The following is a 72,089-nucleotide window of genomic DNA, read 5'->3' as shown; positions in this document are numbered from 1 at the left end:
ATATTTTCTTTATGATGGCATGGCATATCCCTCATTTCTTAAATTGCAACAGGACTTAACTAGAAATTCCATAAAACTTACCAAAGAAAAAGTTAGAAAATAAAACAGATTGTTATTAAGAGGGTGTAGATTAGGATCATCACCATCATTATGATGGCGGTTTTGTGATGTAGGGTCGATGAATATTACTCTTAATGTTTAAGGGGATGGAGCGTGTAATGTTAAAGACCTAAAGGAATTTTTTTCGAATAAACTAAATTTTCTACACGTGTAATAAAAATGGATATTTTATAATGAGTTTTTTTTTATATGATAATTTAGATAACTAGTTTATGTCTTCATTTTCATTTTCTTGGTCATATTTAGATGAAAATGTCTTCTTAATTGTTGATCCTATGACCTTTTATAGCAAAATAAACATGTAAGGAAAATCTAAAGTCGGGCGGGGCCGACTATATTATATCCTGCACCACTTTGTAGATCCACATTTTCGACGCCATATCAAATCCGTCCAATGTGTTGAGTGCTAGGTTAGGTTAGGTTAGGTGGCAGCCCGATGTATCAGGCTCACTTAGACTATTCAGTCCATTGTGATACCACATTGGTGAACTTCTCTCTTATCACTGAGTGCTGCCCGATTCATCTGGATCTCGACAGAGTTCTACAATATTTATAGACTTTAAATTTAAGCCGGCTAATGCATTGTGGAACACAATGTTAGTAAAAAATAGAGGAAACATTTAAATATGAACCAATTTTGAGGCAACTTTGCAAAATTTATGATTTGTCGGTCGATAGATATCCAGCAAAACAATTTGGAATTTATTCCAAAAGCACAACTTTAAAATCACTTCCAGAAGATGTACTCCCAATGATGTTCTTTATTTTAACTACACAGGTCTTTTCATTCATTTTTTTATAACATGTTTTTTATACCCACCACCATAGAATGGTGATAGGGGTATAATAAATTTGTCATTCCGTGTGTAACGCATCGAAATATCGATTTCCGACTATATAAAGGGAGAAATTCTAAGACGATATAGGGCAGAAATTCTAAGACGACATAAGCATGTACATCTGTCTGTTGTAATCACGCTACAGCCTTCAATAATAGCGCGCTCCTGATAGCGCCGTCCTGAAATTTGGCACAGATTCGTTTTTTGAATGCAGGCAGGTCAAGTACGAAGATGGGCTATATCGATCCAAGTTTTGATATAGTCACCATATAAACCGATTTCCCGATTTGGGGTCTTGTGCCTATAAAAGCCGTAGTTTTTATCCAATTTGCCTGAAATTGAAAATCTAGAGGTACTTGAGGACCATAAAAAGGTGTGCCGAAAATGGTGCCCATCGGTATATGTTTTGATGTAGCCCCCATATAGACCGATGTCCCGCTTTTGCTTCTTGGGCGTCTATAAACTGCATTTTCTATCCGATTTGCCTGAAATTGAAAATCTAGAGGTATTTTATGACCATAAAGAGGTGTGTCGAAAATGGTCCGTATCGGTCCATGTTTTGGTATAGCCCCCATATAGACCGATCTCCCGATTTTGCTTCTTGGGATTCTAGAAACTGTATTTACTATCCGATTTGCCTGAAATTGAAAGTCTAGAGGTATTTTAGGACCATAAAGAGGTGTGTCGAAAATGGTCCGTATCGGTCCATGGTTTGGTATAGCCCCCATATAGACGGATCTCCCGATTTTGCTTCTTGGGCTTCTAAAAACTGTATTTAGTATCCGATTTGCCTGAAATTGGAAATCTAGAGGTAGTTTGCAACCATAAAGAGGTGTGTCAAAAATGGTCCGTATCGGTCCATGTTTTGGTATAGCCCCCATATAGACCGATCTCCCGATTTTGCTTCTTGGGCTTCTAAAAACTGTATTTAGTATCCGATTTGCCTGAAATTGGAAATCTAGAGGTAGTTTGTGACCATAAAGATGTGTGTCAAAAATGGTCCGTAGCGGTCAATGGTTTGGTATAGCCCCCATATAGACCGATCTCCCGATTTTGCTTCTAAACTGTATTTTCTATCCGATTTGCCTGAAATAGAAAATCTAGAGTTATTTTAGGACCATAAAGAGGTGTGTCGAAAATGGACCATATCGGTCCATGTTTTGCTATAATCGCCATATAAACCGATCTCCCGATTTTGATACCCTCACCACAGGATGGGGGTATATTAACTTTGTTATTCCGTTTGTAAGACATCGAAATATATATATATATATATATATATATATATATATATATATATATATATATATATATATATATATATATATATATATATATATATATATATATATATATATATATATATATATATATATATATATATATATATATATATATATATATATATATATATATATATATATATATATATATATATATATATATATATATATATATATATATATATATATATATATATATATATATATATATATATATATATATATATATATTGGACATTAAACCAACCACACGAATGCGTACAGTGCGTACAGAAGAGAATATTGCGTCTGTTTCTGAGAGTGTTGCTGAAGACCGTGAAATGTCGATTCGTCGCCGTTCGCAGCAATTGGGTTTGTGTTATTCGACCACATGGAAGATTTTACGCAAAGATCTTGGTGTAAAACCGTATAAAATACAGCTCGTGCAAGAACTGAAGCCGAACGATCTGCCACAACGTCGAATTTTCAGTGAATGGGCCCTAGAAAAGTTGGCAGAAAATCCGCTTTTTTATCGACAAATTTTGTTCAGCGATGAGGCTCATTTCTGGTTGAATGGCTACGTAAATAAGCAAAATTGCCGCATTTGGAGTGAAGAGCAACCAGAAGCCGTTCAAGAACTGCCCATGCATCCCGAAAAATGCACTGTTTGGTGTGGTTTGTACGCTGGTGGAATCATTGGACCGTATTTTTTCAAAGATGCTGTTGGACGCAACGTTACGGTGAATGGCGATCGCTATCGTTCGATGCTAACAAACTTTTTGTTGTGCCAAAAATGGAAGAACTGAACTTGGTTGACATGTGGTTTCAACAAGATGGCGCTACATGCCACACAGCTCGCGATTCTATGGCCATTTTGAGGGAAAACTTCGGAGAACAATTCATCTCAAGAAATGGACCGGTAAGTTGGCCACCAAGATCATGCGATTTGACGCCTTTAGACTATTTTTTGTGGGGCTACGTCAAGTCTAAAGTCTACAGAAATAAGCCAGCAACTATTCCAGCTTTGGAAGACAACATTTCCGAAGAAATTCGGGCTATTCCGGCCGAAATGCTCGAAAAAGTTGCCCAAAATTGGACTTTCCGAATGGACCACCTAAGACGCAGCCGCGGTCAACATTTAAATGAAATTATCTTCAAAAAGTAAATGTCATGGACCAATCTAACGTTTCAAATAAAGAACCGATGAGATTTTGCAAATTTTATGCGTTTTTTTTAAAAAAAAGTTATCAAGCTCTTAACAAATCACCCTTTATTTTGGAATCCCAAATATGTGTGCCGAAATTGAGGTGTATCGGTCCATTTTTTTGGTATAATCCCTATATAGACCGATCTCTCGATTTTACTTCTTGGGCGTCTAGAGACTATATTTTATGAACGATTTGCTTAAAATTGAAAATCTAGAGGTATTTTAAGATCACAAATAGGTATGTCGCAAATGGTGCCTATTGGTCCATATTTTTGTGTAGACCCCATATAGACCTATCTCCTGACTTTATTTCTTGGGCTTCTAGAATCCGTAGTTTTTATCTAATTTGCCGGCAATTAGAAATATAGACGTATCTTAGGACCATAAAGAAGTGTGTCGAAAATTGTCCGTATCGGTCCATGTTTTGGTATAGCCCCTATATAGACTGATCTCCCGATTTTACTTCTTAGGCTTCTAGAATTCGTAGTTTTCACCCAATTCGTTTGAAAGTGGGGTTCTAGAGGTATTTGAGGAATATTAAGAGGTGGTGAGTATTGGTCCATGTTTTGGTATAGCCCCCATATAGACCTAACTACTTCTTCTAGGACTTCTGGAATCCGGCTGACCACAAATAGGTCATCCGAATATGGTGTATGTCGACCCATGTTTTAGTATAGCCTGCACATAGACCGATCTCCAGATTTAACTCCTTGGGCTCCTAGAAACCGCAGTTTTTATTCGATTTGCACAAAATATACTGGAATATACTGGAATTTTAGGCCCTCAAAATTATGTATCGCATTTATTTTTACCGGTCCATTTGGCAAGGCATCGATAAAGACCGATTTAACTTCCTGAGTGTACACCCAAAGAAAAAATATTTTCCTTCGGAATGAAATTTTAGACAAACGAAATTCCCCTTCCGTATAAAGTATTTTCGTTTAGAGCAAACTAATCCGAATTTTTGATAAGCGACTACACGATTGTTTCTATAATTTGTGTCAAAAGAAAACTTTGATTGACTTTGATCACAAAAATGTGTTCACAGAGAGACGGACGTGGCTAGATCGACTCAGAGACCCACCCAGAGCATTATTGCCACAGACACCATGTGTCTATCTCGTCTTCTTCTGGTGTTGCAAAAATATGCACTAACTTATAATACCCTGCTTCACAGTGTGGCGCAGGGTATAAAAATATGAAATTTCCGTGTTTAGTTGATTGTAGTACATAACAGCCACCCAGTATATACCAGACTCGACTCAGGTTTCCATAACTCTCATATCTTTTCGAAAATCTTTGTTGCTCAATTTAATTCAATAACCTATTTCTCCAACTGTATTCTACCTCAAAAGACCCCAGAGTATAGGACATGACCAAATGCTTAACCATCTTAAAATGTTACTTAAATGCTTCCTAGAACATTTAATATCTATTCCATTTGAAATGGTCTTCACACAAAATAAATGAACCAATAAATCTACCCTCATGTAATGAGAAGGTTCCTCGTAATGGACTATAATCTCTTTTTCAGACGAAAATTGTGTTTTTAATGAAATTAGTTCATTTTGAGCAAACTTCTTATTTGGAAAATTATTAATATTTAATTTTATTAAATGAATAAAATGTGAAATTAACTCAATCATCTAGTTGGAATTTATGTGAGAGTCATAAAATTTATGAATTTTACCAAAGAAAAAAAAAATCCATAAATGAGCTGAAATTTTCATTCTTGTGATTTTCTATTAGACATTGACAAGACTACTGAGTCTTTATTTAACTAAGAGAAATATTATGGCGTTGCAAATGAATTCACTTAAAAACATATAAAAATTTTTGTAAAAATTATTTTTGAAGCAATCAAAAAAGAGATGAATTAAACAAAGCCCTAGAGAAATTCCTCATATAAATTAAAGAGAAATTGATGGAGGTAAAGCTAATGTTTATGATTGTAGGAGCAATTAAATGTAACTATAGAGTTGACCTCCCACATTATTGGATGCTATATCAAATTAAAAAAAAAATATTGTTGGGCATCATAGGAATTATAGATTAAGTGCTACTGCTACTGCAACATTCAGACCCACTTTGAATATAACACGATGATTGTAAGAAACATTCACCCAACGAAAAAACAAACCCTGCGGGATAAAATTTAACACTAAACAAGTATATACGCCGTAAATTCGGCCAGGCCGAATCTCATGTACCCTCCACCATGGATTGCATAGAAACTTGTACTAAAGACTGTCATCCACAATCGAATTACTTGGGTTGCGGTAACACTTGCCGATGGTAAGGTATCTTAAAACTTCTTAACACCGTGTTCTCAATTGTAAGGTAGTCCGTCCATACGGGGTAATTAAACAAAAAAAGGCCAATTAAATACGTAAATAATTCAGTCTGAAAAAATTTTCGATAGAAATAAAATCTTGACAAAATTTTGTATAGTAATAAAATTTTGACCAAATTTTTTATAGAAATAAAATGTTGACAAAAAAATCTATAATAATAAAATTTTGACAAAATTTTCTATAGTAATAAAATTTTGACAAAATTTTCGATAGTAATAAAATTTTGATAGATTACTTTTGGAGATCGGCTATATATAACTATAGACCGATATGGGCCAATTTTGGCATGGTTGTTAGCGATGGCAAAAATTCATGAATTGGGCTTCGAATTGCTTTCCCACCCACCGTATTCTCCACATCTTTTTCTTGTTCTCAGACCTCAAAAGGATGCTCGAAGAAGAAAAATTTGACTGCAATGAAGAGGTGATCGCAAAAACTGAAGCCTATTTTGAGGCAAAACCGAAGGAGTACTACAAAAATGGTATCAAACAAATAAAGAAAGTCTAAAGTCGGGCGTGGCCGACTATATTATACCCTACACTACTATGTATATCAATAACATCTTAGCACCTTCAAATTTGTTAGGAACTACATAAAGGTTTATATTCCCATATACAAATATTTCAATATGAACCGATTTTGACAAAATTTTTTAAACTTTAACAAAATGTCTGGAATTAAAATTTAAATTGGTTGATGACCGGGACGGACCACAATGTTAGTAAAAAATATCGGAAATATTTAAATTGCATAAAATTTAGCAAATCTGCATTTATGATTTATAGGTCGATATATACTAATTAACAGTCACGATTTTACAAGGAACATGTGGGTATTTTGGCCATATTTGCTAAAATCGGAAGAACATATATATGGGGGCTTTGTCTAATTCTGAGCCGACTTTGATAAAATTTGGCACACATTGCTAAAATTTTAATTGAACGCTCAATACAAAACTTCAAAATTTTCGAAATGAAACTATGGCCTCCGTGGTCATATGAACCTAAATCGGGCGAAAGATATATATGGGAATTATATCTAAATCTGAACCGATTTCAAACAAATTTGGCATGTGTTGCAAAAATGTTAGTCCTACTCTCTGTACAAAACTTCAAGTAAATCGGCGTGAAATTTTGACCTCTGGAGCCATATAAGTTCGTATCGGACGAACTATATCAAAATCTGAACCAATTTCAACTATATTTGGTATGCATAGTAAAAATGTTATTTCCATTTCCTGTGTACAATTTTAAGTAAATCGGAGGAAAATTTTGATCTACGGTGGTCATATGTGTAAATCGGACGACAGATATATATGGGAGCTATATCTAAATCCGAACCAATTTTAACTAAATTCGGTACGCATATTTATAATGCTAATTCTACTCCCTGTGCAAAATTTCACGTAATTCGGTCCTATGGCCTCTGGCGTCATAGGAGTGTAAATCGGGCGAAAGCTATATCTGAATCTGAACCGATGTGAATGATATTTTGCATTTACGAGACTCACAAAATACTCGATTATACGAAATTGGAAGAAGATCGGTTGATACATACGTCATTTCTGACCAGATCGGTTACAAATATATATGACAGCTATATCTAAATCTGAGCCGATATATATGGGAGCTATATCTAAATCTGAACCGATTTCAACTAAATTTGGCACACATACCGATACTATTAAACGTACTCCATGTGCAAAATTTGAAGCAAGTCAGGGCAAAACTTTGGCTTTTGAGATCATATAAGTCCAAATCGGACGAAAGATATATATGGGAGATTTATTTAAATCTGAACCGATTTTTTCCAAAATCAATAGCGATCATCTTTGTTCCCCAAAACGACCCTGTGCCAAATTTAAGGACGATCGGACTTAAACTGCGACCGGTACTTTGCGCACAAAAATACATGAACAGACAGACAGACAGACAGACGGACGGACAGACAGACAGACTTTTCCTTCTTGACGTTACATACAAATGCACAAACTTATTATACCCTGTACCACAGTAGTGGTGAAGGGTATAAAAATTGGAAGGTCATTATAATCGTTGTATCGCTCTTGAAGGGAACTATGTTGAATAATAAAAACGAATTTTGACAAAAAAAAAGTGTTTTTCTTTGTTAGACCGGGGACTTATCAGCCAACCTGTTATATAAAGCCGATCCCCAAAAATAATCTACCAAAATTTTATTTTTATAGAAAATTTTGTCAAAATTTTATTACTATTAACAATTTTGTCAAAATTCTAGTGCTATACAAAATTTTGTCAAAATTTTATTTCTATAGAAAATGTTGTCAAAATTTTATTGCTATAGAAAATTTTGTCAAAATTTTATTGTTATAGAAAATTTTGTCAAAAATTTATTTCTATAGAAAATTTTATCAATTTTTTTTATATATATAAAACTTTGTCAAACTGAATTATATACGTATTTAATCGGACTTTTTATACCCTCCACCATAGGATGGGGGTATATTAACGTTGTCATTCCGTTTGTAACACATCGAAATATTGCTCTAAGACCCCATAAAGTATATATATTCTGGGTCGTGGTGAAATTCTGAGTCGATCTGAGCATGTCCGTCCGTCTGTCCGTCTGTTGAAATCACGCTAACTTTCGAACGAAACAAGCTATCGACTTGAAACTTGGCACAAGTAGTTGTTATTGATGTAGGTCGGATGGTATTGCACATGGGCCATATCGGTCCACTTTTACGTATAGCCCCCATATAAATGGACCCCCAAATTTGGCTTGTGGAGCCTCTAAGAGAAGAAAATTTCATCCTATCCGGCTGAAATTTGATACATGGTGTTAGTATATGGTCTCTAACAACTATGCAAAAATTGGTCGAAATCGGTCCAGATTTGACCTCCGAAGCCCCTTGGAAGAGCAAAATTCATCCGATTCGGTTGAAATTTGGTACGTGATGTTAGTATATGGTATCCAACAACCATGCAGGAATTGGTTCATATCAGTCCATAATTATATATAGCCCCCATATAAACCGATCCCCAGATTTGACCTCCGGTGCCTTTTGGAGAAGCAAAATTCATCCGATCTGGTTGAAATTTGGTACGTGGTAGTATATGATATTTAAAAACCATGCCAAAAGTGGTCCATATCAGTCCATAATCATATATAGCCCCCATATAAACCAATCCCGAGATTTGGTTTTGGTGCCTCTTGGAGGAGCAAATTTCATCCAAGTCAAATTTGGTACATTGTGCTAGTAAATGGCCGTTAACAACCATGCCTAATTAGGTCCATATCGGTCTATAGTTATATATAGCCCACATATAAATCGATCCCCAATCACACAAAAATTGGTCCATATCAAGTTCATAATTGTATATAGCCCCCATATAAGCGACCCTCATATTTCAATTCTGGCTCCCTACGTACCGTGCAAAAGTCCACATCGATTCGTAATTATTTGTAGATTTACCTAACACATACCTTTTTCGTCTAATATATACCAGGTATGGACTAACTCACAATTTAGAGAACGTTTTTAGATACCACAACCCAAGTAATTCGATTGTGGATGACAGTCTTTCGTAGAAGTTTCTACGCAATCCATGGTGGAGGGTACATAATATTCGGCCTGGCCGAACTTACGGCCATATATATTTGTTACACACTCTATTTTGGTTCAATTTCAACAACCAGTAATCATTCCAAATTTACGTCGTGCCCATCAAATGTACCAACGCAGACATCATGTAACTGCAAATAAAAAATATATTATACCATATATCAATATGCAGAACAAAAACCAGGTACATTTTTTTCAATTACATTTTCCTTTTTTTGCGTTCATATAAAATCATGTGCCACTTCTTAATAAATTAACAAAAAACACAGTAAATCCGTATTCTCCGTCCATTTCAAGAAACAATCTACATACGCGAGACGCGCAAAATGTTTTATAAAATTATTTTCGCTGCAAAAGAAGTAAAAAATTAAATGGTCACGAAAACATTGTACATGGTCTTTATGGCCATGTAATGGTTCTAGACATGGCCATGTAATGGTTCTAACCTATCAAAATACTTTTTTCTCTGCAAAAAAGTAAAAAACCCAGCAAAAAATTGGAAGTTCTTCCAAAGGCACAACTTTAATAGCACTTCCAGAAGATATACTCCCAACGATGTTCTTTATTTTAACTGCACAAGAAGTTCTTTTCATTAAATTTTTTACAACATGCTTTTTTCATATTTTTAATGGGTAATTTTAACTTTTTTGTTTCAAATTGGTTAAAAACAGTTTAAGAATTCATAAATTGGTACAAATTATTTAAATTTTGTCGAAAAAATGCTAAATCCAATCTGAAAAAATTTAGAATTTTTGAAAATATTTGAGGTCAAACGTTTCAAACAAACGTTAGAATCCATTAAAAATTATAAAAAATTTTAAAAATAATTTATTTGACAAAATATTACAGAATTTTTTAATTTACAACCAAAACATTGAAAGAAGTGATGCAAATTAAGTGCACTGGCTTTTGAAATGGTGGACTTCCGTCCTATGACAAGCCCATGCTAAATTCATCGCTTCTGCATCAATTTTGCACCACTTCCGATCCAAAAAGAACATTTTCATTACTTTTGTGGCGACGCTTTTTTTGCTGGGAAATTGAATGGTCAGGTACATGATTTTTCCGACCATGTAATGGTCTCAAATTCTATCATTTAAATAATAGAACATGCTTGCTGCATTTGAGAATCATTTAATATTATTTTTCTTAAGATGAAATACTTTTTTCCTTTCTTAAAGCTCACAAATATTGGTAACAATTTAAAATTTTTATTACATCCTCCATTCGCCATAAAATATGAATGACCTTTTTTGATGTTAGTACATTTCAAAATCGTTCACTTATTGACATAATCATTCAACATGATTGCAGGGGATGGATGATTATGCGATCCCCTCTTCAAGTAATGGTGAAGTGAAGTGAATTGGAATGAAATTGTAATCATAATGCGTCGTAATTCATAACGAAACAACCAAGCGTCAAAAGGAGAATAAAAACAAGCATTAGTTTTTATGCGGGATCAACCAACCAAGCGATGACATCCATTATCACCAGCAGCAGCAACATCACCACCACCGCCACCGCCACCACCATCATCATCGTCATCTCTTTGCCATCATAGCAAATGGAGATGATGGCAAAAAGCATATCATCTATCGAATTCGGTCAAATGCAACGACCCATAGACCACATGCACTGCTGAAGCAGCAGATGCTACCAAGAGGGATTTTCTTTTTTCCTCTTAGATCCCCATATCCAGCTGAATATTATCCTTGCAACACAAAACAAAATAAAAAAATCCCTCTGGAACTGACCAAAAATGTTTATTCCTCCAATGGCTATTGGTTCGGGTTGACAACGATGGTCATGATTAGTCATCATGGCATGGTTGATGGTTGTTATGACTCTGTTGATGTCCTTGCTTAAAGTAGTTCTCATCCTCCCTCCTTCCCTCTGCCCTCTTATACTAATCGCTGTTATTGTTTTGTCATAGCATTGTCCTTTTTTGAGCACATCCTCAGTGGAACGTTGGTGAAAATGTTTATTAATGACTTTCCCAACAAAGTGTGTTTGTATATCACATTTACACATTTTTTGTTTTGCTAATGCTGCTCTTGCTAAAGTTGAAAGGGGATTATTAAAGTGTTATCCTATTTCCCTAACAAAAATTCCCAAATAAACAAATGTAATTTTTTTCTCGGTTACTACTGGTTGCGGATGGGATAAGGAAAATTTGCCATTTGGTGGTAATGTTTGTTGTTAGTCAATTTGTTTTTTGCCACAGATGTTACTTTGCCAATATATTGAATGTAATCACATATTTAATATCCTTTAATATTCTCTTTAAAGGATCTTTAGTTAAGTGGGTGTTGTCCGCAATGTAGACTCTGGGTTATATCTTTTTTGTTAGGGGGTATTAATACACACCATATCTTTAAAGGGGAATTTTTGGATGAACCAAAAAACTATCTCGGTATGTGATATAAAACAACCAATATAAACGCTCCATAAAATGGTGAAATGACTTTATAGAAAATGTATTCAGCATTTTATAAAAAAAAATGTAAAAATTTCATTTCTACAGGAAATATTACCAAAATGTTGGCTAAATTTTATTCCTAGAAGAAATATTGATAAAATTTTATTTCTATAAAAAATTGTCAACACTTTATTTCTATGGAATATTTTGTCAAAATTTTATTTCTGTAGAAAATTTTGTCAAAATTTTATTTCTGTAGAGAATTTTGTCAAAATTTTATTTCTATAGAAAATTTTGTCAAAACTTTATTTCTATAGAAAATTTTGTCAAAATTTTACTTCTATAGAACATTTCGTCAAAATTTTATTTCTATAGAATATATATATATATAGAAAATTTTGTCAAAACTTTATTTCAAAGCTTTATTTCGATAGAAAATTTTGTCAAAATTTTATTTCTATAGAAAATTTCGTCAACATTTTATTTCTATAGAATATTTTATGAAAATTTTAATTCTATAGAAAATGTTGTCAAAATTTTATTTCCATAGAAAATTGTTTCAAAATTTTATTTCTTAGAAAATTGTGTCAAAATTTTATTTCCATAGAAAATTGTTTCTAAATTTTATTTCTTAGAAAATTTTGTAAAGATTTTATTTCTATAGAAAATTGTGCCAAAATTTAATTTCTATAGAAAATTTTGTCAAAATTTTATTTCTTTAGAAAATTTTGTCAAAATCTTATTTCTATAGAGAATTTTGGGCAAAATTTTATTTCTATAGAAAATTTTGTCAAAATTTATTGCTATAGAAAATTTTGTCAAAACTTTATTTCTATAGAAAATTTTGTCAACATTTTATTTCTATAGAAAATTTCGTCTAAATTTTATTTCTATGGAAAATTTTGTCAAAATTTTATTTCCGTAGAAAATTTTGTTGAAATTTTATTACTATAGGAAATGTTGTCAAAATTTTATTTGTATAGAAAATTATGTCAAAATTTTATTTCTATAGAAAATTTTGTCAAAATTTTATTTCTATAGAAAATTTTGTCAAAATTGTATTGCTATAGAAAATTTTGTCAAAATTGTATTTCTATAGAAAATTTTGTCAAAATTTCATTTCTATAGAAAATTTCGTCAAAATTTTATTTCTATAGAATATTCTATGAAAATTTTAATTCTATAGAAAATTTTGTCACCGTTTTATTTCTATAGAATATGTTGTCAAAATTTTATTTCAATAGAAAATTTTGTCAAAATTTTATTTCTATAGAAAATTTTGTCAAAATTTTATTACTATAGGAAATGTTGTCAAAATTTTATTTCTATAGAAAATTTTGTCAAAATTTTATTTCTATAGAAAATTTTTTCAAACTCTTATTACTATAGAAAATTTTGTTTAAATGTTATTTCTATAGAAATTTTTGTAAAAATTTTATTTCTGTAGAAAATTTTCTCCAAATTTTATTTCTATAGAATACTTTATCAAAATTTTATTCCTATAGAAAATTTTTGTCAAAATTTTATTTCTATAGAAAATTTTGTCAAAATTTTATTTCTATCGAAAATGTTGTCAAAATTGTATTGCTATAGAAAATTTTGTCAAAATTGTATTTCTATAGAAAATTTTGTCAAAATTTCATTTCTATAGAAAATTTCGTCAACATTTTATTTCTATAGAATATTTTATGAAAATTTTAATTCTATAGAAAAGTTTGTCACACTTTTATTTCTATAGAATATGTTGTCAAAATTTTATTTCTATAGAAAATTTTGTCAAAATTTTCTATAGAAATAAAATTTTGACAAAACTTGAAATGTTGTCAAAATTGTATTGCTATAGAAAATTTTGTCAAAATTGTATTTCTATAGAAAATTTTGTCAAAATTTCATTTCTATAGAAAATTTCGTCAACATTTTATTTCTATAGAATATTTTATGAAAATTTTAATTCTATAGAAAATTTTGTCACACTTTTATTTCTATAGAATATGTTGTCAAAATTTTATTTCTATAGAAAATTTTGTCAAAATTTTATTTCTATAGAAAATTTTGTCAAAATTTTATTACTATAGGAAATGTTGTCAAAATTTTATTTCTATAGAAAATTTTGTCAAAATTTTATTTCTATCGAAAATTTTGTCAAACTCTTATTACTATAGAAAATTTTGTTTAAATGTTATTTCTATAGAAAATTTTGTACAAATTTTATTGCTACAGAAAATTTTGTAAAAATTTTATTTCTGTAGAAAAATTTCTCCAAATTTTATTTCTATAGAAAACTTTATCAAAATTGTATTCCTATAGAAAATTTTTGTCAAAATTTTATTCCTTTAGAAAATTTTTGTCAAAATTTTATTTGTATAGAAAATTTTTTCAAAATTGTATTTCAATCGAAAATTTTGTCAAAATTGTATTGCTATAGAAAATTTGTCAAAATTGTATTTCTATAGAAAATTTTGTCAAAATTTCATTTCTATAGAAAATTTCGTCAACATTTTATTTCTATAGAATATTTTATGAAAATTTTAATTCTATAGAAAATTTTGTCACAGTTTTATTTCTATAGAATATGTTGTCAAAATTTTATTTCTATAGAAAATTTTGTCAAAATTTTATTTCTATAGAAAATGTTGTCAAAATTTTATTACTATAGGAAATGTTGTCAAAATTTTATTTCTATAGAAAATTTTGTCAAAATTTTATTTCTAAATGTTGTCAAAATTTCTATAGAAAATTTTGTCAAAATGTTATTTCTATAGAAAATTGTGTCTAAATTTTATTTCTTAGATAATTTTGTAAGAATGTTATTTCTATAGAAATTGTGCCAAAATTTAATTTCTATAGAAAATTTTGTCAAAATTTTATTTCTTTAGAAAATTTTGTCAAAATCTTATTTCTATAGAGAATTTTGGGCAAAATTTTATTTCTATAGAAAATTTTGTCAAAATTTAGTGCTATAGAAAATTTTGTCAAAACTTTATTTCTATAGAAAATTTTGTCAACATTTTAGTTCTATAGAAAATTTCGTCTAAATTTTATTTCTATGGAAAATTTTGTCAAAATTTTATTTCCGTAGAAAATTTTGTTGAAATTTTATTACTATAGGAAATGTTGTCAAAATTTTATTTGTATAGAAAATTATGTCAAAATTTTATTTCTATAGAAAATTTTGTCAAAATTTTATTTCTATAGAAAATTTTGTCAAAATTGTATTGCTATAGAAAATTTTGTCAAAATTGTATTTCTATAGAAAATTTTGTCAAAATTTCATTTCTGTTGTTTTTTTATTTCAGCTTAAAACCATACATTGACTAAACTACAAGAGTAGCTTAACCAACAGAGGAAAAGAATGTTTGTCAAATTTATTTGGGCAAAGCCCTATAGACTGCAAGATGGTTGGATGGACGCACGTTTCGGAATTACCACATTCCTCATCAGCATCCTCTACTTGCAGCAAAACTATCAACCAATTATCAGAATAAATTCAGGCAGTTTATTAAACCCAACAAAAACCACACTTGAACCCTCCGAAAAAAGGTTTTACATTGATAGCCGGCTTATGCCGAAATAAACTCGAAACAAACATATCTCTTTTCCTATGCCACTGTCAAATCATCGATTTGAATTCACATGGCTGGGTTTATTTTGAGCGTGCCTCCTCTTCTTTTTCCATTTGTTTTGTTTTGTTATTGTTGGTTTTGTTCTTTTCCTCTGTTGGTTAAGCTACTCTTGTAGTTTAGTCAATGTATGGTTTTAAGCTGAAATAAAAAAACAACAACAATGCTTAAAGAACAAAACCAACAATAACAAAACAAAACAAATGAAAATTTCATTTCTATAGAAAATTTCGTCAAAATTTTATTTCTATAGAATATTTTATGAAAATTTGAATTCTATAGAAAATTTTGTCACAGTTTTATTTCTATAGAATATGTTGTCAAAATTTTATTTCTTTATTTTGTTTAAATGTTATTTCTATAGAAAATTTTGTAAAAATTTTATTTCTGTAGAAAATTTTCTCCAAATTTTATTTCTATAGAATACTTTATCAAAATTTTATTCCTATAGAAAATTTTTGTCAAAATTTTATTTCTATAGAAAATTTTGTCAAAATTTTATTTCTATCGAAAATGTTGTCAAAATTGTATTGGTATAGAAAATTTTGTCAAAATTGTATTTCTATAGAAAATTTTGTCAAAATTTCATTTCTATAGAAAATTTCGTCAACATTTTATTTCTATAGAATATTTTATGAAAATTTTAATTCTATAGAAAATTTTGTCACAGTTTTATTTCTATAGAATATGTTGTCAAAATTTTATTTCTATAGAAAATTTTGTCAAAATTTTATTTCTATAGAAAATTTTGTCAAAATTGTATTACTATAGGAAATGTTGTCAAAATTTTATTTCTATAGAAAATTTTGTCAAAATTTTATTTCTATAGAAAATTTTGTCAAACTCTTATTACTATAGAAAATTTTGTTTAAATGTTATTTCTATAGAAAATTTTGTACAAATTTTATTGCTACAGAAAATTTTGTAAAAATTTTATTTCTGTAGAAAAATTTCTCCAAATTTTATTTCTATAGAAAACTTTATCAAAATTTTATTCCTATAGAAAATTTTTGTCAAAATTTTATTCCTATAGAAAATTTTTGTCAAAATTTTATTTGTATAGAAAATTTTTTCAAAATTTTATTTCAATCGAAAATTTTGTCAAAATTGTATTGCTATAGAAAATTTTGTCAAAATTGTATTTCTATAGAAAATTTTGTCAAAATTCCATTTCTATAGAAAATTTCGTCAACATTTTATTTCTATAGAATATTTTATGAAAATTTTAATTCTATAGAAAATTTTGTCACAGTTTTATTTCTATAGAATATGTTGTCAAAATTTTATTACTATAGGAAATGTTGTCAAAATTTTATTTCTATAGAAAATTTTGTCAAAATTTTATTTCTATAGAAAATTTTGTCAAAATTGTATGTTGTCAAATTTTTATTTCTAAATGTTGTCAAAATTTCTATAGAAAATTTTGTCAAAATTTTATTTCTATAGAAAATTGTGTCTAAATTTTATTTCTTAGAAAATTTTGTAAAAATGGTATTTCTATAGAAAATTTTGCCAAAATTGTATTTCTATAGAAAAATTTGTCAAAATTGTATTTCTATAGAAAATTTTGTCACAATTTTTATTGCTATAGAAAATGTTGCTCAAAATAAACCCAGACAACTGAATTCAAATCGATGATTTGACAGTGGCATAGGAAAAGAGATATATTCGTTTTGAATTTATTTCGACATAAGCCGGCCATCATACAAAACCTTTTTTCGGGAGGTTGAAGTGTGGTTCATTGTTGGGTTTAATGAACTGCCTGAATTTATTCTGATAATTGGTTGATAGTTTTGCTGCAAGTAGAGGATGCTGATGAGGAATGTGGTAATTCCGAAAAGTGCACCCATCCAACCATCTTGCAATCTATAGGGCTTTGCCCAAATAAATTTGACAAACATTCGTTTCCTCTGTTGGTTAAGCTACACTTGTAGTTTAGGCAATGTATGGTTTTAAGCTGCAATAAAAACAACAACAAAATTTTATTTCTATAGAAAATTTTGTCCAAATTTTATTTCTATAGAAAATTTTGTCAAAATTTTATTTTTATAGAAAATTTTGTCCAAATTTTATTTCTATAGAAAATTTTGTCCAAATTTTATTTCTATAGAAAATTTTGTCAAAATTTTATTTCTATAGAAAATTTTATCAAAATTTTATTTCTATAGAAAATTTTGTCAAAATTTTATTTCTATAGAAAATTTTGTCAAACTCTTATTACTATAGAAAATTTTGTTGAAATTTTATATCTATAGAAAATTTTGTCAAAATTTTATTTCTATAGAAAATTTTGTCTAAATGTTATTTCTAGAGGAAATTTTATTTCTGTAGAAAATTTTGTCAAAATTTTAGTTCTATAAAAAATGTTGTAAACATTTTATTTCAATAGAAAATTTTGTCAAAATTTTATTCTATAGAAAATTTAGTAAAAATTGTATTTCTATAGAAATAAAACACTTGCCTTACGTGTTACATATAGATAATATAATACATTTTACCTTCCAACTACATCATGGTTTTATATTACAAATCCATTTAGCTTACTTTATCGTTATAGTAATTTCCCAATCTTTAAATGATATTAAACAAGAACTCTTTACCTTAAACGTAAAAAAAAAACATTGGATTTTCTTATCGTGCGTAAACGGCTCATTGATCATAAAATATTGATATTAATTTTTAATATCTCAAATGAATGAAACTTACAATAAAAAAACCAAAGAGTTTTCTAATCAATGAATTATCGTGGTACTATCTAAAATTTAGTAATCATATGTGAGCCTACAATCTAAAAAAAATTTTCATGTGTGTTTCTGGTCGAAACAGGGAATGAACCCATGACCCTTTGTATGCAAGGAGCATATCCTCACTATTGCACCACAGTGACTTTCCAAAATGCCGTAGGCGCAAAAGTCCAATGGATAGAAATTTGGAGATTTTGGTGGCAAGTGCGCGGTGGAAGTGAAGCCAGGAATCTTCCTTTTTAAGCCATTCTTGGTTGGAAATAAATTCATCCAATTAATTTTTTAATTCACATGTCTTCAATCATTAAAATGATGGTTTCAGTTTTAATTGGGCATAAAAAAATATTTGATTAAAAAATTAATTGATTTCAATTATCCATTTTAATTGATTCAATTAACAATTTAATTGATTTTGATTACAACAATCAATTTACTTTTTCATTGATTCAATTAATTATTTTGTTAAACGTCAATCCAATTAAATCATTAAATTAAACAATTAATTAAGATTACACACAAAATAAAATAAAAAAAATTATGGGAAAAATGAACTACCTCGTGCGAAAATTGTATTGCAAATTTTGAGATTTATTATATAAACGAAAATTTTCCGTCATTTTTGGATTTTTAACCACCATTTACGAAATGCATCTTTCTCGAAAAGCAAAAAAAGAACTAAAAATAAAGAAAAAATCTTTGGCGCCAAATCATTCCCATTTTAACCACGCTGTAGTTCATTCTTACTATTTTTGAGAAGTGAACGAAAAACTTCTTTTGTTTTAGTTAGAATTGAACTAATTTGCATGTCTTTGAAATTTTATTGCCATTTAGTTCATAAAATTTTTGAGACATTCTTGGACTAAAGAAAAATTTCTTACAAAATTTTAAAAATAAACTAAAACAAAATAAAATTTTTACAATAAATATTAGTTCATTTTAGCATCCGTTTTACGTCAGACTTTTTTTCTGTGTAGCTATCGATATCGATTAAATTGCTTAATTAAATTATTTATTGGAACAATTTATTGTTTAATAAAAACCATTATCACGCATTTTCTTAATTAGGATAGGTTAGGTTAGGTTAGGTGACAGCCCGATGTATCAGGCTCTCTTAGACTATTCAGTCCATTGTGATACCACATTGGTGAACTTCTCTCTTATCACTGAATGCTGCCCGATTTCATGTTAAGCTCAATGACAAGGGACCTCCTTTTTATAGCCGAGTCCGAACGGCGTTCCACATTGCAGTGAAACCACTTAGAGAGCTTTGAAACCCTCAGAAATGTCACCAGCATTACTGAGGTGGGATAATCCACCGCTGAAAAACTTTTTGGTGTTCGGTCGAAGCAGGAATCGAATCCACGACCTTGTGTATAAAAGGCGGGCATGCTAACCATTGCACTACGGTGCAATGGTGATATTTTTTCTGTGTTCAAACAAAATATTGCTTGTAAGGATGGCTGATAAGTCCCCGGTCTGACACATAGATGGCGTCGCTAGTATTAAATGCATATTATTTTTATATAGTACCAACCTTCAAATGATTTGTGTCAAAATTTGACGCCTGTAAGTCAATTAGTTTGTAAGATAGAGCGTCTTTTGTGAAGCAACTTTTGTTATTGTGAAAAAAATGGAAAAAAAGGAATTTCGTGTTTTGATAAAATACTGTTTTCTGAAGGGAAAAAATACGGTGGAGACAAACACTTGGCCTGATAATGAGTTTCCGGACTCTGCCCCAGGGAAATCTACAATAATTGATTGGTATGCAAAATTCAAGCGTGGTGAAATGAGCACGGAGGACGGTGAACGCAGTGGACGCCCGAAAGAGGTGGTTACCGACGAAAACATAAAAAAAATCCACAAAATGATTTTGAATGACCGTAAAATGAAGTTGATCGAGATAGCAGAGGCCTTAAAGATATCAAAGGAACGTGTTGGTCATATCATTCATCAATATTTTGATATGCGGAAGCTCTGTGCAAAATGGGTGCCGCGCGAGCTCTCATTTGACCAAAAACAACAACGTGTTGTTGATTCTGAGCAGTGTTGTCAGATTAGGGGATTTTTCCCCAAACTGGGGATTTTTCTCGTGGTTGGGGATATTTTTTCACTTTGGGGATCTGGGGATTTGACTGGGGATAAAGTCGTGATTTGGGGATTTTTCTAGGGATATTTCCACTTTCAATTACAGTATTAAATTTGTTATAGAAAGTATAAAAGCGAAGTACAATAACGTTTATGGGCTTAGGTAGATTTTGCAAAATATTCCTCTCAAACTAAAAGGTAATTCACAGACTTTCTATAGAAATAAAATTTTGACAAAATTTTCTATAAAAACAAAATTTTGACAACATCTGTTGTAATTTTTTTTTAATTTTCTATAGAAATAAAATTTTGACACCATTTTCTATAGAAGTAAAATTTTGACAAAATTTTTCAAACGTATAAAATTTTGACAAATTTTTTTTATAGAAATGTAATTTTGACAACATTTGCTACTATAGAAATAAAATTTTGACTACATTTTCTATATAAATAAAATTGTGACATAATTTTCTATAGAAATAAAATTTTCACAACATTTGCTATAGAAATACATATTTTAAACATTTCTTATAGAAATAAAATGTTGGTAATATTTGCGACATAACTAAAATGTTGACACAATTTTCTGTTGAAGTAAAATTTTGACAAAATTTTTTATAGAAATAAAATATTGACAAAATTTTGTAAACGAATAAAATTCTGAGAAAATTTTCTATAGAATTTTAACAAAATTTTCTATAGAAATAAAATTTTAAGAAAATTTTCTAAAGAAATAAAATTTTGACAAAATTTCCTGTAAATAAAATTTTGACAAAATAATTTTTGTTTGGATTTTCGGGGATATAATTTCGACATTTTGGGGATCTCTCTCGAAAAAATCTGGCAACCATGATTCTGAGCGGTGTTTGCAGCTGTTAACTCGTAATACACCCGAATTTACCGTCGATATGTGACAATGGATGAAGCATGGCTCCATCACTACACTCCTGAGTCCAATCGACAGTCGGGTGAGTGGACAGCGACGGTGAACCGTCTCCGAAGCGTGGAAAGACTCAAAAGTCCGCTGGCAAAGTAATGTCCTCTGTTTTTTGGGATGCGCATGGAATAATTTTTATCGATTATCTTGAGAAGGGAAAAACCATCAACAGTGACTATTATATGGCGTTATTGGAGCGTTTGGAGGTCGAAATCGCGGCAAAACGGTCACATATGAAGAAGAAAAAAGTGTTGTTCCACCAAGGCAACGCACCGTGCCACAAATCATTGAGAACGATGGCAAAAATTCATGAATTGAGCTTCGAATTGCTTCCCCACCCACCGTATTCTCCAGATCTGGCCCCAGCTAATTTTTCTTGTTCTCGGACCTCAAAAGGAGGCTCGCAGGGAAAAAATTTGGCTGCAATGAAGAGGTGATCGCCGAAACTGAGGCCTATTTTGAGGCAAAACCGAAGGAATACTACCAAAATGGTATCAAAAAATTCGAAGGTCGTTATAATCATTGTATCGCTATTGAATGGAACTATGTTGAATAATAAAAACGATTTTTGACAAAAAAATGTGTTTTTCTTTGTTAGACCGGGGACTTATCAGCCAACCTGTTATGGCTGCTATATCTTAATCTGAACCGATTTTTCCCAAAATCAATAGGGACCGTCTTTGAGCCAGAAAACGACACTGTTCCAAATTTGAGGACGATCCGCTAATTCGCCTCAGAATTTAATTCTAAGTCGATCGGTATACTAAGGGATGGGTCTAGACTCTAGAGTCTAGACACATACTATGGTGTTGGAAGTATCAGTCCTGGGCTTTACATACAAATGTACAAACTTATTATACCCTGTACCACAGTAGTGGTGAAGGGTATAAACAGTCTTTCGTCCGCGTATCAGTTTGCACAAAATTTCTAAATTAATGTTTCTATCCGCACCTATTATATTTAAGAAAATGCAATGTCCCCAAGATAATATATTCCAATATATTATCGTAACATGTCCCTAAAATTTTATACTAGTTTATAAACATTATATTCTTCCTCTTAACACTAACTAACTAAACTATATTTCCAACATATTCGAAAAATATTAAAAAAAAACACTATTTTCTCTCCATGTACACACACTTGAATTAGTACATATATATATAAACTATATATTAATGAATAAGAAAAGTTAATATGTATGACCAAAGGTACACACAAACATATATATGGAAAACATATTTTTGTTATCTCCTGCTTTGAGGTCATAAAACAAAAATTTAATTTCATTCACAAAAAACCTATAAAAATATAATAAAAAAAACTCTCCAAAAATTGATATTTTAATGGTGATACCCCACTTAGTTCATTGAGAAATACCCAAGAATGTCCAACCTATGGGTTGAATAAGCTGGCGGCATAAACAAATATTTTCAGTACGTTTTTTGTTTTGTAAAAGAGAAACTTAAGGGAATATAATATGATTTATACATTCATATCTTAGAAAAACTTTAATCTTTAAGATAAAGTAGTACCCCTAGTCTATTTTGTAATTTTTTGTTTGTTTTAAAATTCCGATATTGAAGAAAAGCTAAAAAAGATTACACCACCTATACTGTTGCGATAGCAATGAAAACTTTAGAAGTGTCCACAAAACAAAAATAGTGTAGCTAAAAAGGCAATGTTCTTTTTGGATCCGGAAGAGGTGTAAAAATTAAATCAGAAACAAAGAATTTTACTGTGGAAAATTAAACAAAAAAAATTATAACAGTTAACTACAAACAAATAATTTTATTGCAATACAAATAAGTTATATGTTTAGCTACGGAATTTTTTTTCAATGTAACGAAAACTGCGTAAACCAAAGGATTTTTATACCCTCCATCATAGGATGGGGGTATATTAACTTTGTCATTCCGTTTGTAACACATCGAAATATTGCTCTAAGACCCCATAAAGTATATATATTCTGGGTCGTGGTGAAATTCTGAGTCGATCTAAGCATGTCCGTCCGTCCGTCTGTTGAAATCACGCTAACTTCCGAACGAAACAAGATATCGACTTGAAACTTGGCACAAGTAGTTGTTATATATGTAGGCCGGATGGTATTGCAAATGGGTCATATCGGTCCACTTTTACGTATAGCCCCCATATAAAGGGACCCTCAGATTTGGCTTGTGGAGCCTCTAACAGAAGCATATTTCATCCGATCCGGCTGAAATTTGGTACACGGTGTTGGTATATGGTCTCTAATAACCATGCACAAATTGGTCCATATCGGTCGATAATTATATATAGCCCCCATATAAACCGATCCCCAGATTTGGCTTGCGGAGCCTCTAACAGAAGCATATTTCATCCGATCCGGCTGAAATTTGGTACATGGTGTTGGTATATGGTCCCTAACAACCATGCAAAAATTGGTTCATATCGGTCGGTAATTATATATAGCCCCCATATAAACCGATCCCCAGATTTGGCTTGCGGAGCCTAAAAGAGAAGCAAATTTCATCCGATCCGGCTGAAATTTGGTACATGGGGTTGGCATATGGTCTCTAACAACCATGCAAAAATTGGTCCACATCGGTCCATAATTATATATAGCCTCCATATAAACCGATCCCTCAAAGGGAAGAAAATTTCATTCGATCCGGCTGAAATTTGGTACATGATGTTGGTATATGGTCTCTAACAACCATGCAAAAATTGGTCCATATCGGTCCTTAATTTTATATAGCCCCCATATAAACCGATCCCCAGATTTGGCTTGTGGAGCCTCTAAGAGAAGCATATTTCATCCGATCCGGCTGAAATTTGGTACATGGTGTTGGTATATGGTCTCTAACAATCATGCAAAAATTGGTCCACATCGGTCCATAATTATATATAGCCCCCCATATAAACCGGTCTCCAGATTTGGCTTGCGAAGCCTCAAAGAGAAGCAAATTGCATCCGATCCGGCTGAAATTTGGAACATGGTGTTAGTATATGATCTTTAACAACCGTGCCAGAATTGGTCCATATCGGTCCATAATTATATATAGCGCCCATATAAACCGATCCCCAGATTTGGGTTGCGGAGCCTCAAAGAGAATCAAATTTCTTCCGATCCGCCTGAAATTTGGTACATGATATGGTCTCTAACAACCATGCAAAAATTGGTCCACATCGGTCAATAATTATATATAGCCCCCCATATAAACCGATCTCCAGATTTGGCTTGCGAAGCCTCAAAGAGAAGCAAATTTCATCCAATCCGGTTGTAATTTGCAACATGGTGTTAGTATATGATCTTTAACAACCGTGCCAGAATTGGTCCATATCGGTCCTTAATTATATATAGCCCCCATATAAAACCTTCTCCAGATTTGACCTCCGGAGCCTCTTGGAGGAGCAAAATTCATCCGATCCGGTTCAAATTAGGAACGTGGTGTTAGTATATGGTCGCTAAGAACCATACCAAAATTGGTCCAATCACACAAAAATTGGTCCATATCGGTTCATAATCATGGTTGCCACTAGAGCCAAAAATAATCTACCAAAATTTTATTTCTATAGAAAATTTTGTCAACATTTTATTTCTATAGAAAATTTTGTCAAAATTTTATTTCTATAGAAAATTTTGTCAAAATTTTATTTCTAGAGAAAATTTTGTTAAAATTTTATTCCGTTCGTAATAAAAGTTTCATCATTGTCAAAATTTTATTTCTATAGAAAATTTTGTTCAAATTTTATTCGGTTCATAATCATGGCTGCCACTCGAGCCAAAAATAATCTAACAAAGATTTTATTTCTATAGAAAATTTTGTCAAAAGTTTATTTCTATAGAAAATTTTGTTAAAATTTTATTTCTGTAGAAATTTTTGTTAAAATTTTCTTTCTATAGAAAATTTTGTCAAAATTTTTATTTCTATAGAACATTTTGTGAAAATTTTATTTCTATAGAAAATTTTGTTAAAATTTTATTTCTGTAGAAAATTTTGTCAAAATTTTATGTCTACTTTGTCAAACTGAATTATATACGTATTGGATCGATCTTTTTTGATTTAATATATACCACGTATGGACTTACATACAATTTAGAAGATGGTGTTAGGTGGTTTTAAGATACCTTGCCATCGGCAAGCGTTACCGCAACTTAAGTAATTCGATTGTGGATGGCAGTGTTTAGAAGAAGTTTCTACGCAATCCATGATGGAGGGTACATAAGCTTCCGCCTGGCCGAACTTACGGCCGTATATACTTGTTTAGGATTAATTTAAGTCCATTTCTAGAAGAGCGTTTCTATGTCTAGAGACATATATATCCCATTCATCGTTAAAGGGTTAAGACAATAAAAATATATTCTAATATTAAGTGTAGTAAAATAGCTCATAGGTTTTGCAAATAGATGACGCTATTTATGAGTATCTCAAATTATAAAAGTTCAATGGCGTTAGAAAATAACATTTGACATATTATAAGAGTTAATTATATTTACGAAATAAAATAAAATTAAAATTTTTTGTTGAACTTAGAAACTCTTTTTCTCCATCTACAATTTTTTTTACGAGGTATTAAACTTTTTACTAATGGCATTCTATTAGACTACAAATTGTTTTTGTTTTTTGTCTTTTCGAAAGTAATTTTTATTTTATAGCCTCTCAAAGATTGATTATATCAAATCTAGTGTAATTTATTAATTCTCTCAACAAAATGAGGAATGATAATATAATGACAAAAACAAAAATACAAAAATCACGCTTTTTAATAATTAATTTGAGTAAACATTTTGCGCATTATAATATAAGAAAAATACAAATATTAAGCCTCAATTTATCATTGTTATAGTAGGAGACAAAATATACACAATATGCAATACAAAGTAAAAAATTAGCTTGGACTAAAACCATTGAAGTTTCAAAAACGACAAGAGTTCACAGATGCACAAAATTGTTAAACTGGATAGAGGCTTTCTCCTATGAACAGCCACTCCAAACTGGGTGTTTGTGAACAAACAATGATCGGATTTACTTGTCGAAGAGGTCCTCTGGAAATGTTTGTTACATTTTTGATTGGCCACCAGAAGTCAAGCATCGCCAATGGCAGTAACGCCGTGAAGGCCATTAGTCGCTCGTATTAATCGACCGTGGGGTCAAAACAAATGATGAATATTATCGGGAAAATGATTTCCAACGAAACTCAGCACTAGAGGTGTGCGCGTGACACGAAATTCTCCTAACACGCGGGATTCACAGGTGAATCACGTGGGTCGTGAACAAAATCCAAAACAACTCTTGTGAATGTGCGTGAATGGGACTCAAATAAATATGTCCTGCATGAGCGTGCGTGAATAAAATTTTGTGCAAAATTACGCTCAAGATTTAATTCATAGCCGTATGTTAACTGAAATTAATTTGACTCTCAAACTATATTCTATTTTTGAATTTTGTTACCTTTGCTGATATATAATTTTCGAGAAAATTACGTGGTTGCGAAAACCATGTTACATTTTTTCCTTCCAAAAATAAGATTTTACTCCTAAAACATTTTTGAGGTGATCATATATATACCTTCTCTGGGTGCGTCAACCACAGGTTGGCACTAAAAAAATACAAAAATGTTGATCATGTCAAATTACAAAAAAAAAAATGATTTCTTTACTTTGTTGTTTTATATACCAGTCACTCTGTATATCCACAGCTCAAAATTTTAAAAACCTCAAGTTTTCCACAGCAAAAGTCGAAATGTCGACTTTTCCAAATTAAAAACAAAGAAAATGTTGGTATTTTTACCATTTTTGTCGAAATCAGAAAAACATATATATGGGAGCTATATCTAAATCTGAACCGATTTGAACCAAATTTGGCACGCATAGCTACAATGCTAATTTTACTCCCTGTGAAAAATTTCAACTAAATCGGAGCAAAAAATTGGCTCTGTTGTCATATGAGTGTAAATCGGGCGAAAGCTATATATGGTAGCTATATCTAACTCTGAACCGATTTCAACCAAATTTGGCACGTATAGCTACAATGCTAATTCTACTCCCCGTGCAAAATTTCATCTAAATCGGAGCCAAAGACACCATGTGTCTATCTCGTCTCCTTCTGGGTGTTGCAATCATATGCATTAACTTATAGTACCCTGTTCCACAGTGTGGCGCAGGGTATAAAAAGTTAACTTCCTATCTAAAAATTGGGGGATCTAATTAGATATGATCAGATCTCAAAATTGGCCACTTTAAATCTAAGCAGATTTACCTAGATATAATGAGACATAATTATATATAATTATCTATAATTGCATATAATTCTTCATATGACGAGATCTAACATCAGATCCAACTATATATAAGGATAGATATAATCATATGTAAGACATTACATCTAGGCCAATATTGAGATCTGATCAGATCTATCTCCATATTAATTAGATATGATTAGATCTTACCATTTTTCGGATCTACTCATATCAAATTGTATCACATTAGATCTCTCAATTTTTACTGGGTTTGTGAAATTTTCCAAAAAAGTCGAATTTAAAAATTTCTCAAAAAAAAAAAAAATCAAAAACTCGAAAAGTTGATTTTTCAAAAACTCGAAAAGAGTTTAATACCTTAGTTGTCATAGCCATCAACATTTTTATACCCACCGCCATAAAATGGTGACGGGGGTATAATAAGTTTGTCATTCAGTTTGTAACACATCGAAATATCGATTTCCGACTATATAAAGTATGTATATTCTTGATCAGGGAGAAATTCTAAGACGATATAACGATGTCCGTCTGTCCGTCTGTCTGTTGTAATCACGCTACAGTCTTCAATAATGAAGCAATCGTGCTGAAATTTTGCACAACCTCGTCTATTGTCTGCAGGCAGGTCAAGTTCGAAGATTGGCTATATCGGTCCAGGTTTTGATATAATCCCCATATAAACCGACCTCCCGATGTGGGGTCTTGGGCTTATTGAAATCGAAGTTTTTATTCAATTTACCTGAAATTGGAAATCTAGACGTATTGTAGGACTACAAATACGTGTGCCAAAAATTGTGAGTATCGGTCCATATTTTGGTATAGCCCCCATATAGACCGATCTCCCGATTTTACTTCTTGGGCTTATAGAAACCGCAGTTTATATTCAATATACCTGAAATTGGAAATCTAGAGGTATTGTAGGACCACAAATACGTGTGCCAAAAATTGTGAGTATCGGTCCATGTTTTGGTATGGTCCCCATATTAAACGACCTCCCGATTTGGGGTCTTGGGCTTATAAAAACCGTAGTCTTAATCCAATTTGTCTGAAATTGGAAATCTAGAGGTATTTTAGGACCATAAAGAGGAGTGCCGAAAATGGTGAGTATCGGTTCATATTTTGGTATAGCCCCCCATATAGACCGATTTCCCGATTTTACTTCTTGGGCTTCTAGAATCCGAATTATTTATCCTATTTTCCTGAAATTGGAAATCTAGAGGTATTTTCTGGTCATAAAGAGGTGTGCCGAAAACGGTGAGTATCGGTCTATATTTTAGTATAGCCCCCATAAGAACGATCTCCCGATTTAACTCCTTGGGTTTCTAAAAACCGTAGTTTTTATCTGATTTGCCTGAAATTGTAAATATTGTGGTATTTTAGGCTCACAAAAACGTGTATCGGATTAAGTTTTTATCGGTCCATTTGGTAATGCCTCCATATAGACCGACTTCACTTCTTGAGGGTGTAGAAGGCGCACTGATCATGAAAATTGGTTGAAACTCAATGTAAAATTTCCAGATTTTAATTCTACAGATTTAAGATTTCAAATCAAGACGTTATTTTATAATTTTCTTGCACACTTACAAGAGATGTTAATGATTCCTCTAAAACTCAAACAAAAATGGTTCTTATAAATCCAGAATCTGATATAGTCCTCATAAGTGAAATCTTTAAATTTAACTTCGGGAAGTGTCCTCAAGTCCTCAAGCCCTCCTGAAATTTCAAAGGAAACCCTAATATATGGTTCATGATGGTGGGTATTTAAGATTCGGCCCGGCCGAACTTAGTACTGTATATACTTGTTATATTATATTTTTTCAAAATTTCAAAAAGTCGGATTTTCAATGAGTCGAAAAGTCGAGTTTTTCAAATTTTCAAAACATCAACTTTTCCAAAGCTTCAAAAAGCCGAAAACTTTTTTTTACAAAATTTCAAAAATTGACTTTTCCAAATTTTTAAAATGTCGAAACTCGACTTTTTCAAAAGTTTTTTTTTTTTAATTATCAATAAAGTGGACTTTTCCATATTTTCAAAAAGTAGATTTTTAAAATTTTTAAAATATCGAGAAGTCGACTTTTCCAAAAGTTGATTTTGCCTAATTATCAAAAATTAAGAATCGGAAAGTCGATTTTTCCAAGTATTTCTAAAGGTTCAAAAAATCGAAAATTCGACTTGCCTAATTAGCAAAAAAGCTGACTTTTCCAACTTTTCAAAAAGTCGAAAATTCGAGAAGAGGACATTTTTCAAATTTTCAAAACATCGAAAAGTCGACATTTACAAATTTCCCAAACTTTTCCAAATTTTTAAAACGTCAAAAAGAGGACATTTCAAAATTTTTAAATTTCGGAAAGTTGACTTTGTGCAAATTTTAAAAAAGTCAAAGACTCGAAAAGTTGGTTTTTCGGAAAATCGATTTTTCAACATTAAAAAAAAAAAATAAAAATCTAAAAGATGCCTTTTTTAAATTAAATGTTGTGCAAAGTCGAAAAATCGAATTTTCCAAATTTTCCAAAACTCAAAATGCCGCGATTTTGCCAAATTTTCAAAAAAGTCGACTTTAAAAAAAAAAAAAAAAAAAACGAAAAGTCGCTTTTGCAAATTTAATCGTATCAAATTAGATCTCTCAATTTTTATTCGGGTTTGTGAAATTTTCAAAAAAGTCGAATTCACAAATTTCTCAAAAAAAAAAAAAAAACTCGAAAAGTTGATTTTTCACAAAAATTGGAAAAGAGCTTAAGGCCTTAGTTGTCATAACCATCAACATTTTTTAAGTTTCAATTTTAGTTGCAACTTAATAATGAATAAATAAATAATAAAAATAAAAACTCGAAAAGTTGATTTCTCAGAAAATCGATTTTTCAACATTTTTATATATTTTATATTTTTTCTATATATCAAAAAGTCGAATTTTCAATGAGTCGAAAAGTCGATTTTTTTCAAATTTTCAAAACATCAACTTTTCCAAAGTTTCAAAAAGCCAAAAACTCTTTTTATAAAATGTAAAAAATTGACTTTTTTCAAATTCAAATCGAAAACTCGACTTTTTCAAAAGTTTATTTTGTCTAATTATCAATAAAGGAGAGTTTTTAAAACGTCGAGAAGTCGATTTTTCCCAAAAGTTGATTTTGCCTAATTATCAAAAATTAAGAGTCGGAAAGTCGATTTTTCCAACTATTTCTAAACGTCGACTTCTCTAAAGTTTCAAAAAATCGAAAACTCGACTTCTACAAATTTTTCATAAGTTAACTTTTTTTGCCTAATTATCAAAAAAACGGACTTTTCCTAATTTTCAAAAAGTCGAAAATTCGAAAAGAGGAAATTTTTCAAATTTTCAAAGTTTGGGAAACAAATTTCCCAAACTTTTCCAAATTTTTAAAACGTCGAAAAGAGGACGTTTCAAAATTTTTAAAATGTCGGAAAGTTGTTTTTTGCAAATTTTCAAAGAATCAAAGATACGAAAAGTTTTTTTTTCAGAAAATCGATTTTTCAACATTAAAAAAAGTTAAAAATCAAATAGATGCCTTTTTTAAGTTAAATGTTGTGCAAAGTCGAAAAATCATGTTTTCCCAATTTTCCGAAACTCGAAATGCCGATTTTGCTAAATTTTCAAAAAAGTTGACTTTTCAAAAAAAAAAAAAAACAAAAAAAAAACCAAAAGTCGTCGAAAAGATGACATTTCAAAATTTTTAAAATGTCGGAAAGTTGACTTTTCAAAGAGTCAAAGACTCAAAAAGTTATTTTTTTCAGAAAATCGATTTTTCCACATTAAAAAAAATTAAAAATCAAAAAGATGCCTTTTTTAAATTAAATGCTGTGCAAAGTAAAAAAATCATATTGTCCAAATTTCAGCGACAAATTTCCCGTTGGTTTTGACTTGAACATTTTCAAAAATTCCAAAGACCCAAAATGCCGTCTTTGAAAATTCAAAAGAATCCAAATTTCCAGTCGAAAACACGAAAAGTCTTCAGCACAAACAAGCTTCGCCAAAAAAGTAGTGAAAATGTTCTGTTTGGATCCGGAAGTGGTACCAAATTGGGCTTGCCATAGGACGGATGTTCACCATTTCAACAGCCGCTGCACTGAATTTGCATCACTTCTTAAGGTGTGAGGTGAATTCAGTGTTTTGTAAAAAAAATTCAGCAAACATTTTCCCATTGGTTTTGACTTGAACATTTTCAAAAATTCCAAAGACCCAAAATTCCGTCTTTGCAAATTAAAAAAAAAAAATCCACATTTCCAGTCGAAAACACGAAAAGTCCCCAGCACAAACAAGCTTCGCCAAAAAAGTAGTGAAAATGTTCTGTTTGGATCCGGAAGTAGTACCAAATTGGGCTTGCCATAGGACGGATGTTCACCATTTCAACAGCCGCTGCACTGAATTTGCATCAATTCTTAAGGTGTGAGGTGAATTCAGTGATTTGTAAAAAAATTTCAGCGAAAATTTTCCCATTGGTTTTGACTTGAACATTTTCAAAAATTCCAAAGACCCAAAATGCCGTCTTTGCAAATTAAAAAAAAAATCCACATTTCCAGTCGAAAACACGAAAAGTCCCCAGCACAAAAAAGCCTCGCCAAAAATGTAGTGAAAATGTTCTTTTTGGATCCGGAAGTGGTACCAAATTGGGCTTGTCATAGGATGGATGTCCACCATTTCAACAGCCGCTGCACTGAATTTGCATCAATTCTTAAGGTGTGAGGTGAATTCAGTGTTTTGTAAAAAAAATTCAGCAAAAATTTTCCCATTGGTTTTGACTTGAACATTTTCAAAAATTCCAAAGACCCAAAATGCCGTCTTTGCAAATTTAAAAAAATCCACATTTCCAGTTGAAAACACGAAAAGTCCCCAGCACAAAAAAGTCTCGCCAAAAAAGTAGTGAAAATTTTCTTTTTGGATCCGGAAGTGGTAGGAAATTGGGCTTGTCATAGGATGGATGTCAACCATTTCAACAGCCGCTGCTCTGAATTTGCATCAATTCTTAAGGTGTGAAGTGAATTCAGTGTTTTGTATGTGGGTGGGCATATTTGGGTGGGCGTTTGCACTGAATTTGCATCAATTCTTAAGATGTGAGGTGAATTCAGTGTTTTGTATGTGGCTGGGCATATTTGGGTGGGCATTTTTGGAAGTTCTTTTAAAGTTGTGCCTTGAGAAGAACTTCCAAATTTTTTTTGCTGGGTCGACTCATCAAATATTTCAAAACAAAAATCTAAGAAATGTTTAATATTCCAAATTTCCAAAAGGTCGAAGAGTCGACCTTTTGATTCTCATTGCATTCTTTATCCGTGTGCTCTTGACTCATAATTTTTTTTTTTTTGTCATATACTAACCAGGTTTTCTTAGTTCATATTGTTTTCAAATTTCCTTGGAGTTCTTTAATTACGACATGGCATCTATGCCTCTTTTCAAGCAAGCAATATCCCAATACGAAATGTCACGATTCCATAAAAAAAAAAACAAATCACACCATTATGTATTTGATGGCACTTCATCAACCTTTCTCTAGGTTGGAGATTTTTATTTGTGATTTTATTTTGTATTAGATTATCTAAATTTCCCATGAATCTTTTCAATTTTCTTTTTGTCAATCCTTTGGCCCTTTCAACATTTCATCAAAATTCTTCCATTACATTTCACTCGTCAACAATCAGTCAAAGGTGATTGTTTTTTTCTTCTATCTTCGTTTGGTAATTTTTAATAGCTCATGTCACCACTTCCGTTTGCTACCATATTTTATGGTAGAAGATTAAGTCGTAAAATTCTTTGGCAAGTCATTTTGTTCGTTTTGGTTACCATAGGAAATGTTCCCAGGAAATAGCAAATTAATTAACTCATTAGGTCTTTACACGGTATATTAATCAGCAGACTAAGACTGAGTGCGGTACTACATAATGCTGCCTGTTACATTGTTGCCCAGGTCTCCCCTTATGTTTTTTTTTGTGGGTCTCCGCGAGTCTATGACGAATTATATTTCTATTATCATTTTCGTGGAAAATCCTTTGTTAATTATAAATCAATTTACATTTATTACATAAAACCAAGGGTTTATCTACCATAGAAAATAAAAAAAAAACACAGTTGGAGTTATGCTGACTATCATGAAATGAAGAAATACTCACGCACTTTAAATCACCCGCAGAAGGTGTAAAGGCCAGAGTTAAGAAGCTCAAAACTACTTTCATAAATTGCTGTCGAATTCGCACCTAGGTCATTTGCTAGACATAAGGTTCATCTGGCGCACAATGGGATGGAAAATACCTTAGTTTGCTATTAACGTGTTTTATTACTGTTGAAATGTGACTCCGGAGAAAACGCAAAACACAGTGTGTATTGCAATAAATGTCAGTTTGCTATCATTTCTAAACCGCTCATTTGACAAACTGGCAGATTTATTGCAGTGGCGGTTAGTTATTTTTTTAGAAGCTTACAAAAGCATTTTGATCTATTTTTATATTCAGAAATAAATTTAACGGTGAAGAAATTTAAGTGTGCTATTGTGATTAGTTTATATTTTGCTAGAAAACCACAAGTGGTTATCGTCAGAGTCCCCCAGTATTTAAATATGAATAAATCGTATTGCGTCCAAAAATTTGACAAAAAGATGGTAACAACACCAGAGATGATACGAAAAGTTAAGGCCAGAATTTTTTCGAAATCCATGCCATATTGGTAGAAAATATGCTCATGAGCAAAACGGATGCAACACATTAAAAAAGAGCTCACAGATGAACAAAAAAATGTTCTGCTCCAAACCATGGTCATTCCAACAGGAAGTTTCTCGCTTCATTTCTACCTCATAACAGGATGGCTGATAAGTCCCCGGTATAACAAAGAAAAACGCATTTTTTAGTCAAAATTCGTTTTTATTATTCATCATAGTTCCCTTCAAGAGCGATACAACGATTATAACGACCTTCCAATTTTTTGATACCATTTTGGTAGTACTCCTTCGGTTTTGCCTCAAAATAGGCCTCAGTTTCGGCGATAACCTCTTCATTGCAGCCAAATTTTTTCCGCGAGCATCCTTTTGAGGTCTGAGAACAAGAAAAAGTCGCTGGGGGCCAGATCTGGAGAATACGGTGGGTGGGGAAGCAATTCGAAGCCCAATTCATGAATTTTTGCCATCGTTCTCAATGACTTGTGGCACGGTGCGTTGTGGAACAACACTTTTTTCTTCTTCATATGTGGCCGTTTTGCCGCGATTTCGACCTTCAAACGCTCCAATAACGCCATATAATAGTCACTGTTGATGGTTTTTCCCTTCTCAAGATAATCGATAAAAATTATTCCATGCGCATCCCATGCATCCCGCATGCCAGCGGACTTTTGAGTCTTTCCACGCTTCGGATACGGTTCACCGGTCGCTGTCCACCAGGACCATATACTAATATAATGTACAAAATTTTAACCGAATCGGATGAAATTTGCTCCTCCAAGAGGATCCGCAAGCAAAATCTTGGGATCGGTTTATATGGGGGCTATATATAATTATGGTCCGATTTTTGCATGGGTGTTAGAAGTCATATACTAACACCACATACCAAATTTCAACCGGATCGGATGAAATTTGCTCCTGCTAGAGCGTCCGCAATCCAAATCTGGGGATCGGTTTATATGGGGGCTATACGTAAGCATGGTCCATGTGCAATACAATCCGACCTACATCAATAACTACTACTTATGCCAAATTTCAATAGCTTGTTTCGTTCCGAAGTTAGCGTGATTTCCACAGATTGATGGACTGAAATGGCTAGATCGACTCAGAATTTCACCACGAGCCAGAATATATATACTTTATGGGGTCTTAGACCAATATTTCGATGCTGACGGGTGACGATGATGATGTTGGTTCGTGACGATGTTGAAACGGTGATGAGACGTTGTGATGCTGACTGGTGATGATGATGAAACGGTGTGATGGTAATGATGTCGGGAGCCACCGTGGTGCAATGGTTAGCATGCCCGCCTTGCACACACAAGGTCGTGTGTGCAAGGCGGGCACACACGACCTGCTTCGACCGAACACCAAAAAGTTTTTCAGCGGTGGAATATCCCACCTCAGTAATGCTGGTGACATTTCTGAGGGTTTCGAAGCTTCTCTAAGTGGTTTCACTGCAATGTGGAACGCCGTTCGGACTCGGCTATAAAAAGGAGGTCCCTTGTCATTGAGCTTAACATGCAATCGGGCAGCACTCAGTGATAAGAGAGAAGTTCACGAATGTGTTATCACAATGGACTGAATATGTTAGTCTAAGTGAGCCTGCTACATTGGGCTGCCACCTAACCTAACCTAACCTAACCTAATGATGTCGGTGATGAAACAACGGTGCGATGTTGACTGGTGATGATGACACGGTCCAATGCTGATGGTGTCAGGCCAACTGTGTACGAGGTAGTAGATGGTGTCGGGCCAACTGGCGCTCGTGAAACGAGGATGGAGATGGTGTCGTGCCGACTTGGTTTCTGTAACGATAAGAGAGAAAGGAGAGGAGTCGGCTATACTAGTACTCGAGGGATGCGAACGAATCACGTAAGCAGACGAACTGTGGAAGCGGACGAACCGCGGAAACATCCGAACTGCGGAAGCGAATGAATCGCGTAAGCGCACGAACCGCTTTAGGTGGGTGCTAGTATAGCCGGGGGAGGAGGTGGTGGATAGTTTACTACAATGATAGGATGCGAACGGATCGCATTATGTCTACAGATGTGGACGCTAACGAATCGTGTTAGGATGAATCGGGTGCTGCTGTCGGAAGTTCGGCAGCGGTCGGTGGCACCCGCTTTGCTACTCGTCAAGCTTCGGGTGATCCATCCCATCGACTCGAAAAACCCGCATTCTTAAGCCAATGGTACCCTCCACCAGAGAATGAACCCGCTGAGTTGCGCCGTTGATTTCAGTCGCCGCTGACCATTTTTTGCGAGTCGACGCCGCCGCCGAATATGTCGACTCATCTCGACCCAAATTTAGCCGCCAATTAATCAAAAATATCGATTTATATCAGAAAACTATATTATTAATTGTCATATTTTTCGGCACAATTTCGAATCTTCCACCCACAATCAATCAATTTCAAGCTGCTATAATAGTTTCGCAAAAAATTGAGCTCAGAAAATTTTAATGAAATGTAAATATAATTGTAAGATTGGTTGTACAACAAAGTCATGAAAATGACTTTGGATCCGGAAGTGGTGCAAAATTGACGCAGAAGCGATATATTTAACATGGGCTTGTCATAGGACGGAAGTCCTCCATTTCAACAGCCGTTGCACTGAATTTGCATCACTTCTGTAGGTGTGATCCGAATTCAATGTTTTGGATGTGAATTAAGAAATTTTGTGATATTTTGAAAAATAAATAATTTTTAATTTTTATACCCTCCACCATAGGATGGGGGTATATTAGCTTTGTCATTCCGTTTGTAACACATCGAAATATTGCTCTAAGACCCCATAAAGTATATATATTCTGGGTCGTGGTGAAATTCTGAATCGATCTGAGCATGTCCGTCCGTCTGTTGAAATCACGCTAACTTCCGAACGAAACGAAAGCCCCCATATAAACGGATCCCCAAATTTGGATTGCGATTGCTCTAAGAGAAGCAAATTTCAACCGATCCGGCTGAAATTTGGTACATGGTGTTAGTATATGGTCTCTAACAACCATGCAAAAATTGGTCCATATCGGTCTATAATTACATATAGCCCCCATATAAACCGATCCCCCGATTTGGATTGCGGAGCCTCTAAGAGGACCAAATTTCATCCGATCCGGCTGAAATTTGGTACATGGTGTTAGTATATGGTCTCTAATGACCATCCAAAAATTGGTCCATATCGGTCCATAGTTATATATAGCCCCCATATGAATCGATTCCCAGATTTGTCCTCCGGAGCCTCTTGGAGGAGCAAAATTCATCCGATCCGGTTGAAATTTGGAACATGGTGTTAGAATGTGGTCTCTAACAAACACGCAAGAATTGGTCCATATCGGTCCATAATTATATATAGCCTCCATATAAATCGTTCCCCAGATTTGATCTCCTGAGCCTCTTGGAGGAGCAAAATTCATCCGATCCGGTTGAAATTGGCAACGTGGTGTTAGTATAAGACCGCTAATATCCATGCCAAAATTGGTCCATATCGGTCTATAGTTATATATAGTCGATCCCCAATCACACAAAAATTGGTCCATATGGGTTCATATTCATGGTTGCCACTCGAACCAAAAATAATCTACCAAAATTTTATTTTTATGGAAAACATGTCAAAATGTTATTTCTATAGAAAATTTTGTCAAAATTTTATTTCTATAGAAAATTTTGTAAAAATTTTATTTCTATAGAAAATTTTGTCAAAATTTTATTTCTATAGAAAATTTTGTCAAAATTTTATTTCTATAGAAAATTTTGTCAAAATTTTATTTCTATAGAAAATTTTGTCAAAATTTTATTTCTATAGAAAATTTTGCCAAAATTTTATTTCTATAGAAAATTTTGTCAAAATTTTATTTCTATAGAAAATTTTGTGAAAATTTTACTTCTATAGAAAATATTGTCAAAATTTTATTTTGTAAAAAATTTATTTCTATAGAAACTTAAACATATACGTATTTAATCGGCCTTTTTTAGTTTAATATGTACTACGTATGGACTACCTTGTAATTTAGAAGACGGTGTTAGGAAGTTTGAAGATACCTTGCCATCGGCAAGTGTTACCGCAACCCAAGTAATTCAATTGTGGATGACAGTCTTCAGTAGAAGTTTCTACGCAATCCATGGTGGAGGGTACATAAGCTTCGGCCTGGCCGAACTTACGGCCGTATATACTTGTTTTTTTTTTTATGAGTTTTAATGCATTCTTACGATCTGTATGAAAAAGCCAAGTTATAAAAAATTTAATTAAAATAACTTCCTGGGTAGTTAAAATAAAGAACATCATTGGGAGTGCATCTTCTGGAAGTGCTTTTAAAGTTTTGCCTTTGGAAGAACTTCCAATTTTTTTGCTGGGATTCGAATAACTTCAAATTGGTTTTATAATGGATGATTGTCCACCGCCGAGTGGATAAATTTTTATCGGCTCAGCCGTCAAGCCGACGCCGCCGGAGGCAAAAATTTAGTGTCAGCCGCCGCCGACAAAAATGGGTCGGCTTCATTCTTTGTCCTCAACCCAACGAGAATTTTCTACTCCATATACTCTATGTTGGGTGTCGAAAGCCACTTTCTCCTTATGATAATTGTACCTATTCTAAATAATAGAGCGAATAGAGAGGTACAGTGGTGCAAAGGAAAATAAATAGAAATGATACTGTGGCAATTATATGGGCTAATGGAACACCAAAAGATATTCCAAAGAGAAACCACTATTACACAAATGAATCAAGTATTTTCGAAGAGGACGAATCTGTGCATCTGAAACACAGAGATTCTTTTCCTATAGACCGGTCCATTACACGAGTCTGCAGCTGGTTTCCACCAATTTCAATCAAAATTCTACTGCTTCAATTGATACAAAAATACAAAAAAATCCTGTGTGGTAAAAAATAGTCGACTTGATTCTTTGCTAATTTTCCCTACAACTAATGTCACCACTGTGCAGCATTTAATGGTTAAGACGGCTATATAATTTTGTATTCTCTCCCACATATGAAGAAATTGGTTTGCGCAGGCGCTTAATTTAAGAAGCTTAAACTACTCAACAGTGATAAGCAGGCGTTATGGCAAAAACAAAACAAAAATGCGTTACATATTAAATAGGAAATTTCCCGTTCCAAATTAGATAGTAGCCAGGCCAAAAAAAAAAAACTGGCAAACACTGACAATTATGAATGGTTCAATGCTTTGCACTTGAGGTGGTGGTGCTGCTAGAGCCACACAAATAAGAGATTAAGGTAATAAACATAAATTAATTACCAAAATGTAATGTAAAATAGCAAAAACTCAACAAAAAAAAAAAAAAATAAGAATAAGAATTACAACTTCTAATAAAATAGCTTATAAGGCAAGAAAAAAATATTTTTTATTATTATTAAAATTTTCATTAAATTGTTAATTGTTATTCCAATGACGAATTTTATTTATTTGTTTGTTTTTGTTTTTTCGTTACAGGTATGTGTGGTTACATTAACCTATGTTAATTAATTTACATGGACTTCCTTCTCAATTTCCCAGTAAGTCGTTTGGCAGTTTTAAGCTTTTAATTGTTTCCCATAATTGCCAAGTTAAATTTTAAATGGTAAAATTTTAATTAAAATTGATGCTTTAGAGTTAAAGAATTTTTTTTCTCGTAAAAAGTAAAAGGAATTTCAAAAAATATAAGAGCCATCAAATTCAATCAATTTTAAAAATTCTGCACAAAGAAAAAATATCACCAACATATTTTCAATTAAAAAGTTGATTGAAGTTGAATTTTTTTTTCAAATTAATTGATACAATTAACTTATTAATCAATATAGAAACATTAAGTTAAATAAGTTAATGATCGAAAATGTTTAAATTTTTAATTAAAAAATTAATTGATACAATTAAATTTTTAATCACATTCGGAAGACTAAGATAAATAATTTTTTTTTCATTTTTAATTAAAAATTAATTTCACATAATCAGTGTTTTAATCAAACTAAAACCACTAAGAAACTTAAGAAAGTAATTCAAATAGTTACGTTGAAAAACCAATAGAGTTTTCAAAACAACCTCTATTAAATTTTTATATGAATCAATTAAAAAATTAACTGAAATTTGCTAATGAAATCAATTAATTTTTAATCAATTTCTTTATACCCAATTAAAACTGCACACAAAAAACAATGTTTTGATTCAATTACGAAATTAATTGATCCAATTAATTTTTAATTGAAATATCTTCAATCAATTAAAAAAATTAATTAAAATTCAATTAAAAAAATGCCCTCCCAAAGATGTTCTTTATTGTAACTGCACAGGAAGTCCATTTGAGTCAATTTTTTATAACTCGCTTTTTTCATATATTTAATGGGAAATTTATTTTTTTTATACCCTCGACCATAGGATGGGGGTATATTAACTTTGTCATTCCGTTTGTAACACATCGAAATATTACTCTAAGACCCCATAAAGTATATATATTCTGGGTCGTAGTGAAATTCTGAGTCGATCTATGCATATCCGTCCGTCCCTCCGTCCGTCTGTTGAAATCACGCTAACTTCCGAACGAAACAAGCTATCGACTTGAAACTTGGCACAAGTAGTTGTTTTTGATGTAGGTCGGATGGTATTGCAAATGGGCCATATCGGTCCACTTTTACGTATATGGGCCATATCGGTCCACTTTTACGTATAAAAGGACCCCCAAATTTGGCTTGCGTAGCCTCACAGAGACGCAAATTTCATCCGATCCGGCTAAAATTTGATACATGGTGTTGGTATATGGCCTCTAACAACCATGCACATCGGCCCATAATTATATATAGTCCCCATATAAACCGATCCCCAGATTTGGCTTGCGTAGCCTCAAAGAGAAGCAAATTTCATCCGATCCGCCTGAAATTTAGTACATGATGTTGGTATATGGTCTCTAATAACCATGCAAAAATTGTTCCACATCGGTCCATAATTATATATAGCCCCCATATAAACCGATCCCAAGATTTGACTTTCGGAGCCTAAAAGAGAAGCAAATTTCATCTGATCTTGGTGAAATTTGGTACATGGTGTTGGTATATGGTCTCTAACAACCATGCAAAAATTGGTCCACATCGGTCCATAATTATATATAGTCCCCATATAAACCGTTCTCCAGATTTGACCTCCGGAGCCTCTTGGAGGAGGTCCATATTGGTCTATAGTTATATATAGCAATCACACAAAAATTGGTCCATATCGGTTCATAATCATGGTTGCCACTCGAGCCAAAAATAATCTACCAAAATTTTATTTCTATAGAAAATTTTGTCAAAATTTTATTTCTATAGAAAATTTTGTCAAAATTTTATTTCTATAGAAAATTTTGTCAAAATTTTATTTCTATACAAAATTTTGTCAAAATTTTATTTCTATACAAAATTTTGTCAAAATTTTATTTCTATAGACAATTTTGTCAAAATTTTATTTCTATAGAAAATTTTGTCAAAATTTTATTTCTATAGAAAATTTTGTCAAAATTTTATTTCGATAGAAAATTTTGTCAAAATTTTATTTCTATAGAATATTTTGTCAAAATTTTATTTCTATAGAAAATTTTGTCAAAATTTTATTTCTATAGAAAATTTTGTCAAAAATTTTATTTCTATAGAAAATTTTGTCAAAATTTTATTTCTATAGAAAATTTTGTCAAAATTTTATTTCTATAGAAAATTTTGTTAAAATTTAATTTCTATAGAAAATTTTGTCAAAATTTTATTTCTATAGAAAATTTTGTCAAAATTTTATTTCTATAGAAAATTTTGTCAAAATTTTCTTTCTATAGAAAATTTTTTCAAAATTTTATTTCTATAGAAAATTTTGTCAAAATTTTATTTCTATAGAAAATTTTGTCAAAATTTTATTTCTATAGAAAATTTTGTCAGAATTTTTTTTCTATAGAAAATTTTGTCAAAATTTTTTTTCTATAGAAAATTTTGTTAAAATTCTTCTTCTAAACACTGCCATCGATTGTGCATGACAGTGTTTGGAAGAAGTTTCTACGCAATCCATGGTGGAGGGTACATAAGCTTCGGCCTGGCCGAACTTACGGCCGTATATACTTGTTATCGGTTAATTTGGTAAGGCCTCCAATTTCACTTCTTGAGGGTATAGCAGGTGGACTCAGTATGAAAATTGCTTGAAACTCACAGTAAAATTTCCAGATTTTACTTCTCGTAATCATTTAAATAATGGTGGTACAAATCTACAGATTTTAGAATTCCAATCAAGGCGTTATTTCAACATTTTCTTGCACACTCAAACAAAATTGATTCTTGTAAATCCGGAATCTTATCTAGTCTTCATAGGTAGGATCATAAATTTTTCTAATGAACTTTTTTGTCAATCTAAACCATCTCCGTCGTTTTTTGTTCTCATTTCGGATGTCTTAAAAACTTTCCCTCATTTTTATCAGAAAAAATTTATTTACAAATATTTTTTTTAATTAAATGTCAGCTCTAGAAACCACTCATATCATACTTTTTTCCTGTAGTTGACTTTTTAAGATGGAATTTTTATTGCGTATGGGTTTATGATTATTTGTCATGTAAAAATGTAAATTTGTAAATAAGGCAAAAGAACTTTTTTTCCTAAGAAGTTTTCGTAAAGAAAAAAGAAAGGCAGCCCAAATGGCCCAGTCGCTAATAAAAACAAATAAATGTTCTCTGCTACAATGGATGCCCTTTTGCGTAACCCTGATTTCCTCTTTTCATTGACCATATTAAAATAAAAGTATTTCCGTTTACAATAAAAACTGTTTTTGTCGTAATGAGAAAGAGCAGAAATGAGTATTAACCCATGTTTAATAGAGTAAGCCGAAGATTCAAAAAACAATACCAATAAAGTAGAAGAAATATTTTCAATTTAAGAAAATAAAAAAAAAATGGTTGTCTTCCCTTACCCACGTAGAAAAAAAATAACACCAAAATACACACAAAAAAATAAAATATGAATTTGTACATAAATTTGTACATTTTTATAAATTTATAAACTTTTTCATAAAAATGTGTACACCTACATAATATATTGTTTTCGTAAATACTTGTTATGAAATTATGAATTTTTTTAAGAATATATAGAGACGGTTTCATAAAATTAATGAAACTTTACTTAATATATCAAAAATACATAATATAAAACATTATAATTATTAATTATATAATTATGTTCTTTGCTAGCTGGACTTTAATGCGGGTTTTAATAAATGGGTTCATACATTTGACCAATTATGCAGACATTAGGAATCAGAAATCTAAATGAAAAGTTGCATGTAATGCTTGACGTTTTTATTATATATTATGTAAAAGTTCATATTTTTTAATGACAAAAATATGTATACTTCATTTATAATATTGAAAATTCCATTTATATTATGTACACATTCGTAGACAATGAAAACCTGTATTTTTATTTTATGAATTGTTTTCATATAATTTATGAATCCCGTGTTTGGAAAATTTTTGTGAACACTATTCATAAAATAAATGTATTATTTTTTTGTGTGTATTTCCAATAAAAAAAATTGATTGAAGCTAACAACATATTCAATTGAAAAATTAATTGATACAATTACATTTTTAATCAAACTCGGAAGACTAAGTCATGTAAAAAAGTTATGGAATTGTTTTTTAATTTTTATTTAAAAATTTATTTAAAATAATCATTTTTTTGCTGAAACTAAAAACACTAAATCAGTTAAGAAAGTGAATTAAATTTTGCAATCAACATCAATGAAAATTTCAATTGAATCATTTAAAAAATTAATTGAAATTTGTTAATTCAATAAATAATTTTTTAATTAAATATTTTTGATGCTCAATTAAGGTTAAATTAGGTTATGTGTCAGCCCGATGTATCAGACTCACTTAGACTATTTAGTCCATTGTGATACCACAGTGGTGAACTTCTCTCTTATCACTGAGTGTTGCCCGATTCCATGTTAAGCTCAACGACAAGGGACCTCCTTTTTTATAGCCGAGTCCGAGTGGCGTTCCACATTCAAGTGAAACCACTTAGAGAAGCTTTGAAACCCTCAGAAATGTCACCAGCATGCTCAATTAAAACTGTGATTGATACTATAATTTTCGTGATTGAAGACATGCAACGAATTTCTCAAATTTTTTTATATGTTGTTTTTTTTCTGAAGTCAAAAAACTGTGTGTGTCTAATATTTTATACCTCAGAAAAAAAATTCTTTAATGTTTGAAATGTTGGGGAACGCTTTCTAGCAAAAGTATTAACTAAGTAGTACACAGAAAAAATGTTTTTCTAATTCAAGAAGAAATTATTTTTTTATTTGTGTTGATAGATAAACGAAACTAATAAAAAAATTTTTTCTCCGAAATAAAATGTCAAACCAAGGAAGTTTTTTTCTGTCTTTGAAAGAAGTCATTTGGTAATTTGTGAGTGACACTCTAATATATTCACATAATATCTGAGCGTTAATCCCACAGCCAAAGCCTCCAAGGGAGAAGGGAATTTAGTTCTGAAGAGGGAAAAGTAACGCACAAATGATTGTAGGCATAAAAACGGACACAAACATAGCCAGATACTTGAAGACATGGATAGACACGCGGAAGACTATCGTTATCTTTTTTCTTGAAAATATCAATAATAAAAAAAGTCTAAACCTATAAAGTACATGTTGACAACTTTAATGATAAATTTGCAATTACTACTTTACAACTTTTATTCGCGAATTGTCTTAGTTGCCTGGTCTCTGTAGAAGATTTCCGCCAATCCTTTAAAAAATATGTGACCACAATAACAAGAAATATAATAATAATAATAATAAAAAAAACAATAAAAAAATTATTAAAAACTACCAAAGACACGGTATATAAATTTTATATGGAAGTTATGGAGAGAATTTCTAGGCAGAAAGAGATAAACACAGTTGGTTTGCAATTCTCCAAGGTAATTGAAGGGAAGAGCGATATAGTGTGAAGTGTCTTCGAAGACATCTTACAATGCGGGTTCCTAACGCGAAGTGCTACCAAGCTATACTATATTTGTTTTACTGGCAGCTCAATATAGATATGTTTAGAAGTATTTCTATAGAAAATTTTGCCCAAATGTTTTTTCTATAGAAACTTTTAACCAAAATTTTATTTCTATAGAAAATTTTAGCAAAATTTTATTTCTACAAAAATCTTTGTCAAAATTTTATTTCTATAGAAAATTTTAGCAAAATTTTATTTCTACAAAAATCTTTGTCAAAATTTTATTTCTATAGAAAATTTTGTCTAAAGTTTATTTCTATTGAAAATTTTCTCAATATTCTATTTCTATAGACAAATTTTATTTCTGTAGAAAAATTTCTCAAAATTGTATTTCTATAGAAAATTTTGTCAAAATTTTAATTCTATAGAAGATTCTGTCAAAATTTTATTTCTAGTGAAAATACTGTCAAAATTTTATTTCTATGGAAAATTCTGTCAAAATTTTATTTCTATAGAAAATTTTCTCAAAATTGTTCTAGAGAAAATTCTGTCAACATTTTATTTCTGTAGAAACATTTTTGCAATTATTTTTATTTATTTATAGAAAATTTTTGCAAAATTTTGTTTCTATAGAAAATTTTTGCAAAATTTTATTTCTATAGAAAATTTTTGCAAAACTTTATTTCTATAGAAAATTTTTGCAAAATTTTATGTCTATAGAAAATTTTTGCAAAATTTTATGTCTATAGAAAATTTTGTCAAAATTTTATTTCTATAGAAAATTTTGTCAAAATTTTATTTCTATAGAAAATTTTGTCAAAATTTTATTTCTATAGAAAATTTTCTCAAAATTGTATTTCTATAGAAAATTTTCTCAAAATTTTATTTCTATAGAAAATGTTTGCAAAATTTTGTTTCTATAGAAAATGTTTGCAAAATTTTGTTTCTATAGAAAATTTTTGCAAAATTTTATTTCTATAGAAAATTTTGTCAAAATTTTATTTCTATAGAAAATTATTGCAAAATTTTGTTTCTATAGAAAATTTTTCCAAAATTTTGTTTCTATAGAAACTTTTTGCAAATTTTTATTTTTATAGAAATATTTTTGCAAAATTTTATTTCTATAGAAAATTTTTGCAAAATTTTATTTCTATAGAAAACTTTTGCAAAATTTTATTTCTATAGAACATTTTCTCAAAATATTATTTCTACAGAAAATTTTCTCAACATTTTTTTTATAGATAATTTTGTCAAAATTTTATTTCTATAGAAAATTTTGTCAAAATTTTATTTCTATAGAAAATTTTGTCAAAATTTTATTTCAATAGATCATTTTGTAAAAATTTTATTTCTATAGAAAATTTTGTTAAAATTTTATTTCTATAGAAAATTTTCTCAAAATTTTATTTCTATATAAAATTTTCTCAAAATTTTATTTCTATAGAAAATGTTTGCAAAATTTTGTTTCTATAGAAAATTTTTGCAAAATTTTATTTGTATAGAAAATTTTGTCAAAATTTTATTTCTATAGAAAATTATTGCAAAATTTTGTTTCTATAGAAAATTTTTGCAAAATTTTGTTTCTATAGAAAATTTTTGCAAAATTTTGTTTCTATAGAAAATTTTTGCAAATTTTTATTTTTATAGAAAATTTTTGCAAAATTTTATTTCTATAGAAAATTTTTGCAAAATTTTATTTCTATAGAAAACTTTTGCAAAATTTTATTACTATAGAACATTTTCTCAAAATATTATTTCTACAGAAAATTTTCTCAAAATTTGATTTTTTTAGATAATTTTGTCAAAATTTTATTTCTATAGAAAATTTTGTCAAAATTTTATTTCTATAGAAAATTTTGTCAAAATTTTATTTCTATAGAAAATTTTGTCAAAATTTTATTTCAATAGATCATTTTGTAAAAATTTTATTTCTATAGAAAATTTTGTTAAAATTTTATTTCTATAGAAAATTTTCTCAAAATTTTATTTCTATAGAAAATTTTCTCAAAATTTTATTTCTATAGAAAATGTTTGCAAAATTTTGTTTCTATAGAAAATTTTTGCAAAATTTTATTTCTATAGAAAATTTTGTCAAAATTTTATTTCTATAGAAAATTATTGCAAAATTTTGTTTCTATAGAAAATTTTTGCAAAATTTTGTTTCTATAGAAAATTTTTGCAAATTTTTATTTTTATAGAAAATTTTTGCTAAATTTTATTTCTATAGAAAATTTTTCAAAATTTTATTTCTATAGAAAACTTTTGCAAAATTTTATTTCTACAGAAAATTTTCTCAAAATTTTATTTTTATAGATAATTTTGTCAAAATTTTATTTCCATAGAAAATTTTGTCAAAATTTTATTTCTATAGAAAATTTCTCAAAATTGTATTACTATAGAAATTTGTTGCAAATTTTATTTCGTTTTGTTTGTTATTGTTGGGTTTCTCTTCAATCATTATTGTTGTTTTAAATTTCTGCTTAAAACCATGCATTGACTAAGCTACAAGTGTAGCTTAACCAACAGAGGAAAACTGTACTTGTCAAATTTATTTGGGCAAAGCCCCATAGACTGCAAGATGGTTGGATGTACAGCTGTTTCGGAATTACCACATTCCTCATCAGCATCCTCTACTTGCTGCAAAACTATCAACCAATTATCAGAATAAATTCAGGCAGTTCACTAAACCCACATTGAACCACACTTGAATCCTCCGAAAAAACGTTTATGATAGCCGGCTTATGCTGAAATAAAATCACACAAGCATCTCTCTTTTCTTTTGTCATTATCCTTCCTCTGTTGGTTGAGCTACTTTTGTACACTGGTAGAAAAAGTTTCGCTATATTAATGAAATGTGTCATTAAAATTGAGCCACTGAAACAAATTCATTGATATAACGAAATTTTTCGTTATTATAACGAATTTTCTGTTAGTCAACGAAACGCCTCGTACTATTAACGAACATTTTCATTGTCTTAATGAAAATGTTTCGTTATATCAATGAAACTTTTTCGTTGGCTCAATTTTAATGAAATTTTCTTTGCATGTAGTTTAGTCAACTCAATGGTTTTAAAGCTGAGATCAAAACAACAAATATGATTGAAGTAGAAACCACCAATAAAAAACAAAACACGAATGAAATAAGAGGAAGCACGCTCAAAATAAACCCAGCCAACTGCACTCAAATCGATGATTTGACGGTGGCAAAGGAAAAGAGATATGTTTGTACAAATTTATTTCGGCATAAACCAGCTATCAATGTAAAACCTTTTTTCGGAAGGTTCAAGTGTGGTTCATTGTTGGGTTTAATGAACTGCCTGAATTTATTCTGATAATTGGTTGATAGGTTTGCTGCAAGTAAAGGATGCTGATGAGGAATGTGGTAATTCCGAAACGTGCGTCCATCCAATTATCTTGTAGTCTATAGGGCTTTGCCCAAATAAATTTGACAAACATTATTCTCCTCTGTTGGTTAAGCTACTCTTGTAGTTTAGTCAATGAATGGTTTTAAGCTGAAATCAAAAAAAAAAAAAAACAACAACAATGTTTAAAATAACAAAAAAAACAAATTATTTCTATAGAACATTTTTACAAAATTTTTTTTGCAAAATTGTATTTCTATAGAAAATTTTTGCAAAATTTTGTTTCTATAGAATTTTATGTCTATAGAAAAAAGTAGAGGATGTTGATGAGGAATGTGGTAATTCCGAAGCAGCTGTAATTTACAAGTACACTTTTCCTCTGTTGGTTAAGCTACACTTGTTGTTTAGTCAATGCTTGGTTTTAAGCTTAAATCAAAAACAACAATAATGATTGAAGAGAAAACCAACAATAACAAACAAAACGAAAAAGTTTATTTCTATAGAAAATTTTTGCAAAATTTTATTTCTATAGAAAATTTTTGCAAAGTTTTATTTCTGTAGAAAATTTTTGTACAATTTTATTTCTATAGAAAATTTTTGCAAAATTTTATTTCTATAGAAAATTTTCTCAAAATTTTATTTCTATTGAAAATTTTTGCAAAATTTTATTTGTATAGAAAATTTTTGCAAGATTTCATTTCTACAGAAAATGTTGTCAAAATTTTATTTCTATAGAAAATTGTTGCAAAATTTTGTTTCTATAAAAAACGTCAAAATTTTATTTCTATAGAAAATTTTGTCAAAATTTTATTTCTATTGATAATTTTGTCAAGATTTTACATCTATAGCAAACTTTGTCTAAATTTTATATCTATTGAAAATTTTCTCAAAATTTTATTTCTATCGAAATTTGTTTGCAAAATTTTATTTCTATAAATCATTTTGTCAACATTTTATTTCTATAGAAAATTTTGTCAAAATGTTATTTCTATAAAAAATTTTTGCAAAAATTTTATTTCTAAAGAAAATTTTTGCAAAATTTTATTTCTATAGAATTTTTTTTTTTTCAAAATTATATTTCTATAGAAAATTTTTGCAAAATTTTATTTCTATAGAAAATTTTGTCAAAATTTTATTTCTATTGATAATTTTGTCAAAATTTTACTTCTATAGAAAACTTTGTCTAAATTTTATATCTATTGAACATTTTCTCAAAATTTTATTTCTATTTGCTATAGAAAATTTTTGCAAAATTTTGTTTCTATAAAAAAATTTTGCAAAATTTTTTATTTCTATAGAAAATTTTTGCAATATTTTATGTCTATAGAAAATTTTGTTTAAATGTTATGTCTATAAAAAAAAGTAGAGGATGTTGATGAGGAATGTGGTAATTCCGAAACAGCTGTAATTTACAAGTACACTTTTCCTCTGTTGGTTAAGCTACACTTGTAGTTTAGTCAATGCTTGGTTTTAAGCTGAAATCAAAAACAACAATAATGGTTGAAGAGAAAACCAACAATAACAAACAAAACGAAAAATTTTATTTCTACAGAAAATTTTTGCAAAATTTTATTTCTATAGAAAATTTTTGTAAAATTTTATTTCTGTAGAAAATTTTTGTAAAATTTTATTTCTATAGAAAATTTTTGCAAAATTTTATTTCTATAGAAAATTTTCTCAAAATTTTATTTCTATTGAAAATTTTTGCAAAATTTTATTTGTATAGAAAATTTTTGCAAGATTTCATTTCTACAGAAAATGTTGTCAAAATTTTATTTCTATAGAAAATTGTTGCAAAATTTTGTTTCTATAAAAAACGTCAAAATTTTATATCTATAGAAAATTTTGTCAAAATTTTATTTCTATTGATAATTTTGTCAAGATTTTACATCTATAGAAAACTTTGTCTAAATTTTATATCTATTGAAAATTTTCTCAAAATTTTATTTCTATAGAAAATTTTTGTAAAATTTTATTCTATAGAAAATTTTTGCAAAATTTTATTTCTATAGAAAATTTTTGCAAAATTTTATGTCTATATAAAATTTTCTCAAAATTTATTTGTATAGAAAATTTTTGCAAAATTGTATTTGTATAGAACATTTTTGCAAAATTTTATTTCTATAGATCAGTTTGTCAAAACTTTATTTCTATAGAAAATTTTTGCAAAATTTTGTTTCTATAAAAACGTCAAAATTTTATTTCTATTGATAATTTTGTCAAAATTTTACTTCTATAGAAAACTTTGTCTAAATTTTATATCTATTGAAAATTTTCTCAAAATTTTATTTCTACAGAAATTTTTTGCAAAATTTTATTTCTATAGAAAATTTTTGCAAAATTTTATTTCTATCGAAAATTTTTGCAAAATTTTACTTCTATAGAAATTTTTTGCAAAATTTTATTTCTATAGAAAAAATTTTATTTCTATAGAAAATTTTATTAAAATTTTATGTCTATAAAAAATTTTCGCAAAATTTTATTTCTATAGAAAATTTTATTATTATAGAATTGTTTTGCAAAATTTTATTTCTATATATATTTTGTTTAATGTTTTAATGTCTATAGATTTTTTTTTCAAAATTTTATTTCTATAGAATATTTTTGCAAATTTTTATTTCTATAGAAAATTTTGTCAAAATTTTATTTCTATTTCAATTCTATTCTCAAAATTTTATTGCTATAGAATTGTTTTGCAAAATTTTATTTCTATATATTTTGTCAAAATTTAATGTCTATAGATTTTTTTTCAAAATTTTATTTCTATAGAATATTTGTGCAAATTTTTATTTCTATAGAAAATTTTGTCAAAAGTTTATTTCTATTTCAATTCTATTCTCAAAATTTTATTGCTATAGAATTGTTTTGCAAAATTTTATTTCTATATATTTTGTCAAAATTTAATTTCTATAGAAATTTTTGTCAATATTAAATTTCTATAGAAAATTTAGTTAAATTTTTTTTTTTAGAAAATGTCAAAGTTTTATTCCTATAGAAAGTGTTGTAAAAATTTTCTGTCTATAGAAATTTATTTCACAATTTTATTTATATAGAATATTTTTGCAAATTTTTAGTTCTATAGAAAATTTTGTCAATATTTTATTTCTATATGAAATTTTGTCAATATTAAATTTCAATAGAAAATTTTGTTAAAATATTATTTTTATAGAAAATTTTGTCTAAATTTTATTTTATTTAGAAAATGTCAAAATTTTATTTCTATAGAAAATGTTGTCAAAATTTTATGTCCATAGAAATTTGTTTCAAAATTTTATTTCTATAGAATATTTTTGCAAATTTTTGTTTCTATAGAAAATGTTTGCAAATTTTTATTTCTATAGAAAATTTTGTCAAAATTGTATTTCTATAGCAAATTTTGTCAAATTTTTTCTATAGAAAATTTTCTCAAAAATGTGTTTCTATAGAAAAATTTTGTTAAAATATTATTTCCATTGAAAATTTTGTTAAAATTTTATTTCCATAGAAAATTTTGTCAAAATTTTATTTCTTAGAAAACTTTGTCAAAAATTTTATTTCCATAGAAAATTTCTGTAACATTTTATTTCTGTAGAAAATTTTATCAATTTTTTACTTCTATAGAATATTTTGTCAAAATTTTATTCCTATACAAAATGTTATTCCTATAGAAAATTTTGTCAAAATTTTATTTCTTTAGAAAATTTTGTCAACATTTTATTCCTCAAAGAAATTTTGTCAAAATTTTATTTCTATCGAAAATGGTGTCAAAATTTTATTTCTATAGAAAATATTGTCAAAATTTTATTAGAATAATTTTAATTTTTTAATTTAATTTATTTCATTAGTAATTTCCCATACTTTTCATACTGCTATCTGTTGAATATATGACTAGCCTATGGTAACAACTGAAAAAAGTCACTACATTGTCAAAAAGGTTAATAACAACAACGGATTTCATGCGTTGTTGTTTTGTCTTGAATTTATGCGTAATATGCGAAACCATGCGGATATATATGAATCTATGGCAAAATTTGCGGCCTTCCTTCCGTCGTAGCGGGTGGATTTAAGGGTGACTGGGGGGAATTGTATGGTCTGACCATTTATTGTTGCTGATTGCTGCTAGCCTTCGGTTGACTTTCTTCAGTTTATGTTGCACGCATAATTTCAAGTCTATGCCAAATGGAAATGGAATGACTTAAGTGGTCTTCTGTCCACACTGCCATGGATTCCTCAGCCAATAATAATAATAATTTGTACGATTATAAAAAAAAAAATAAAAATAGGAACAAATTGTGTCAAAGTGAGGATTAATCATCAATCAAAAAGCAACAAATTGAAGACTGCCTTCATCATTATGATCCACAACCATTAATGTTGTGGATCATAATGCTTATATGTCAGTTTTAATGAATGAATATTCACTCATATTAGTATGGATAGAGAAGATACAACAAAATTAAAAAAAAAACTTAATGACTGTCTTAAGTGCTTGTTAGACCAGTACTCTAGAGTAACATCGTATTTGTTTCATTCATGCATTCATATATCATTGATTAAATATCATAGGCCTATTTGGGAACATTTTCCCCTTAAGCATTTGTAAATTATGTGGCCGATTATGTAGGGTGGCTAGTATGTAATGCGGCAAAGTAAAGCGCTATTTTCATTTATATTCCCCAAAGAAGTCTGTGAAACAGGGTATACCAGCAACAAAAATTTTAAATTTGAAACATTTCGTTTTAATACACTGAAAAAAATATTGTCGTGAGGCGAAAGATTTCATCTCCTTAAAATACGAATAAAAACTTTGCTTAGTATAGAAGACGCATTTCTCTAATATAAAGTTTTTTTCCTTGTCCAAAAGTCGGCAAACTTTTCAATAAAGTCATTTTGTCTTTATAATTAAGTGATTTCACTTAAAAATGGGTATCATAACATGAAAGCAAAAATGTTTGGGGTAAGGTTAACTTGACTTTAAAAATCCAGAAAAATTCTTTAAAGTTAATGAAATTGTCTTTAAATTTGTTGTCTTTTTGTACCTTGACTACAAAGCAAAAAATCGTTCAAAAATAGGACATGTTATTCAACACTTTATTTTAAAGACTTTTTTTACGTGAAACATAGCATAACTTCTACTGGAAGTCGAGTCTAACATAAAGTTGTCGTTAACTCGTTTTTAAAGAACTTTGATAGCATATTAAAACAAAAAGCTGAAAAATGAATGTTTGCTTCCTAAAAGCAAGTACACAAAACCCAAATTTAAAAGAGAATTGTGTCTTACAAGTATCCTTACCTGAATTCTCCGCTTCTTTGGCTCGGAATCAATACCAAAATTGTTAAAGTAAAGACGAAATCTTTGCAACCGGGCATGCTTTTTTTTCAGTGTACGAGAACTTTAATTTTTTTATTGTTTTTAAATGCACCGATTTGTATTTTGCTTAGCATAGAAGAAGTCTCTCTCTAATATAAAGTTTTTCACTTGTCCAAACGTCGATAAACTTTGTAATGAAGTCGGTTTATCCTTATATGGTAGTTAAGTGATTCGACTTAAAAATGGATGTATTCACATGGAAGAAAATTTTATTTGATGAGGTCAACGTGACCTTATTTATGTATTTTAAATAATTAAAAATTAATGAAATCATTGAAATCATTTGTTGACTTTTTGTGCCTTCTACTACAAAACAAAAAAACCTTCAAAAATAGGAGATGACTTTCCACATTATGTTTTAAAAACGTTTTTACTTGAAACATACTATAATTGCTACTTGAAGTCGAGTCTGAATTTGGAAATTTAAGTTTTCGTTAAAGGACTTGTATACACGGACGACTGTTTTTCATATGTTTGGATGTACAAATCATATGTTTGGAACTAAATTTTTTTAACGCAATATTTTTAAGTGCAAGCATATAATGTTCATAAACTAGCATAAGATGTTTGGGACATATATGTTAATATGTTAGAACATATTATGTTTGGACATAAAATCTTTGTAAATATAATATGCTTAGATGCAAACATATATTCATTTAGACATAGCCTATAAACATATATGTGTTTAGAAAGAGAGACCTAGAGAGTATGCTGCAAGTAAAATGATGGAAGTACGAGTAACCAATTGGCGCCTTAAAAATATATCCACACAAAGAAAAATTAAAATTAATTTTTTTTCTACCAATGTATGTGAGGAGACGAGATATACACATGGTGTCTTTGGCAAAAATGATCAGGGTGGGCTCCTGAGTCGATATAGCCATGTCCGTCTGTCCGTGAACACATTTTTGTATTCAAAGCCTAGGTCGCAGTTTTAGTCCAAACGACTTCAAATTTGGAATAAGTATGTGTTTTGGCTCAGAATAGAACCCTATTGATTTTGGAAGAAATCGATTCAGATTTAGATATAGCTCCCATATATATCTTTCGCCCGATATGGACTAATACGGTCCCAGAAGCCAGAGTTTTACCCCAATTTGGTTGAAATTTTGCACTAGGAGTACAATTAGCAGTTCAGATTCAGATATATAGGTTCAGATTTAGATATAGCTCCCATATATATCGTTCGCCCGATTTAACAGGTTGGCTGATAGGTCCCCGGTCTGACACATAGATGGCAAATGATTCGTGTCAAAATTTGACGTCTGTAAGTCAATTAGTTTGTGAGATAGATCGTTTTTTGTGAAAAAATTGAAAAAAAGGAATTTCGTGTTTTGATAAAAGTACTGTTTTCTGAAGGAAAAAAATACGGTGGAAGCAAAAACTTGGCTTGATAATGAGTTTCCGGACTCTGTCCCAGGGAAATCAACAATTATTGATTGGTATGCAAAATTCAAGCGTGGTGAAATGAGAACGTAGGACGGTGAACGCAGTGGACGCCCGAAAGAGGTGGTTACCGACTAAGACATCAAAAAAATCCACAAAATGTTTTTGAATGACCGTAAAATGAAATTGATCGAGATAGCAGAGGCCTTAAAGATATCAAAGGAACGTGTTGGTCATATCATTCATCAATATTTGGATATGCGGAAGCTCTGTGCAAAATGGGTGCCGCGCGAGCTCACATTTGACCAAAAACAACAACGTGTTGATGATTCTGAGCGGTGTTTGCAGCTGTTAACTCGTAATACACCCGAGTTTTTCCGTCGATATGTGACAATGGATGAAACATGGCTACATCACTACACTCCTGAGTCCAATCGACAGTCGGCTGAGTGAACAGCGACCGGTGAACCGTCTCCGAAGCGTGGAAAGACTCAAAAGTCCGCGGGCAAAGTAATGGCCTCTGTTTTTTTGGGATGCGCATGGAATAATTTTTATCGATTATCTTGAGAAGGGAAAAACCATCAACAGTGACAATTATATGGCGTTATTGGAGCGTTTGAAGGTCGAAATCGCGGCAAAACGGCCCCATATGAAGAAGAAAAAAGTGTTGTTCCACCAAGACAACACACCGTGCCACAAGTCATTGAGAACGATGGCAAAAATTCATGAATTGGGCTTCGAATTGCTTCTCCACCCACCGTATTCTCCAGATCTGGCCCCAGCGACTTTTTCTTGTTCTTAGACCTCAAAAGGATGCTCGCAGGGAAAAAATTTGGCTGCAATGAAGAGGTGATCGCCGAAACTGAGGCCTATTTTGAAGCAAAACCGAAGGAGTACTACCAAAATGGTACCAAAAAATTGTAAGGTCGTTACAATCGTTGTATCGCTCTTGAAAGGAACTATGGTGAATAATAAAAACGAATTTTTGACAAAAAAAAATGTGTTTTTCTTTGTTAGACCGGGGCTTATCAGCCAACCTGTTATATAATTATGGACCGATATGGACCAAATCCTGCATGGTTGTTAGAGACCATATACTAACACCACGTACCAAATTCAACCGAATCGGATGAATTTTTCTCATCCATGAGGCTACGGAGGTCAAATCTGGGGATCGGTTTATATGGGGGCTATATATAATTATGGACCGATGTGGACCAATTTTTGTATGGTTGTTGGAGACCATATACTAACACCATGTACCAAATTTCAGCCGGATCGGATGAAATTTGCTTCTCTTAGAGGCTCCGCAAGCCTCTGACAAAGTTACAAACGGAATGACAAAGTTATTCCCATCCTATGGTGGATGGTATAAAAATGGTGTTCGTTCGGAGCAGGGATTGAACCCAGGACCCTTTGCATGCAAGGCGGACATGCTAACCATTTGTTGCGTTTTTTGGTCGGAACCTCAGTTACTGTAGGCAAAATTCTTTCTGCATTTGCATGAGGCCACAGCAATACTATCGTTAGTATTGCTGTGGCCAATTTTGATAGATTTGGAAACATACAGTTTCCATTGATATCTTTTAATTTAATTATTTTTGTCCAAAACTCAACAATGTCCATAGCTTCGAATTCTTTAATTTCATTCTGTGTAAAATTGTATTCTAATGTAATAAACTCTTGTATTGTATCATTAATACTTATTTTGTATTTTGAGCAAAGTAAATCAAACTTGAACTTTTTGCCATTTTCAGAAAATGCTGCCATTGGATTCAGAAATTCCATTTCTTTAAAAATAGAGTCTTCTTTAAGAGGAAGACGTTTTTGTATTTCTTCTAAAGCCGTTAAATAAAATTGAAGGCAATCGGTTTTAATCTTTTTCACTGTATTTTCAGGTATGTCTTTTAAAAATTCCTCACACTCTAATCCAAGAAAAACGTCTTCGATTTGAACAGATATATGTGGAGATCTAACGACACAATCAATTTTCAATTCCGATTTTTTTATGCAATTCTGCCCAAGTTTAAGGAATATCTTCATTGACTCTGAATGTACTATATAAATTAAAGTTTTCTTCGATTGAAAAAGTGCGTTTAGACAATTGAAGCTGTTCAAAACATATTTAAGAAACAATAAGTAGGCCTTGTTGCATTCGTTTGTGAGATCGTTGTATATAGCCTCTGCAGATTTTAATTTGTCCCTTTGCGAAGCGAACTTAAAATATTCTAGTAACACATTCCAATTAGAAAGAATTCGCTCTACACATTTTTGACGTGATAACCATCTAGTCTCAGAAACCTTTAATATTCTTCTTTTTTCCTCGTTGAGTAGATCTTGGAACTCTCGAAGCTCTGAGCATCTCTTGGCGCTACCCGACATATAAGTTCCAATTTGACGAATAAGTTCTTCAGGTGCTCTGGGTAAAGTCATGTATGCTTTGTTTGCCACAATGGCAGCATAATGGCACAAACATTTTATGGTAATTGTATCTGGATTGTCTATAAGAAGACGATATGAAAACGAATTTGTTTTTCCAACCATTAAATTTTCACCATCTGTTCTCAATCCAATGATATTTGATAAGGGTATTTTATAACCACTGATAAGTTCTTTAAAATCCTTGTAAAGACTTTCGGCACTTCCGTCTGATCCAACTTGCAGCAGGTCTAATAGTTGAATATTTACTTTCCCCATTACTTCATCATAAAATTGTGTGATTACACACATGGTTTTGTTGCATGAGATATCGGTGCTTTCATCAATAAGAACCGAAAACTTACATTTTTGCAGTTTTTTGACGAGTTTTCCTTTTTGCTCCTCAGCTAATACATTCTCAATTATTTTTGAACACTTGGTTCTACCGAGTTTGCATTTTTGTATTATGTCGGGATCCGGGGCAATTTTTTTCAGCAGTGGGACTAAATGGTCTACTACTTGTACTGCAACATTATGTTCCGCAAAGAACATGCTAAGTCGTATTTCAAAAGTGGCCACTAAATCGGATTAATTAATTTTTTTTGCAAAGAAACTTGTAAGTGGGTTCGTTTTATTTGCTGCCGAAACATTTTTCATGTGAGACTTCGATTCAGCATGCTTTTCAAGTCCTGATTTTCCGCAGCTCATTTGTTTGCCACAAGCAATGCATTTACACTTGTATTTGTCCCCTTCCACCTCAGCCAGCCATCCTTTAAAGATCTCATTTTCATGCCATTCTGGTCTAAATTTTTGTTTTCTATATTGTTTAATGTTTTCTTCATCAGATAACATAGATGAATTCGAAGCCATTTTCCTAGAAAATACATAAAGTAAGCAAAATTATAGTACAAGAAAAACGAAAACTTACCAAATTTTAGACCATTCCTCTGTGTTTTATTTTCTTCTTCTTTAATTGGTGAAGTTATTTGTATTTTGTAACGACTTCTTATGTTACCATATGTCGTCGAAGATCATACGTTGCCAGCTTCGAACTTAAGTATTGGCGACGACCTAAATGAAAACGCTAGCAAAAAGCATCGGCGTATTTGACTATTTTTCCTTCACTATGGCCACCAAAACACAAAAGTTATTGAAAATTTTGTTGAAGGAAAAATTCCCTACGTTTTGATGTATTTGAAAAAGTCGGCCCCTACTCCCTATAAACGCTAAAAATTATAAAAACAAACCTACCTGTAGGGAATTTCCCCTACTTTTGGCAACACTGACCATTGCTCCACGTGGCCAACAAATATATGTTTCTGTTGAATAATGTTTTGTTTGGATCGGCTCGTGGGCGCTGCAAACTATGCTATATAAATATAACTTATAACGATAATTTTCTACTGGTGACTATAACAGCTACGTAGCCCAGTGGATAGTATGTTGGCTTGCAAAATGCAAAAGGTAAAATTTAACAAATTTATAAAATTGAATAATGTCTTCAGCATTGTTTGTATTACGAAAAAGGCCCTAAGAACTAAAAAATCTCGTGAAAGTGAGAAAGATGTGAAGGAATATGCAATTAGACAGAAACACATTTTTTTAATACAATCTTCATTGGGAGAAAATTATTCCAAGCATATAATATTTTTGGGCTCAAAATGCTTACAAACATATAATATGTTCACATAAAACAATGTTTCGGCAATTTCCAATAATATATGTGCTTACTGCAAAATATGTTTGTTAGAGAAGCAATTTTTTTTGAGGGTGTGGAATTATTAATTTGCGTTCCCAATAACAAATTAATTGATATCTGTAATTAAGTTTTGTTTTAATTAAAAATTTAGTTGTATCAATTAAATTGGAATTCTTAGAAAAATTAAATTAAAAATTTAAATGGAAAAATTTTAGTCAAAAATGAGTTTATATTTACATCCATTAATATTAGTCACACTAATGTTGCATGAAATTACAAATTACTCTATATCGCTCTGAAATATAGATTTGTCAAATAAAAGACCAACCTAATGAGAAATATTTGCACAATAAATTACAATACCAATTCAGAGAAAAAAAATTACCAAAGGAAAAAAATGAACATCCAAACGATTTTTAATTTCCAGCCACATTCTTTTTGGCATAGTATCGTGAATTTAAAAATGAAGTATAGACTTCACGGAATATATGAGGTATTTTTTTTTTTAATTCCTTGTTGTATATTTTCCAGGTCATATACGTGGGAAGTTTAATAGCTGGTCCGTAGGTATTTCGGTCTCATCCAAGTCAGGGCAAATTTTTATCACAAGCAAAACCTTCTAAGAAATTTGTTTAAGTTTTTTTTTTTTCACCTCGAAAAGCTTGAAGAAACTTCACAGTTTTTTTTTTGTATGATAAGCCCTTTCTGTTTGCGTATTTTGGTCATTCATTACTTTTTTTGGCCCGAAATTGCATTGGTTTGTGTGTAAAACACTTTGGAATCGATGTTGTCGATTTGGTTATATGAGGCGGCATTTTTGTTTGGCTGTTTCTTTTTAATAAACGAAAAAAAAAAAAAATTCTTCGAAAAACTTGCAACCGTTGGCGTTTAAATTTTTAATGGGTTTTTTCATTTATTTAACTGGGATAATATATGAGGCCAAACAATGGCACGCCACAAAAAATGAAAATCATGAAGAACAAAAAAAAAAAAAAAACAAAATCAAGACTTCACCGTTTCAACTTAAGTCAAGCCAAAAACCAATGAAATGTCGCAAATTGTCAGCAGGCCATAAATAAAATTCAAGCAACAAAAAAAAAAAAAAACTAAATCAAGTGTGAAGAAGAGAGTTTACCACAATTTTAACACCGAAATTCAAATTTGAAAAAATTTTTTAAATCCACCGCACATTTTTACAACTCTTGAGGATCATACGATCGACCCAAAGGTATGTGCATATTATCAGAGCACACGCAACCACAAGCAAATGCTTTCATACTACGTGCTATACATTTTTGATAGAGGGATTTTAGTTTGGTTTATGGAGCTCCATTAAAATCTCATTTAAATGTTGGCCAAGTCAAAGGGCTTTATTGCATGTTGGTAGGGGGAGGGCAATCATGGTGATCCCTTTTAATTTGTTTCGAAATATGAAGTTTGACATGACGACAAATTCCCAAACTAGACTATCGCAGATAGCTTAAATGTGATCGATCTAAAATTACCTTCCCATAATTAAAATTAAAGTAATAAAGTATTAAGTATTCATTAGTCGAAACTAATTTAAATTTATTTTTGTTTCATGGATAATTAATTGAAGATGTTTAGGTCTCAATCGAAACTCTAGAATTATTCACATGACATTATGTGAAAATAGAAAAATATGAAACGGATTGCGGCAACCGAATTTATTACCTCTATTTTGTGGTTGTAGTTAACGTCAGTTTATCATTGTATATTTTTAGCTACACCCAAAGAAAAAATACTTTCCTCAAGAAAGAGATTTTTGACAAACAACGAAATTCCCCTTTTTTATCAAATATTTCCTTTTAGACCAAGCCAACTGAAATCTATGATATGCGATTCAACGATTATCTCTAATTCTTTTTATTTGTCTTTAAAGAAAAATTTTTAGCGTCAAATGAAAACTTTGCTTGTCTAAACCTTCGTTCCCCAGAAAAGAAAACTCTTCTTTTAGTGTAGTATCTTTTTGGCACCACTGGTTTAAAAAGCTGAAGCACGTTTCGTGTTTTTGTTTCACTATCAAACATCTTCAGTTTGATCTACAATTTAACCGTGAATTGTCTTTGAAACAAACAATGCTTGCAAATTATTGAATTTTATTATAAATTTTATAATATTACGAGGGCGGTTCGGAAACTTCTTAGCCTATCAATGAAAGAGAATAGTTAGTTTTTCAAAAATATTTTTATTATACCCTCCACCATAGGATGGGGGGTACATTAACTTTGTCATTCCGTTTGTAACACATCGAAATAGTGCTCTAAGACCCCATAAAGTATATATATTCTGGGTCGTGGTGAAATTCTGAATCGATCTGAGCATGCCCGTCCGTCCGTCCGTCTGTTGAAATCACGCTAACTTCCGAACGAAACAAGCTATCGACTTGAAACTTGGCACAAGTAGTTGTTATTGATGTAGGTCGGATGGTATTGCAAATGGGCCATATCGGTCCACTTTTACGTATAGCCCCCATATAAACGGACCCCCAAATTTGGCTTGCGAGGCCTCTAAGAGAAGCAAATTTCATCCGATCCGGCTGAAATTTGGTACATGGTGTTAGTATACGGTATCTAACAACCATGCAAAAATTGGTCCACATCGGTTCATAATTATATATAGCCCCCATATAAACCGATCCCCCGATTTGGCTTACGGAGCCTCTAAGAGAAGCAAATTTCATCCGATCCGGCTGAAATTTGGTACATGGTGTTAGTATATGGTCTCTAACAACCATGCAAAAATTGGTCCACATCGGTCCATAATTATATATAGCCCCCATATAAACCGATCCCCTGATTTGGCTTGCGGAGCCTCTAAGAGAAGCAAATTTCATCCGATCCGGCTGAAATTTGGTACATGGTGTTAGTATATGGTCTCTAACAACCATGCAAAAATTGCTCCATATCGGTCCATAATTATATATAGCCCCCATATAAACCGATCCCCCGATTTGGCTTGCGGAGCCTCTAAGAGAAGCAAATTTCATCCGATCCGGCTGAAATTTGGTACATGGTGTTAGTATATGCACAAATTGGTCGAAATCGGTCCATAATTATATATAGGCCCCATATAAACCGATCCCCAGATTTGACCTCCGTAGATCTTGGTGGAGCAAAATTCATCTGATCCGGTTGAAATTTGGTACGTGGTGAAATTTGGTACATTGCGCTAGTATATGGCCGCTAACAACCATGCCAAAATTGGTCCATATCGGTCTATAGTTATATATAGCCGATCCCCAAAAATTATTATCTACGTAATTAATCGGCCTTTTTTTGAGAAAACGGTGATACGAAGGTTTTTACCTTGCCATCGGCAAGCGTTACCGCAACCCAAGTAATTCGATTGTGGATGACAGTCTGTAGTATAAGTTTCTACGCAATCCATGGTGGAGGGTACATAAGATTCGGCCCGGCCGTAAGTTCGGCCGTATATACTTGTTTTTACAGATGGTCGTATTCTACCAAAAAATGGCAAATGTTTTACTGTTTGGTAAGTAGGTAGAATTCTCGATGTTTTGGAAGATTTATGTCTTCTCCAACTAAGAAGCGTTTTACAAATTTTAATAACAATAAAATTTTGTCACAATTTTCACTAGAAATAAAATTTCGACAAAATTTTCTATAGAAATAAAATTTTGACAAAATTTTCATCTAGACAAAAATTTTTATACAAATAAAATTTTGACAAAATTTTTTATACAAATAAAATTTTGACAAAATTTTCTATAGAAATAACATTTTGACAAAATTTTCTATAGAAATAAAATTTTGGCAAATTTTTCTATAGAAATAAAATGTTGACAAAATTTTCTATAGAAATAAAATGTTGACAAAATTTTCTATAGAAATAAACTTTTGACAAAATTTTCTATAGAAATAAAATTTTGAGAAAACTTTCTTTAGAAATAAAATGTTGACAAGATTTTCTATAGAAATAAAATTTTGACAAAATTTTCTACAGAAATAAATTTTTGACAATTTTCTATAGAAATAAAATATTGACAAAATTTTCTATAGAAATAAATATTGACAAAATTTTCTTTTTTTCTTTGCTAGTTTTCGTTGAATTTTCTCCAAATTTAAAATCTTGACAAAATTTTCTATAGAAATACAATTTTGACAAAATTTTTTATAGAAATAAAATTTTGACAAAATTTTCGATAGAAATAAAATTTTGAGAAAATTTTCTATAGAAATAAAATTGTGACAAAATTTTCTATGGAAATAAAATATTGAGAAGATTTTCTATAGAAATAAAATTTTGACAAAATTTTCTATAGAAATCAAATTCTGAAAATATTTTCTTAAGAAATAAAATTTTGAGAAAATTTTCTATAGAAATAAAATTTCGACAAAATTTTCTATAGAAATAAAATTTTGACAAAATTTGCTAAAGAAATAAAGTTTTGACAAAATTTGCTAAAGAAATAAAATTTTGACAAAATTTTCTATAGAAATAAAATTTTGAAAAATGTTCTAAGAAATAAATATTGACAAAATTTTCTTTTTGTTCTTTGCTAGTTTTTCGTTGAATTTTCTCCAAATTTAAAATCTTGACAAAATTTTCTATAGAAATAAAATTTTGAGAAAATTTTCTATAGAAATAAAATTTTGACAACATTTGCTAAAGAAATAAAATTTTGACAAAATTTTCTATAGAAATAAAATTTTGAAAAAAAATTTTTCTTTGCTAGTTTTTTGTTAGAGTTTTCTCCAAATTTTGGTAGAAGTTTTTCTAAATTTTTTTTTTAGATTATTTTTGAATCGAGTGGCAACCGTGGTATGGAGGCCACAAAAAAAAAATACTTGATTAAAAACTTAATTGATTTCATGAGCAAATTTCAATTAATTTGCTAATTGATTTTGTTGATAAATTTGTTAATTAAAAACGTAACTATTTTTAATTACTTTCTTTTTAGTTTGATTAAAAGATGGATTGTTTCGAATAAATTTTTAATTCAAACAATAAAAAGAATTTTTTCATGACCTTTTTTAACTGACTTACCCCCATTTTCATGAAGCTCCGTTAGTGCTCCGTTAGCTAACGAACTTTTAAACCGTATTATGGACATAGCTGTCGTCTTGCCTATATATTCCATATCCCAGTTAGGAACTTAACTGTCGAAAATTTTTCAGTTAAAATTAACCGGAGAGTAGATATTTGCAATTTACCTTCTGTTAACTGGGAGTTAAAGCTTAGCGGAGCTACATGAAATTGGCCGTTAGTCTTCTGAGTTTGATTAAAAAGTTTATTGTATGTATTAATTGAAAACCTTAAAAAGTTTAATCATTGACTTAATTAACTTAATGTTTCTATCTTCATTAAAAAGTTAATTGTATCAATTAATCTGTTAATTGAAAATTTTTGAACTTCAATCAACTTTTTAATTGGAAATGTTTTAGTGAAATTTTTGTTTTCTGTGTAGCTAGAATTTTAACTCGACTACCTGAGTAAAACTTTGGCCTCTGTGGTCAAACGAGTGTACTTAAATAAATAAAATATTTCTTAACTTTTTCGAATATTATTCTACAGAGAGACGTTTATAAAAATACTAGCAAATATTTTATCGTAAATATCCCGTGTACCGATTTCGATTGGTACACTATTCTTGGTTTTTTTTTAAGAAATTTGCATTATTTTATTAGACTTTAATCAAAGGATTTTTATATATCACCACAAAAGAACTTCTTGTGAAGTGATTTAATAATATTATTTTATTGATTTAATTGATATATATTTTGATAATCCCAAATATTTTGTAAATAATAAAAATTGAAATGACAGAAATGAATAACCATGGAATAGCAAGAAAGTTTGAATTTTATTTTCCCTAACACCCATAGAGAAAATATCCCAAAAGGTACATTTTTAAATAAAGACGGGTTAGTGAAGCAGACTATATGATATCAACAATTGGCCATAAACCGAAAACCCTATGTGCATAGCAAATGTCAAATTTTTCTAGAGCTGAAATGCATATTTGACAAAGAAATTATCCAACATTTTCTTTCCTATAATTTAATATCGTTTTGCCCAAACCATAAAGGGTTCAATGTCTTAAAAAAAAACAACAATAAAATGAAATAGTTCAAAGGAAAATTTTTGTTAGACTTCTAATGAATATCAACAACCTTCCAAAGATATGCGTAATATGCGTAACAGGTATACAAAAAAACTCATAAAACTACAACACTCCATAAATACCAAAAGCCGATAAACAAATGTCTGTCTAATCTTCCAAACCAAGCGACGTAAAAGTAAAAGACCAACACCAAAATATTCGATGGATGACAGTTTTGGTTCTACTAACGCCCCGTTTTTAATGTTGTTGTTGTTGATTTGTACCTGTTCTGTTTGGTCAATTACTACCAACAGGGGCGAGCAACATAACAAAATTATGGATCGAAAATACATCTGACATTTAGTTTAAAATTTTAATCAGTTCGTTAGTTTCATTTTATTACCTACGGCCTTAGCGTTTGTAAATTTGAATTTCGTAGTTATTCGAATATTCCGATATTTCGACGAATATAAATATTTATCAAAAAAAAAATGTTTATGTTCAATTAAATTAACATAAAATAGATATTTTTATATTGTATCAAAATAAATTAAATGAAATTAAATAAGGCTAAATTAAATTGTAGCAAAATAAAATTAAATTAATTAAATTAATAAAATATATTAATAATTAATTAAAAATTGTTAATTAATCAATATTATTAATTATATTTATCCACAATTTTATTGTGTATCATTAAATGAATAAAAACATTAATTTAAATTGCATCGCAATAAATAAATTGAAATTAAATTAATGAAAAAAAAAAATGATTTTAAATGAATCTATATTAGAAGCCATAAAGAAACCAATATTGTTTACTTCAATGAGGAAATTAATAAAAAAATAAATTAATTAAAATTAAAATAAATTCATTTAATTTGTATTAAAATAAGTTAATTGAAATTAAATAGAAATAAAACATAATAAGCAAAACTAAACTAAGTCAGAATAAAATATACAACAAAAATTAAATTTATGAATAAAATTAATTTGAATTAATCTATTTAGAAAAAATTAATTGTATCAACATAAAGTAATTGAAATTAAAATAAATTCATTTATATTGTATCAAAGTATATATTCGGATTAATTTGCTCAAAATGAAAATATTTTATTCGAAAGGCAATTTCGTTTGTCTAAAATTTCATTCCAAAGGAAAATATTTTTTCTTAGGGTGTACCCTCAAAAAGAGAAATCGGTCTATATCGATGCCTTACCAAATGGATCGGTAAAAATAAATGCGATACAGATTTTTTAGGGTCTACAATACCAGTATATTTACATTTTCGAGCAAATCGGATAAAAACTACGGTTTCTAGAAGCCCAAGGAGTTAAATCAGGAGATCGGTCTATGTGGGGGCTATACCAAAACATGGGTCGACACACACCATATTCAACTGACCTTTTTGTGGTCGGCAGGATTCTAGAAGTCCAGAAATAAATTCGGGTGGTAGGTCTATATACCAAAACATGAACCAATACTCACCATTTTCGACACACCTCTTAACATAATGGTCCTCAAATACCTCTAAAATTCCAATTTCAGACAAATTGGGTAAAAATTTCGAATTCTAGAAGCCCAAGAAGTATAGTCGTGAGATCAGTCGATATGGGGGCTATACCCAAACTTTGACCGATAAGCACCATTTTCGGCACACCTTTTGATGATGCTAAAATACCTTTAGAGTTCCACTTTCAGGCAAATTGGATAAAAACTACGGATTTTAGAGGCCCAAGAAGTAGGAGAGAAGAGGAGATCGGTCTATATAGAGGCTACACCCAAACATCGACCGATACACCCTATTTGCGACACACCTATTTGTGATCTTAAAATACCTCTAGATTATCAATTTCAAGCAAATCGGATAGAAAATATAGTTTCTATCCTACACCTTTTTTTATACCCTTCACCACTACTGTGGTACAGGGTATAATAAGTTTGTGCATTTGTATGTAACGCCAAGAAGGAGTAATGATAGACCAACCTTTTAGTATACGGATCGGCTTAGAATTAAATTCTGAGTCGATTTAGCGATGTCCGTCTGTCTGTCTGTCTGTTGGTGTATTTTTGTGTGCAAAGTACAGCTCCCAGTTTTAGTCCGATTGTCCTAAAATTTGGTATAGGGTCCTGTTTCGGCTCAAAGACGATCCCTATTGATTTTGGAAAAAATCGGTTCAGATTTAGATATAGCTGCCATATATATTTTTCACCGATTTGGTCATAATTGACGTCTATATCAACCGATCTTCCTTAAATTCCGTACATCCGAATATTTTATGAGTCTCGAAAAACTTGCAAAATAGCAACCAAATCGGTTCAGATTTAGATATAGCTCCCATATATAGCTTTCGCCCGATTTACACTCATTTGCCCACAGAGGCCAATTTTTTGATCCGATTTAATTGAAAATTTGCACAGGGAGTAGAATTAGCATTGTAGCTATGCGTGCCCAATTTGGTTGAAATCGGTTCAGATTTAGATAGATCTCCCATATATAGCTTTCGCCCGATTTACACTCATATGGCCGCAGAGGCCAATTTTTAACTCCGATTTAGTTGAAATTTTGCACAGGGAGTAGAATTAGCATTATAGCTATGCGTGCCAAATTTGGTTGAAATCGGTTCAGATTCAGATATAGCTCCCATATATAGCTTTCGCCCGATTTACACTCATATGACCACAGAGGCAAATTTTTTGCTACGATTTAATTGAAATTTTGCACAGGGAGTAGAATTAGCATTGTAGCTATGCGTGCCAAATTTGGTTGAAATCGGTTCAGATTTAGATATATCTCCCATATATAGCTTTCGCCCGATTTACACTCATATGGCCGCAGAGGCCAATTTTTAACTCCGATTTAGTTGAAATTTTGCACAGGGAGTAGAATTAGCATTATAGCTATGCGTGCCAAATTTGGTTGAAATCGGTTCAGATTTAGATATATCTCCCATATATAGCTTTCGCCCGATTTACACTCATATGACCACGGAGGCCAATTTTTTGCTCCAATTTAGTTGAAATTTTGCACAGGGAGTAGAATTAGCAATGTAGCAATGCGTGCCAAATTTGGTAGAAATCGGTTCAGATATAGATATATCTCCCATATATAGCTTTCGCCCGATTACACTCATATGACTACAGAGGTCAATTTTTAACTCCGATTTAGTTGAAATTTTGCACAGAGAGTAGAATTAGCATTGTTGCTATGCGTGCCAAACTTGGTTGAAATCGGTTCAGATTTAGATATAACTCCCATATATATGTTTTTCTGATTTCGACAAAAAAGGTCAAAATACCAACATTTTCCTTGTAAAATCGCCACTGCTTAGTCGAAAAGTTGTAAAAATGACTCTCATTTTCCTAAACTTCTAATACATATATATCGAGCGATAAATCATAAATAAACTTTTTCGAAGTTTCCTTAAAATTGCTTCAGATTTAAACGTTTCCCATATTTTTTTACTAACATTGTGTTCCACCCTAGTGCATTAGCCGACTTAAATTTTGAGTCTATAGATTTTGTAGAAGTCTATCAAATTCTTCCAGATCGAGTTATATTTAAATGTATGTATTTGGGACAAACCTTTATATATAGCCCCCAACACATTTGACGGATGTGATATGGTATCGAAAATTTAGATCTACAAAGTGGTGCAGGGTATAATATAGTCGGTCCCGGCCGACTTTAGACTTTCCTTACTTGTTTTTTACTAACATTGTGTTCCACCCTAGTGCATTAGCCGACTTAAATTTTGAGTCTATACATTTTGTAGAAGTCTATCAAATTCTGTCCAGATCGAGTGATATTTTAATGTATGTATTTGGGACAAACCTTTATATATAGCACCCAACACATTTGACGGATGTGATATGGTATCGAAAATTTAAATCTACAAAGTGGTGCAGGGTATAATATAGTCGGCCCCGACCGACTTTAGACTTTCCTTACTTGTTGGTACTAAAATACCTCTAGATTTCATATTTCATATAAATCGGATTGATAATACGGTTTCTAGAAGCCCAAGAAGTAAAATCGGGAGATTGGTCTATATGAGGGCTGTACCAAAACATGGACCGATACGCCCCATTTTCGCCACACTTATTTGTGGTCCTAGAATACCTCTAGATTTCAAATTTCAGGAAAAGCGGATAGTAAATACAGTTTCTAGAAGCCCTAGAAGGACATACATATATTGTCTTAGAATTTCTCCCTGATCAAGAATATATATACTTTATATAGTCGGAAATCGATATTTCGATGTGTTACAAACGGAATGACAAACATAGGTTAGGTTTGGTTTGGTGGCAGCCCGATGTATCAGGCTCACTTAGACTATTCAGTCCATTGTGATACCACATTGGTGAACTTCTCTCTTATCACTGAGTGCTTCCATGTTAAGCTCGATGACAAGGGATCTCCTTTTTATAGCCGAGGCCGAACGGCGTTCCACATTGCAGTGAAACCACTTAGAGAAGCTTTGAAACCCTCAGAAATGTCACCAGCATTACTGATGTGGGATAATCCACCGCTAAAAAACTTTTTGGTGTTCGGTCGAAGCAGGAATCGAACCCACGACCTTGTGTACGCAAGGCGGGCATGCTAACCATTGAACCACGGGGGCTCCCAATGACAAACTTATTATACCCCCATCACCATTCTATGGTGGTGGGTATAAAGAAATTAAAGAAATAACATTAATTTGAAGTAATCTATTGAGAAGCCGCACTTTTATTTCAATAAGCAAATTAACAGATCCAATTATTTTAGTGTTTGTTAATTTGGCTATAAATTTTGTAAGTATTCGAATAATTTTTTTATGTTAAATTAACATAAAATAAATACATTGGAATTAAATTTAAATTAAATTTAATAAAGCTATGTTAAATTAAGTAAATCATAGGAAAATAAAATGTACATAATTAATTTGAATTAATCTATATTAGAAGCTACACAAAAAAATATCTCCATCCCGATATTTCGATAGATATAAATATATATCCAACATTAAAAAAATAATTAATTTAAACTTTTATTAAAATAAATTCATGGAAATTAAATTAAAATTAAATAAATTAAAATAAAATAAAATACAACATAATAGAAAAAATCTAATTAATTAATAAATTTAATTTGAAATGTCCTCCCAAAGATGTCCTTTATGTTAACTACACAGGAAGTTCTTTTAATTCAATTTTTTTATATCTCGCGTTTTTCATATTTTTAATGGGTAATTTTAACTTATTTTTTGTTTCAAATGGTTTAAAAACAGAATAAACAGAATAAAAACAGTATAAATTATTAATATGTTGCCAAAAGAATGCTAAATTTAATATAGAAAAATTGCGATTTTTTCAAAATATTTGAGGTGAAACGTTTCAGACAAGCGTTGGAATGCATTCAAAATCATAAAAAAATAATTATTTAGCAAAATATTACAAACTTTTTTAATTCACATCCAAAACATTGAATTCGAATCGAACATTAAGAAGTGATGCAAATTCAGTGCAATGGCACTTGAAATGGTGGACATCCGTCTTATGACAAGCCCATGTTAAATTCATCACTTCTGCGTTGATTTTGCACCACTTCCGGATCCAAAAAGAAAATTCTCATTACTTTTTTGGCGACGCTTTTTTCGCTGGGTAAAATAAAATTAAATTGAGTTTAGTGAAGTAGAGGGTTCACTTTATTTTTTTGAGTGTATGACAAAATGTAACATCAAATCTAACAGCATACACTAATGAATAAAATTACGCTCCAAAATCGTGCACGGAGGGTAAGTAAATGTAATGGAAATATCGTACACGGAGTTTCACGATTTCGTGAACCACTTAGAGAAGAGAAGAGAAGAGAGAGAAGAGAAGAGAAGAGAAGAGAAGAGAAGAGAAGAGAAGAGAAGAGAAGAGAAGAGAAGAGAAGAGAAGAGAAGAGAAGAGAAGAGAAGAGAAGAGAAGAGAAGAATGGCTTTCGGCCACGAAAAGTCTTAAAATATTCATTAGAAGTACTTATGGCAACTACGTCGGTGGTGCAATGTGCTAAGGTGACTTTTAACGCGTATGGATCAGACAATCCGGGTTTGAGCCACTGTTTTATAAATTCGTAACCATTACATTTTCAGATCATGAAAGCTGGATGTTGTTTTGACCAGGGCTGTGGAGTCGAGTCAATTTTGCTCGACTCCGGCTCCAACTCCAGCATTTCTTATTAGCCTTGACTCCGACTCCGAAGTCGACTACAGGTGATGTACCTAAATCTCATTTTAACAGTATTCCAATTGTATTTTTAAGGTTCCAAAAATAGACCGATATAAGTATTCTATTTTGCCATATGTGTTTATATGTCCAAAAGAACTCTAACTTTAAATGTTGATATGACTCGACGATAAACGTCAGCATTTTTGGGACGTAAAGAACTCAACATTTTAATTTCAGGCCAATAAATTAAAATACGACACAAGACTATATGGAGACCACATCAAAATATGGGTAGATAACAACAATCTCCAGAATATGTATTTATAAAAACATCAAATTTAAAAAAAAAAATAGTCTTCCAGAAGTTTTAGAAGTAAAATCCTGGTATTTATAAAAAATAAATTTACATAAAAAAGGAAAATAATAATAAAATCAAAATGTCGGACTAATCAGATAGAATGTTTAGATGTTAAAAAATTTAATGTGTCGGATATATAAAACAAACATAAACTGCCAAATATGAGGACGGGCGGAATTTTGAATAACAACTACCATACAACAT

The 72,089-nt window shown here is 30.7% G+C and overlaps 1 protein-coding gene across 1 annotated transcript; it reads right to left on the bottom strand.

The window, feature by feature from the left end:
- Window positions 1–44,468: 44,468 nt before the first annotated feature.
- Window positions 44,469–58,093, bottom strand: LOC142231254 (uncharacterized). Its single transcript, XM_075301872.1, has 3 exons — window positions 56,565–58,093; window positions 44,973–45,080; window positions 44,469–44,565 (listed from the first exon to the last, which is right to left on the bottom strand). The coding sequence occupies exons 1-3, from the start codon at window positions 58,091–58,093 to the stop codon at window positions 44,469–44,471; spliced, it is 1,734 nt and encodes a 577-aa protein (XP_075157987.1).
- Between the last annotated feature and the right edge of the window lie 13,996 nt (window positions 58,094–72,089).

The sequence above is a fragment of the Haematobia irritans genome, chromosome 3, assembly GCF_050003625.1.
Source record: "Haematobia irritans isolate KBUSLIRL chromosome 3, ASM5000362v1, whole genome shotgun sequence".
In the NCBI taxonomy this organism is placed as follows: Eukaryota; Metazoa; Arthropoda; class Insecta; order Diptera; family Muscidae; genus Haematobia; species Haematobia irritans.
This window is presented reverse-complemented; position numbering and strand designations above follow the sequence as displayed.

Coding starts and splice junctions, on each gene's coding strand:
- LOC142231254 (XM_075301872.1), bottom strand. CDS start 58,093: ATGTTCTTTGCGGAACATAATGTTGCAGTACAAGTAGTAGACCATTTA. Junction 45,081..56,564: donor ACCAAAAAACGCAACAAATG/GTTAGCATGTCC, acceptor AATATAGTATAG/CTTGGTAGCACTTCGCGTTA. Junction 44,566..44,972: donor GAGAATTGCAAACCAACTGT/GTTTATCTCTTT, acceptor TTCCCTCTTCAG/AACTAAATTCCCTTCTCCCT.